The sequence below is a fragment of the Patagioenas fasciata genome, chromosome 17 (genome assembly GCF_037038585.1).
Source record: "Patagioenas fasciata isolate bPatFas1 chromosome 17, bPatFas1.hap1, whole genome shotgun sequence".
Lineage (NCBI taxonomy): Eukaryota > Metazoa > Chordata > Aves > Columbiformes > Columbidae > Patagioenas > Patagioenas fasciata.
In genome coordinates this window covers 806878-878966 of record NC_092536.1, presented here as the reverse complement: position 1 = coordinate 878966, position 72089 = coordinate 806878, and the positions used below count along the sequence as shown (strand labels likewise).

Below are 72089 nucleotides of genomic sequence, written 5' to 3'. Positions count from 1 at the left end.
CGAGCTCCTGACACCGTTTATAACAGAATTCCATGCAGTTCCTTATGGAAAAAAATGCCAGCCTCTCTTCATTCATCTCCTGATTTCAGCCCTTTTCAGTCCCATCTGACCCCACGTCTATTTTCAGCCCTTCCCTTGCACGTACTTCAATGACTTTTTATTTCTAATTAAAATCTTAATTGAATTTGACAATGATAAACATGTAGTATATGCTGTAATGTCTTATAGTATATTAACTCTGGGACATGTGTCTATTGCATTGCCCCTTATCAATACTACAATAAACTTCCCATTAAACCTTGTTACAAGAAAATTGAGTTTTCATTGAAATTTACAGGACTGGTCTATTACTGCAGGAATCGTATGGGACATGATAGCCATCCTAACACAAGCCAGACAGCCCTTAACATGCCGGATAGCATTTACCAAGATATCAACTATAAATCATTGCAATTGGAACTGCAGGAAAAGGCAAAGCAGAGCTGCCTGTTGGGATCATGCAGCACTTATTTCACACTGTGCCAACTCTTCCCTAGAATTGTCTTCATTGGTTTTCTTTAAATCCTGTCCCATCTGCAGGGAAAGCCCAGCATCCCATCACCCAACGTGAAGGGTTTGCATCAGATGCCACTTTGGGTTGAGGAGCAAAGGCCGTGGGGATGTGGTGAGATGCGTCAGGTACACACCATACAGACCACAGAGAACCCTCGCAGCTCCTCACCCCAGCTACTGAGAGCCTCATACTCCGGTTTGACACAAAAAGGCACATCTTGATTAATATTCCTCCACAAACACACTATTCATTCTTTCCTCTTTCTCGCCAAATCCTCCTGCTAGAATCCATCCTTCAGGGGAAAAATAAATCCGCAGCAAAGCAAGCAGGTTTGCTGTTTGACAGAAGGGAGAACAGATTGGGACTCCGTGAAGAGTGACTCATTATCAGCAAATAGTTTTAAGTGATGATTGTTTCATCACCACCCACCCAGCTCTTCCCTCTGTCTGCAGGCTGGAGCAAAAACTCCCCGCAAGACCATGACAAGAAAGACAAATTAGGCAGACAACCTCACCTCCCGCTGCCTCTCCCAGGGCCAAGAGAGCAGAACTCTCTAAATAAGGAACGTGCAACAGGCTACGAAAACCTTGGGTTATGGATGGGGGGCTTAAGGGTTTTCTTTTCCTCCAAAACCAGTATGAAACATTGGCTCCCTTCTTAACCTAACTGAGAAAATGCTGAGAAATGCTGTCAGATATCTGCCCTTTCCCTGTGCAAACATATGCTGAGCCGAACCCTTGGGGTCATTTAGCAGATAAGCCCTTACTGTAGGATCAAAGCTCAGTTGCAATGTGCCAGTCGATGCTGCTGTTAACGAGCATTAGCACATTTGGGATCCAGCAGGACTGGTGCCCAAAGGTGAAGAACCCCACGCGTCCAGTCAGACACATCGAAACCCCATCCATAGCAGGGTACAGAGGGTTACAGCCGCAGAAATGAAACCCTTGGTGTGCCAGGTTGCTCTCGGCAGCTGCTTCCAGCAGTGAGTTGCCTTTAGAATGGCTGCAGAGCAAAGCTAGAGAGGAGAGCAAAATAATCACACACTCCATCCAGAGAGGATTTTGGAATGGAGATGGCTTGAGGACAACCATACATGTCACATGGAGTCGTGTTGCTCCAGGCACGACGGCCTGGCCTCTGCTGTCACAACCAAAGAGCAGGCAGGACAACGAGGCAATGGCCCTGGCCTTGTCCTTCTGCCCACAGCAGCCTCTGGGCAGAGCCAGCAGGCTCACAGACAGTGTTTTCCAGGACATGAGCTCTCTTGACCAGCTCTCCATACAACCAACACCTGCTCCAGGTTCCCCAGTGCTCTATGGAGGATGCTCTGCGGGAACACACGCTGATGAGCTATTTCCACCACCTCCCCAACTCTTGCCAGGCAAAGAGCCACCTGGGGAGCTCTTATCAAGAGATAATCACATCCCCAGGGCATTGCCAAGCATGAAATACAGCTGTGCCCTGGTCCTCCGGCTGCAGTTACCTCCTCACAGCGCTCCCACCTGCCCTAGAGCCGCCTTCAGCGCTATTACAAAACTGGTCGTACCTCTTCATCGCTGTGAACTATTGAGCAGTACTTACTTGAAGCCCTGGAAGGCATTACTTCACATATCCAAAATAAGCAAATAAACAAAACCCCTTTCCATCAAAATATCTATTTAGACCTCGATATTACAAGAACAAACAAAATTGCCAAAAATTCTTTAAAAATTCCTGGCAATATTAAACACAAACCCACACCATGAAAAATGGGTCACAACTCCCATCATTTGAATATCCAGAGGAGCTTTGCAAGCATTTTGCATCTCAGGTACCAGCATGGGTCGTACTTCGCAGGCTTCGCATTGCTACCAGAGCTGGAGACAGCCACCATTGACCGCCCGGCCAAGCACTGACACGAGCTTCAAACGGCTTTTCTGTTCTGAGGGCTACCAGCCTCTTCTAGTTTCTGACCAGTGAGACTTATGTCTTCTATTTCAAGACTGAAGAATATAAAAGCGGAAAGGAAGGATTTTGTGTATAGATTTCTCCTCCGGAATTTAGTGATAGAAAGAACTAAAAGCCAGATGGGTTTTTAGGTGATCCATGGTCAGGTAGGAGCAGATTGGGCGGTCGGCTCCCCATCTTCCCATGACCTTCTTCAAGATTTGACTGGAAAAAAACCCACACACCAAAACCACAACCACACACATTTGCCCTTACATTGTCCAAAGGGACTTCAGAGGAGAACTGAAGATCTAGTGATATTTTATTAGCTCTCGGCCACTATCCCTTAAAACATCTCTACAACCTGGAGGTGGGAAGAGAGGAGAGAGAAGAGCTGCAGCGCCACAGCGGCCCCCTGTGCGCCAGAGGCACAGCCGGAGAGCCCTGTGGTCCAACAGCTCAACGTACCCAGGCCAAGGTCACCCTTAATCTCCACTGGCATCGGCCCTTGTTTGTTTTCCAACCTTTACTCCCGGGAAGTCGAAAGCCCAAAGTGCAACAAGAGACAATTCCTTTCCCTGGACACTCACTGCATTATTAAACATGGATTTAAACAAGGTTTTCTGTCTATACTAAAACGCCCTTTTTTTGTTTTTCTTTAAGACAACCCTGCCTGGGGAACCACTCTTTGTTTTGGCTCAACCGAACACCCATTAATTTTGCAAGCAGGGCTGGGGAAGGGCTCGCGTCTCCGCAGATTTATAGCCTTTTCATGCCAACTGGGAAGGAAATTCTCACATGCTCGTGTAGCATCAGACTTCTCCCACAAAGCTCATATTTACAGAAGAATGCAGAGCTCCCCAAGGGAGTCTAGGAACTAATGAGACTGTGAAGATCTGTTATTTATATTATGAAAGTGCCCAGGATTTTTGGACACCGCGCGCACTGGGGGAAGATGCAGCCCCTCCCGGCAGGGTTCACGCTCATAGCAGATTACTCGCTTCCATGGAAATCAGCATGAGTTTCACGTGTTGTTCTGGAACAGAGCTATTAGTTCACACAACCCAGAGGCAACCTGATGCCTGCGTCTGGCCGCCGCAGCAAACAATGAGCCCGCTCATCCAGATCATCCCTGCTGTGCCCAAACTTGCCAAACAGGGTTGGGTTTGAGCAACCCAAGAGTCACCCTGTGCCAGATCCACCGGAACGCCCTGGAAGCCATTCCACCCAAGTCACTGGGAGAGAAAACTCTGCGTAATCTGACTGATTTTACGAACTTGTGAAATCCCCGGGAGTCCGCTGAACCAACCGGCTGCCGACAGAGCTGGTGTCATCGCTCCCCCTTCGAGCCACAATGGATTCATCGTCCTGAACCCGTTTTCCGCTCGCGTTTGCTGCGGGGCAGAGCAGAGCAGAGCAAAGCTGGCTGCATTCTTTGCCCTAGAGCCACAGAACACCTTTTTTCATAAGAAATCCTTTACCAGAGGGAAACAAGTTATTTCACACACCTGAAGGCATCCACTGAGCTTACAGGATGAAAAAGGCTTATACAGACATTAACTTTCCCTTAATTCACTTTGTATTTGCCTGAAGTGTCTGGTGCAGATACTATGAGAGTTTTCTGAAATATCTACCTACAAAGCAGAAGAGGAAGAAAGAATAAAGCACACAGGCTCTTCAGTCCCAGGAAAGGACCAGGATGGGCAGGGGAAGAAGGGAAAAGGCCAAATGCATAACAGCCTGCTGGAGGCTGAAGAGTCCTTTCCACATCTGCAGCGCATGTGCAGAACAGAGAAACGATGGGCTCACAATTACAGAAAGGAAAATGGGAATTGGAATGAAGAAAACCATTTCTACCAGAAAGAACAAGATTTGTGAATAGGAGAGAGCAGGGCAGCTCAGCTTCGGAGCTCTCGTGGAGCTATCCCAGCATCCTCGCCCGGGCAGCACAGCAGTGCCCGCCTCGGCCCTTCCCGCAGCACTTCAGCTCTGCCTGGTTACTTTGGACCTGTGATGGGAAGCAAAGCCTGGTGCCATACAGAGGTTTGTAAGTGACGAACGCTTTTCTTCCTGCCTACGGAAAGCTGCCAGATCAGAAAGCTCCATCCTGTTCGTAAAGCAAGCCCTGGGGTATTATTTTTCCTGAAGTCAATGATGTCACAAATACTACTTGAAAACAGAATCTAAAATTACACTCTTGAGTGCAACACATTCTGGAGTTTTCGTTGGCACAGCTAAAATTGTTCTGTTGTGTTTTTCTGGCACAGGCTCCATTCAGATAATTGCTCGCGGCCAATCTTGAGAAGGCAAAACACACACAACCAGCACAACTCCACTGCCGCTCCGCCTTCAATCCAGAAACAAACATTCTCCACAGCGGGACGTCAGGTTCTCTTTGCCAACAAACTCCACTAAGCAGCGCAGGGTGAATTTGGGAGTGGGGACGGGCGCGCAACTTTGCCAGGACCAAAAGCTTTCGTCAATTGTTGCGTTGCCAAATTGTTTATTTAAAAATATATATAAATAAAAATTAAAATGGGGGAAGAAAGGTTATATCAAGAGGTCGAAGAGTTTTGTTTCACCTGAAAGATTCCAGAATTGTTTTCCCCCCCTAGAAATATGTGTGAATGAGGGAGCAAATGGGACACCCAGTATGAGTATCGTAGGATACATGAACAGCCTTGCTCCAGCTAAGCAGCATATGCAGTTTGATTCAATATATTGTCTAAAAGGGATTAATAAACCTGTAAAAGCTCCATAATTAGTCTCTCTTTGTGAAGAGTTATTGTGTGGGAAGAACAAAAACGTGTGTATGACCATGAAACTTGGAGAGTGCAGGGGTTAATGAACTTGAGAACCAGAGCGCAGCCTGGATCTGAAGAAGTCATCCACAGTATTTAATCTGTAAAACAACACAAGCTGAGGCTGCTATGAGAAAGGCAACTTTCTGGGCTTGGGGTGAGAAAACCGGAGAGCTCGGCAAACCTGGCTGCTTAGCACTGAACGTGGCAACGCTCACGTTCCTTTTAGAACAGAAAAGCCAAAGTCTGCACGAGAGAAAGGTTGGAGAAAAATACAAAGGATGCCACCCTTGCTTGTGCTCAATATCACCAGATGTTTCTAAATCAGTGTATTTAATATTACATCAATGGTAATTTCTAATCTCAGACGCTGACTTGCTCCAGCTCCTGTAAGAACCGGCCTGAGATCCCCAAAGCCCGTTCTACAGCCCAGCAAATTCCAGCCTTCAGCACAAACCCAGCTCCTGCCTCTGCAGCTGGGACGGGACACTCCGGTCCTACAGCCCCCATTAGCACCATAACTAACGAACTTCTACGGGGGAAGCAACAGAATGTAAAATCTGCTTATTTAGGTGCATTGCCAACGCTTGCAGTGAAACGGCCCATCCTCCAGCCGGCTACGGTTTCTCATTAGAGTACGAGGAAATTCAGTTGAAGCTGACAGTGAAACGCTTGAAATAACCACCAGCCATGGCTATTTTGGATTCTGGTTTCTGTCATCCCCTGCAAAGCCAACACTACAACATGCAGTTTCTGCAAAGGAGAAACATTGAGTTTGTTGAAGATAAGGCCCTGACACGGGTTATTTACTTGCAATCTTTCGGGACTGGTTAGCAAGCTCTAGAACAAGGCGGAACAGAGAGGTTTATGATGGATTTCAGTGATTTAGTCCCTCTAGGAGAATTTTCACACAAGCCCATCCTCCCAGCAGGGCACCCCCAGATCACAGCGGCGCAGATGGGGCTGGGAGGCTGCTTGGAGCCCGGGAACGTCAAGAAGCCGAAAGATCTTTTTAACTGTAACAACCGGACTGAAACAACCAAAAAAATCCCTGAAAAAGTCAGCTTCCTACCCGCCCAGGAATGCGGCCATAATTTAACTCAGAAAGGTTGCTTTTCTTTGGAGGCTCCTGGGGAATTTTGTTTGCAAATATTCTAGTAGCACAGTCATGCATGTTCCTCACACACCAATAACTACTGTTTAGGTTTCTCCTGAGCAACATCTCTAGGAGAAGGGGTGAGCTCCCGGTCCCTGCACCAGCAGCTCACTGATGTCTACAAGGGACAATAAGTTCCGAAAGCTGGCTCCGGGGTTCCCTCAGGCCAGGGATTATTACACAGAAAGCAAAGAACATCATGTTTTCCCTCTCGAAGGGAACTGTGGTGCTTTTGCCTGGGGGTTTGCTGCCTGGGGAGCTGCCTTGCACAGGAACCCGCAGGGAACGGGGCAGCAGGACCTGGGTTGCACCCAGCAGCGCTGCAGCTCCCAGCACAGACCGGCCTGGCAGCTCCTGCTGGTGCAGGATGGCGCTCAGCACCAGGAGCTCTGCACCTTCACCGCCCCGGCTCCCGAAGCACCAGGTCAGCGTGGGCATCACCTTCGGCTGCGGTGGGGATTGAGCACAGAGAAGGGATGCGAGTGGGAAGGAGCCAGAAGGGGCCTTTTAAGCGTAGGAAATGCGCTACCAGGATGAAGCTGATGCCTTCGCTGGCTGGCGTGCCAGAGCCCAGCTTCAAAGCCAGGAAAGCTGGAGGCAGGAGGTCCAGAGGGTTTCAGCCTCTCACAGGGAGCTCACGGTATCTGCACATCACCGTCTCACGTTCGTGTTTCCTCCAGCACTGCGAGGAATTTCAGTGAAGATAGTGATGCTTTCAGAAGGACAGGTGTGTGGGAAGGCTGCCTAGACAGCACTGCAGCTCTGCTAGCTCGGCCACTGCTGTTCCAGGGGCACAGATTAAAGCAGCTCGCAGCCGTTACCCATCCCTCGCTCCCACAGGTAGCCAGAAGATGACAGACCACAGGAAGATCAGTGCATTTGCCTTGTAGTTATGCAAGACAAGTAATGGCAACAACCTCCATGCCCAGCTACAGCTGGTCAGGAAGTCTGACTTTTTTTTTTTCCATTGCAAAGTGTCACTTTATAACAATCAAACCTTTGCAGAACAGTTTCAACAGCTACTAGGGTTGGCAAAGCTAGAAACAGCCTGTTATCCTCCCATACAGCAGCCTACTTGTCTCACTTCTGTCAAAACAAGGACTTGAACCCTGTTCCCCTAAATCGCCGGCAACCGCTGTACACACTGTACTCACTATTCAGACTAATTTTAAGTTCACAGGTTCACGTGGCTTGCTGTGCTATCCTTATTCTGCAGATGAAAGCCAATAGTTAGGAAATAAGTGAAGCTGCATGAAGACCTACAACAGGGGATGGAAACAAGGACCTCCCCAGCTTTTCCGCCAGCATTGTCCTACCCCGGTGTCTCCATCCAGCCTTGGCCAGTTTCTCCCATGAGCACCGTGCTGCAGGCACCAGGTCCCAGCTCAGCAAGTGGGGTGGGAATGGTCTCAGGGCTCGCACAGCGGGAGCGGAACTAGAAGTCACCACGTGAGGTCTATAGCAGTTGATTTGGGTGGGTTACAGTCACTTCTCACTGTTTTCTCACCCGCGTCCCAGGGGAGTTTGGTCACGGTCACCATCACCCTTCTGAGCAGGCAGGTTTGCACGGGGAAGGGCAGCCAACAGTGTTTGAAGCCAAGAGCTGCGGGCTGGCGCTGCCCCGCGGTCTGTGTCGTGGGCAGGAGCCCTGTGAGCCTCAGGCTGTACAAGCACAAGACAGGCAGGAAGCTCCAGGACACGGGTTATGGCAGCTAAAGGTGAGGCAACAGACAGATAAATTATGTATGAAACACAAGTGGGCAGCATGAAAGAAGCAGTCCTAGGATATCAGGCACTTATTTGAAGATCATATCAGCTTAAGAATAGGTTATAATCTGAACTCTCATCAGTGTCAGAGCTGCTGGCCTTGCTACATCCCTTGGAACAGCTCTAAGGCTTGTGCGGCCGTTCACCGAGCAAAAATGAACTTGAACAAAACACCCGCTCCATGTTCTAGGACTAAAGCAGCTTCGAGACAGGGACCAGCAATGCAGAGGCGTGCAGGGGAGCAGGAGAGCTGCTCTTCTGGTTTGGTTTTAAGATAGCACTGTGAACAAGAGACGTGGTCCTGCCGTCGTTTATTGAACGACAACCCTATACCTAAAAGCAAACGATGAATGCATTCTGCTTACGCGTGACAAACAGCGGTGAAAGCTACAGCTCGAACAACAACAACAGGGAACAGCAGCAGTTAGAGGACTGGAAAAAAGGCAATCAAAGCAACTACCAACTTCATGACAAAATCAGGACACGTTGCTGAATGCAATGGTGACTGGTGTGGAAATGCCAGGCACACGCAGAGGGCTGGAGCAGTGATGCAGCCCTGACAGCTAATCCGGGGTGACATCTGCCTCTGGCTAGAGCAGCAAGATTGGGGAAAGGAGATCACTGGAGTCAAGAACAGAGCTGCTCAGGCAACGGAAAAAGTAGCAACGCGGAGAGAAAGCAGTAAGGAAAGCAGTATTAGACAGAAAGATGAGGTACAAAATTAGACATGCCTGAAGAAAGAGTAAAGAAAACTACACTCTTGGTGGGTTATGCACAGTGACTAAGGAAGGAAGGACAAAAACTGACAAGAAAGGCCAAGTGTCTTGTTTTTCGTGCGGATATTCAAGCCGTGCTAAGAACCATTTGGCACAGATGCCCTCCTGAAGCGGGAACACGCAGCTGCAAAAACTGGAGACCACTTCCAATAACTCAACCTGCAAGGTGTGAAATCAGGAGGGAAGAAGATGGGGACAGGCAGAGGCACAGAAAGAGCAGTGGGATCAGCTGGGGCTCGAAGGGACAGGCACCTTAGAAAGCCAAAATGAAACACGTCTGTGCACTGATAGATCTTTGAGCTAAATTTAAAATCAAGAACACTCAGAAATGAAACATCCTGCAGAGACGTGGTTATCTGCAGAGTTTTGGTTAACACCCTTCCTGGCAGCGAAAGGCGTTTAATGTGGTGACGGCAGTGCGAGAACGCCGCTGTTGGCCTCTCCCCGTGCCTCGCACGGGCGCTCTCTGCAGACTTCGCCCTGCGTGTGTCCGTGCAGCCCCATCCCCACAATCAGAGACCCGGGCAGGTTACCCAAGTACCAGGTCAAAACCTTTGGTTGCCAACACGTTACATCCCAAGCACCACCCAAACCAGAGCAACCAGGACAGCCGGGGGACAACCTCAGAGCTCGCACAGCGTCGCCCCGGTCTGAAGAAAAGGACGTCCCCTGCCAATAAATCCCAGTCTGCCACTGCAGAGGTCAAGACAGACCCCTGACACAGTCACAGGCCTCATGCTGTCACTCATATTAATGACGCAATGCTTTATTAATTGGAGTTTTCCTGAACAGCATGTGTAGTATCAGTGACACTCATAATTAAATAGGCAGGCAGCATTTTTTTTTTAAATGAGCAGAGAGTTAATTGAATTCTGGAGTCCCTGTGATCAGCTGTGAAATTTATACCTGCAATTTGTGCAGGCAGCAAGAACTAGAGCCTTTGGGGCCTTGTTATTCATCAAAAATAGCCTGATTTATTTGTGCCAAGTATCTCTGTAGGAGGCTCTTGGGCCTGATGTACAGTCACTTTCCTCCAATTAACCTCCCTGGCCTAGAGGGAGAGGAGAATTAGACATCTGTTAAAAGCACAAACCCAGTCTTGAGAATGTGGGCACATTTCGGGGGAAGGCGGCTCTCGGCTGAGTTAACCTCTGGCCGCCAGGAGCTGAGGAGCTCCCAGCACGGAATACGGCAGGGACAGCCCAGACACACCGCGGAGCTGGAGCTGCTCACGCATCACAGGAGGTGGAAGGGACCTGGCAGTCAGCTGGACCCGCCTGCTCCCAGCAGAGCAGCCTCCGACCGACCCCCGGGAACACCCCTGGTGCCTGATGTAAGGCTCCTACTGCCATTAGTACCGTAACAACTGCTACCCCTCCACACATCTCACTTGCCTTTCTCTTGGCTCCCACCACACGTATAACCTCCACAGGCACACAACTGGTTTGCAAAACTGGTTCATCTTTGGGTATGTGTTGCTTCTCGTTTCAGTTCTGGCACCAGCAGTGGTTCAGTCGCGGCTGCACCCGTGCCATGGCATTCATACAGCCCAGGGACACGGGCGCCGCTCAGGACTGGGAAACACAGTGTGACCTCCCAAGTGCCAACTTCTCTGTTGAGTTAACGGGTCACATTGGATCCCAGCAAGGACATAAAGGAGGTCATGGAGATAAACAGAATCAAAGGCACTAAACCCTGCAAGCTCAACCACAGGCAAAGAGCCCCAGTGCCTGAAAGGGCAGGGGGTCCGGGGCCAGCTCCAGTGACCCGTCCTCTGGCTGACGGCAATTCCTCCCCTTTGCTCTCGTCTGTGCAAAACCCAGGTCCCAGAAGAAGGTGTTTGCTCGCCCGCTTTTCACACCACCTTCCTTCCAGCCACTGCTCGACCTGGGTAAGTCTCTGCAGAAGCATTTCGTAGTGTGAGAAGTCTGTACACACTTCCAGGAAACTTTCCAGCCAACAGGCAGCTTTGTGTCAGCATCTCATGGACCACACAGAAGATAAGCAGATAAGATAAGAAGTCTGGAGCTGCAAAATGCCTTTTTGAACCTCCTCTTTGGACCAGGACTGCCCAAGAAACCTCACAGCGGAGCCAGGAACGGATGATGTCCTTGCTCAGTGGATTTTTCCAGCCTAAGGCCAACTCTGCCAGCAATACCACGCTGTTCTTCACTGCAGAGCTGCACCGACAGTGTTAGCTGATCCACCTAAGCGTGTGGGAAATAGCTCGGAGTTCTGTAAATGGCTTTTATAAAACTACCATCGGGAATGGCTCCTCGGCATAGACAGACCTGCCATGTGGATATTCTGGAGAGCCCACAATCTAACTAGTTCTGCGTGGCAAAAGTATAAGCCAGCATTTGTTTAATAGCATTTGATAGTCCGAGATCACAATGGCAGCTGCTAGCCCCAAAAGCGCACAACAGCACAGCTGAGTTTTCCATCCTGCTCTGGTCCAGAATAGATTTCAAGTTTTTATCTTCACCATGCTGTTCATAGCTATGGGACGCGTGACTTCTGGTTGGGGTTTGTTTGTTTGTTTTAACACTTGATTTCCTTCAAAAGGCTGGAGTTTGGTTTGCAATTTATTTTGACTGTCTTGGAGATAAAGTTTACTCTGTCCACCGGCCAGGAAAGCCCATTAAGCAGACAAGTCTGCTGGAAATCGTGGGTGGCCAAAAGGACACCGACCAGGAACAGTTCTTGTCCCCCATCCAGCATCACTGGTTGTTTTTGGAAACAGTCATTGGGGCGAAACAAACAAAGCCCAGACACACAAACCACTACACACAGGCCATACCAGGTGTCCAATTAGCTGTTAAAATCTATGCTTCCTCATGGCTAAATGCAGCCATCAAAAATGAGCAGTCAAGACTTGTTAACAACTCTTGTAAAGATCTTCAGTGATGCCCTATGACAACAACGTGGCAAGAATCCATGTGAAAAGTTTGTATAGAAACTGGTTTCACAGGCAAACTGTTTTACAGACATACATTCCCTTCTGTATTTCAGCTGGTATTTCTTTAGTAACTAACTCAAAGTCAAACACAACTCAACCACAAGTGCCATAGGTGGTTGCTCACAAAGGAAAGCAATGGCAGCAACTTTCCCAGTCCAGCCTGGGAAGCCCTTAATAAGAACATTTACTTTGCTATTTCCCTGTGCAGAAATGCGGTTGCCACACACCAGTCACAGCCTGTCTGCATGAGAGAGGATCCTGGGCGGGTTAAGAACTGCTCCAGTGACTCTGGAGTCTACAGCAGTGCCACAACAAGACTTTCTCCCAGGAGCACCTGACAGGCGCTGAACCGTGATTTAAGGAGGCCGCTCTCAGCAGGTACCTTGGCTCATCAAAGCAGACAACAGCAGCCCAGGTCACTTCTGCTGATCCAGGAAATCTCCTGTTGGCCGACTGCTAAAGACACAACAGTCCCCAGCAGCACTGAGCTCACACCCAGCCAGCACCTGCAGTGCACAAGGTCACCGAGCAGTAGAAATGCCACAGTGTATTCTCAGGAAAACACATAACGCAAGTGTAACTGCAGAGAAATACGTCACAGGAGTCAAATGCTTAGGAGCACAAGATTCACAGGTCCACAGTCAGCTAAAATGAAACCCCATAGGAAACAACCTGCTACTGCCCAAACAGCGCTGCAAACCAGGCAGATATAATCAGTGCTTATCAAATAGCTTCTGGTACTTGCAGCATATGCAAAGCTCCATCTTCGACTTGAGGTGTTCAAGCAGTATTCAAGCAGTATGTGAATGCACTTGCCTTAAGCAAGTTCTGTTAGTGAGCACGAGGTGTCCGCAGCAGCCAGCTGGACACCAGACTGGCAGCCAGAGAGGAACACGGCGGGCAGGAGCACTGGGACGGCCAGCGGGATGCTGGGCTCCCCGCACCTCGCACACAACAGAATAGGCTGGAACCAGTCTGGGGCTGGAACCAGTCTGGGGCTGGAACCAGTCTGGGGCTTCCTTCCAGAAAGTCTCAGCTCATGGGCCACAGGCTAAATTTACAGATATGCTGGTTACTGTTACTGCAGAGAAGTCAGAACACAAATGGAAAAAAGGAGAGGATTTTCAAAGCAGTTTATGACTGAGGAGCCTCAGAAAGATTTCCGTTGTTTAAAAAAAAAAACACAAAGGTAGCTATACACCTACACGCAAACACACAATGAAATCAGAACATTTATTATGAAGTTATTTACTCAGCCTGCCTAAGCTTAGTCATATTAAAAAACGTTGCATAATAACAAAACCATCACACCTAATAACAACTTCCACAAAGCAGGGGGGAAAAACACGCTTGCTTAACTGTACCTCTTGAAGGCACAGCCTCTTTCCTCACTGTGTGGGCAGACAGAACCAACCAAGGCCCAAAAAGTCTATGAGACATCAAAGGTTTGCACCATGTCTCTTGAAAAAAAAAAAAAAAACTCAATCAGCAAGAATTATACAAGAATAAAACTCCAAAGTGCCCTCCTAGTGAACCGTCCAAAAGTCAGCCATCGAGAACTGACCCTAGAAGAGAGGTCACCTCCAACAGAGCTCTTTGCTCATCATCCCAGCCTAACGGGAGCACAGCGAAGCCACCAGCGGCCCCAGCCCCGGCACAGCGCCCGGCCCCGGGGAACCGAGCGGCCCCAGCCCCACGTACCTTACACGGGGCTCCGCACATCTTCATCTCGCAGGGAACTCCCAGCAGTTTCTCTCCACGCCGATCCCTGCAAACCAAACCGCTGAATTTGCTTTTTCTGGCTGCAAAGGTGCCCGCCATGGAGCTGAGCTCCGGAGGGAGCTGCGCTGCCCAACCCCGCAGCCCGGGCCGCGAAGGCGCCAGCCACACGTGTCCTCAATTGGCTCGTTAGCCAGCGCTAATGGGCCACGGCAGCTGCACGTTGGTGGAGTTAACTGCCCGGTCAGCCGCTTGGAGGGCGGAAGGGGGTGTTTCGCAGCCAGGTGAGGGCAGGGAGCACCTCCAATCCCATTGCACATGGGACACCCGTGCTGCGGGGGGAGAGGGCCCTGGGGACGGACCGGGGGGACCCTCCAGCAGCACACGCACCCCCAGCCGCCGGCCTGGCCATGCTGGTGTCCTGTCCAGCTCTCATCCTGTTTGCAGCCTGCAGCAGCACCCCCAGCCTGCAGCAGCACCCCCAGCCTGTTTGCAGCCTGCAGCAGCACCCCCAGCCTGCAGCAGCACCCCCAGCCTGTTTGCAGCCTGCAGCAGCAGCCTCAGCCTGCAGCAGCACCCCCAGCCTGTTTGCAGCCTGCAGCAGCAGCCTCAGCCTGCAGCAGCACCCCCAGCCTGTTTGCAGCCTGCAGCAGCAGCCTCAGCCTGCAGCAGCACCCCCAGCCTGTTTGCAGCCTGCAGCAGCAGCCCCAGCCTGCAGCAGCACCCCCAGCCTGTTTGCAGCCTGCAGCAGCAGCCTCAGCCTGCAGCAGCACCCCCAGCCTGTTTGCAGCCTGCAGCAGCAGCCCCAGCCTGCAGCAGCACCCCCAGCCTGCTCGCTGCCTGCAGCAGCTCCTCAGCCCGCCGTACCCGGCCCGGTTGCCACAAGAGGGGGACAGAGCACCGCCTGGCCCGTCCTCGCCGTGCGTGGCAGCCAGCACACCCTTCCGTCCCCCCAGGCCAGTCCCCACCACCCCTCGCTCACTGGGGTCACCAGTGCCAGGCAGGATGCTCACAGGCCCCACCGCAGTTCGCCCCCTCTCCTTCGCACCTTGGCTGGTCCCTCCACCATGGCCCGGAGCCAGGGGGAAGGACAGCATGAAAGCCACTGAAAGACAGCCAGTGTGTTCCCTTTGCTCCTCACTGTTCCCCACCCGCTTGGGGGTGCGGGATGTGGGGGCTCTCCCCTCGTTGGCAAGCTGCCTGCCAGCCGCACCGGCTGCACAAGGGGGGAAAGCCCAGTGTGGCCCCACACACCACCCCCAGCTGCCCCCGTCGCAGCTTCTTGCCCTGCTGGGGTTCTGTGTCACCATCTGATCAAACAGCACAAATGAAGTTGTTTATTTAAAAGACATTTGAGCAGCTCTTTACCATAAGTGACAAATCATTATTTAATTCATTTGGTACTCGTGGAAATAACATCCATCAAAATGAATGCATCTGCTAGCTAAATATGAATGTAATCATCCATTAAAATGTTAACATTTATGAAAACTGTTTATTAAAATAAAGTGATAAGAATCTCATTGTGATTTGACAATCAGCTAATGTCCCCTTAAGGCAGAACTTGAACACTTGATGTTTGGAACCAGATAACATTTTAAATGCACCATCAGTTTATGACTCCAGTTATTCTGAAACACGATTAAGTCTTTGCATTGCAGCCCTGGAAACTGACATCCTTTTATTTTTCTAATCCTTGTGCACATACATTGCAGCACGGGCCTTCCTCTCCAGCCACGTGTACAACCCCCAAATTCAGAGAAACAGCAGAAGAGATAAGCGCATGGAGATAAACCGAGCTCAAACCTGGTTGGTTTTACCCTGCGTGATTTAGCAGGGCTCACGTGGCAGCAGATGCGCTGGAGTTCGGACTCAGCTTTCACATCCTCGCTACCCAGTGGTCTGTGCCCAGGGAGATACCAATGGGACCAACAAGCCATCCATCTACTCAGGTGTGCACACACGTGGCCCCGCAGACCACACTCCATTCTTGTGCTTGTGTCCATCCCAACTGGTACGTCTGTTTGGACACACATCTCGGGGTCCTTGTGTCCATCCCAACTGGTACGTCTGTTTGGAGACACATCTCGGGGTCCTTGTGTCCATCCCAACTGGTACGTCTGTTTGGACACACATCTCGGGGTCCTTGTGTCCATCCCAACTGGTACGTCTGTTTGGACACACATCTCGGGGTCCTCTACCTCGAACCCAACCCTTTTTCCTTTTCTAAGAAGGCAGAAGTTCTACACGTAGTGAGATAACGTTTTGCTGTAAGGCAGCTGACAGCCGCGGGCAGGTTTCGTGTTGAGTCACGCTTTGAGTCGAGCACACGTGGGGCTGGATCCTGGCACACGGGTCCCCGCTCCAGCAGCTCCCGTGTGCCCGGACCGCGGGCAGGGACCGCGTGGGCTCTTCGCCTGCACAGAGATGTTTGGCCTTCCCTTCCGTTTAGATTCAAACGTAACTGCGACAAATTCAGTTGGCATCGGTTTGCTACATCTTGAGAGCTCTGAGAGCACCCAGGCCCTGAGTTCCTGCTACGCTTTAATGTCCAGGCTCAGGACAGCTCAGACATATCTCTGTAGAAACCTGATATGTGCCATTGTCCTTTGACAGGTGCGCTTTTATCTTAAAGGACTATTTCCGCCACAATTAATAACGAATCATATCACATACATCTTGCAAGAACTTACTCAGGAACTAAACTCTTTCAGACAGCCCTGAAATTGGTAAGCTTAGTCATAAAGTTCTGTGTTGGAATACTGAACTTCAAATACTTTCTGGGAATAAGGGAATTTTGTATCCTCATCTGGTTCAGTGTGTACTTTTTGCAAATTTCAAGTATTCTTAACACATAAATAAGGATGTTCTCTACAAATTTCTCTGCTTCAGCTCTTTCAGTTGGATTTAGTAAACAGTGGCTTCACAATTCCCAGTCATTTCAGCTATAAACCCCTAATCACCAGCAATTCATTACACATTAGCTTTAACAGGATACATCCAAATTCCTTTGATAACCACGAGGAAATTGTGAGAGCTGTCTTTGTCCTAGAGAATTTCCACTACTATTCAGCATTAGTCAAGCACTAATGGACATTAAAAAATAAAGAATTGCTGGAGACTGTAAAAAATACATCATTTCAACTTTCCCATGTGACTGAGGCCTTGAGAAATTGACTGGCATAGTTATAACAAAATAATTATCCTGTTATAGCTGTGCCTGTATAACTTCTCCACACGGACACTCTACTCTAAAATTTAAGTGACTTTATTACAGAATAATTACTCAAGGACTTCAGTCCGAAATGAGGTTCTGCACAGGAGACTTTTGCCAGTGTGGCTCTGATGATTGAAATTCACCATACTAAGCAGGTGAATTTTGCTGCACAGACTCTCGGGAGTGTCTGCCAGCAATGCTAGATAAGATATCCCAATTCTGTACTAGCTGTAAATTGAACTTGTGCATTGTACAGGCCATAGCACCCTATTCTGCGTGCCCTCTCAAACAGGCAGGGCATCCGCCTCACAGGGAACGGCCTCCCGCAGCGCAGAAGGACAGACAGACTCCAGGCAGCTGTAGAAAAAGAAGTGGGATTGGGTAAACCTCGGGTCACATATTTCAAGCCAGTTCTATTTGCAAATATGAACTCTGGATGTCCAGCCTTCCCACCCACTTGCTTACACTTTTTGGCTAGAAAAAGACGCCTCTCTTGCCAAATTTGCTTTCCTTGCTGGTGTTCCACCAGCAGGCTTTCAGCAGCACGCACCCGCGCGCGGGTGACCGCCAGCCTTTGCAAACCGCGGTGCCCTCGGCACACACGCCGGCCACGCTGCCAAGACGCTGCTGCAGCAGAGCCTCCCGAGCAGCCGCTGGCTGCCAGCCGGGCCGGCTGAGTCACCGCGGCCACGGGTGACTCATTACAGCCACCCAGCACCAGCCCAGCCGCATTCTTCCAACGAGACTTCACACGCCTCCATTAACAAACGCTGTCGCGATTTGGGATGTGGAGACACAGAGAGAACCTCCAACCTGCAATGCACAAGGGACTCAGAACATCCTCATCCTCCTCGCACTGACGACACAGCGAGCAGAACGAGCAGCCACGTCTTGCCTGATGTCAGCAGCTGAGGCAGCCCCGTGTCTGCACAGAGACCACCCGGGAATCTCAGGTGCTTCAGGCACAGAGTCATTCGCCACGTGTTTGAAATTGAACTAGCGCAAAGATCTTGTTCGGTCCCAAAACACAGCTGAGCTAACACAGAGGAATCAAAGGAAACAAGCAGCCCTATTAAGAGCAGAATCAGTGAAGCCTGGTTTGCTGCGCGTTTGTCTTTCAAAGTTGAGCTCCTCTGTGGATTCCCTCATGCCTAGAACACCGAGTTCGTGCCTTTTCCTTGGCAGACAAGGGTTTAACAGGCTCTCCTTTGCCTACAAAACACAGTACATTTTCTTGATTGTAAAACCTCACTCCCAAATCAAATTTGCTTGAAATCAAACAAAAGCTATATATATCTGTTAGGAACAGCAGGCATTACCCACTGGTGAAGGCAAGCAGACTCAGAGGCCAAGAGCATGAGAATGGGCTTATTGATAGAAGTTGAAGTCCTTTGACTCATGCAATTCCCAGATCAAAGACTTTCTGGGTACTTGGGCAGGTGAATGATTATGATGTTCCAGCATTTTTCCATCTCTCAGACGAGGATAGTATCACCCCATTTCACACCCGTATCATGATTTTTGAGTATAATAACCACAAAGGCATCTGCAAACCAGGTTAGGTAATTTATGTCCAAATCAATTTTCAATGGTAGTAAATGTTCTCATTTTAGCTCCATTGGAGAGTGAAGGGGAAAAAACCACCCACAACCAACCAACCACCACCACACACACGGAACAGGGAAATGTGTAAATAGCTCCACCTCACCTGTCTAATCAGCAAAAATGAGAAAATGCTCCATTTCCAGCAGCCCAACACTTGGGTCTCAAGGAGCCGGGACCCACCAGGACAGCAGGACAGGACCGGCTGGGGAGGGGGATGAGTGCAACTCCGTCTCAGTCCGAAATCAAGGGGAGAAGCTACACATGGAGCTCCGGGCTTCTAAAGAGATTTCTTGAAATTACTCCCATTTTCCCCAGAAGTTCTGACTTTCCCCATTCTGGACTCCTACTAACACCATAACTGCAGTTTATTGTAATAGGGGGGAAAAAGGGGCTTGCAGCGTTAGAAAGCAAGGAAATACAGAACAGTCCATGCCTTGCAGTGAAGTGTGATCCAGGCTCCGCGCAGGCAGAGCCCAGCTGACATCGGTGGGGCAGGGATCTCACCCCCCAGGCTGGGTTTGTTCTGTGTTTGTGTTAAACTGCCTGGGAACCCGTGCTCGCCGAGGTCAAACAAGCCAAGCAGGGTGACACAACGCGCTTCTCCCCTCTCAGATCCCACGCACAGCCCAGCCCGCTCCGTGTGTGTGTGAGTGTGTGTGTGAGTGTGTCTGCCTCTGAATTATTTAACTGTCCGGCTGGTTAAAAATAGCACAGCAGCAGCTCCGTTTCCAGCTCGAGCGCCAGCGGGGCCGCCAGCCCGGGCCAAGCGCGAGGCCGCGGCCCAGGCCGCACATGTGGCGGGGCCAGCGGGTGCCAGAGCCGGGAGAGCGTGTTGCCGCAGAGCCCGGTTCCAGCACGATGATATCAGCCTGCGAGAGAAAAGCAAGGCAATCTCGGACCATTATGAAGCTGCCAAAGAAAACACTGTCTTCACAATGAACAAAAGTCTGATTAATTATTAATTGCCTGCCAGCTAATTAGCATTCCCTTGGGCAGCTGTCTACAGAATGCTTTATATTTCCAACCCACCCCGGGCCAACTTCATCTATGCAAATGGCTTTGGATCAGAGTTAGCAATTGATTTGTTGCCTGAAACAAGTTGCACCCCTCCCCTCTCCCCATCTCCTCCTGTCACCCCCTCTCTCCTCCACCCAGGGACTCGAGCTCATTACAGCGTCAGCTGAGCAGAAAACATCCCTTGCTGACAAATCCATTTCCCCTTCTGGTGCAAGTGGGGCTTTTCCGAGGGAGCTGGACACCTCCCAGCACCAGCCCCACGTGTGACAGTGACGGTTGTGGTCCCCAGCCCCACGTGTGACAGGGACGGCCGTGGTCCCCAGCCCCAGGTGTGACAGGGACGGCCACGGTCCCCAGCCCCACGCGCGACAGGGACGGCCACGGTCCCCAGCCCCACGCGCGACAGGGACGGCCGCGGTCCCCAGCCCCACGCGCGACAGGGACGGCCGCGGTCCCCAGCCATGGCACATGCAGGTTTGGGGGGAGCAGCTCAGCACTGATCAGCTCCAAAAGCTGGGACCAAATTTTGGCTTTAGAAGTGCAGGCAGCATTTAGGGAATCAGGCACCAGCTAATGCTTGCGTTCAGCTCCTATTAGCGTTAATGGGACTTACGCACATGCATCAAGGGCAAGCAGACCGCTTTATGAGAGCAAAAGCATAAATTACAGCTAAGTACAGGCAGAGCAAGCAGAGCATCTCCACATTCTACCACGTGAAGATGCACTTTCCATTTTAAGAACTTACCAGCTTTTTTTGTTGCTGTTTAAATGGAGCGAGCCAATGCGGTTGGTGAACTACTGCAACAAAACATGGAAGTACCTCAGCTTACCAATCCGCTGCTCTGCACGGGCTGTCCACAAACCTAAACCTGAGTGTACCCGTCACCCAAAGTCATTAGGTGGACGTGTGCTCGAGAGCTTAGCAGGAAAGCAGGCAAAGTCTATAAGGGAAGAGGGTGATGGAAAGAAGGACCATCTGCAGGGCGGTCTCAGGTCTCAACTCTGACCACGGGCAACCAGGTGTCCCAGAGAAGGTGAGGGGACTGTAGTCCAGTGGCAGTAACGGACATCTCTCCGGGAACTTCACCAGAGCTCAGGCTGACACTGCGGCTCCAGGGATCCGAGATCACGACCCTGCAGGCCAGGCCGGTGCTGAGAGCTTCCATGGGGAGCAGAGGAGCCCTCACTGACGGCAGCACAGGGACGTCGGGCCACAGAGCAGTTTCCTGGGCTGCTCACACGTTTTTTCAGAACAAGGCGTCCTGCACCTAAGACTGCATGTCCTGGCTGCTACTGCAATATAAACGTCATAAATGGACTGTTTTCCCACACCAAAGCCAAAAGATCAGTGCTGATGCAGCGAGACAATCGAGCTGTTTTCAGAGTGAAGGGACATAATCCATGGGAAGTTCTCTGTTTTTAGGCAAGGAACTTGATCTACTGAGTAAAAAAAATCAAAATGCCCCAGTTACCACAGTCAAATTCTTATTCTCATCCTACAGGTTCACCGTGTCTGCTGCCCAGCTCCAACACTCCACTGTGCCAGGAAGGCAGCACGTTAGTCAAGCATGAGACCATTAAGTTACATCGCTGTAGGTATGGGATATAAGCCCTTGAAATATATAGGCACTGCAGAGGAGCAGAACGTGGTTTTGTAGTAACCCTGTTAACAGTTCTGCAGGAACCTGCAGCCACAATGCACAGCTAGATATTTTATTACATTACAGTTTCCTCACGTACATGAGTCATATAAAGTACATACACTCATGAAGTCCACCTCAGACTAGCATAAATCAGAGATACCACCACCAAAGCCAAAAGAGTTGCACCAGGGTGAAAGTGCCATAAATCAGAGCCTGATCAGGTACACATTTTCTTTAAGGTAGACAGACCATTAAGTGGCTTACATAGACTCCTTATCACATTACGGTTCTGTAAGGTAAATAACAGTCACCATACACTGTATATAATGAATTGCAGCCTGCAACATGCAACAAATGGCCATTTTTCTCAGGGAATCTCTCAGCTCAGAGCTCTGGGACCAAAAATAATGGGCAATATTCTCCAGCATTCATGTGTGACATTCCCATTAGTATTAACAGGAGGTATGTGCCCAAAGTCAGGATGTATTCATCAGCAATCTGAATTGGGTATTACTGAGGCTCCTGATGAACGTCCTGGCTTTATCCCCAGCAATGATCCTCCTGGGGAGCAGCCACGGCTCTTTACTCACCTTTGCACAGGAAAATACTTGCGGAGTGGCAGGTCGAGCTGCAATCAGAGGTAGCAGAGCGGGCCGGTGTCACCCGAGCCCCAGCAGCCGTGCTCAGCCCCGCGCGGGTGGCCCAGCTCAGACCGGGGCTCACTGGTGCATGCACTGAGCACCCGTTTTGGGACTCGAAGGCTGGATGGCAGCTGGAGCTTGGAGAGGGTAAAAGAAGTGAAGTGACCACAAAGTCACAGGGCAGCTCAGCAATACAGCTGGTGGAGCCAGCGTCTGACCCTACAGACCAACTTCTGCTGTACGCTACCACCTTCCTGCACTTACCCCACCCGTCATCTCAAGGCCTTGAAGTCTCTGGTGCATGTGTACACAGCTTTGTTAACAAGAACAAATTGCTTCCTGCCCTGAATTGGACCTAAGAAGAACCCTAAGCTCCTTCAAAACTCAATATACACCACAGCATATGTGCTTGCTAGGAAGGTCATTAGAACATACAGATTTGGGAGAGTGGTGTACCAGGAGAAAATAAATACAAGAATAAGATGCAGTGGAATTTGTGCAAGAGAAAAGAATTGAGAGACATGGAAGCCAGGGAGCACTGCTGCTTGAAATAGTTATTTCAAAAAGAAACAGTGCAGCTGCACATCTTATCCTAAACCCTGTGTCTGAAAGTGCAAACTTAGCAGTGCGATTCCTGCCCTACCAACATAAGGATCTGGCACTGCAGGGTACCCTATGGAGAGCCAGCGGTGAGACTGACCATCCAGCCTAAAGCATCAGGTCCCAAGATTTTGGAGGTGTTGGCTGTGCAATTTCAAATAAATGTGTTTCGCAAAGACTTTCTCCACTGCAGCAACACAGACCACCTGCAGCTCTGAATGCAAGGGCTTCATCCCGGAGTTACCGGCCTGCAGATAGAGCGTCCAAGAACAGTGTACGTAACTTTGACAAGCTGTAATTAGCGTAATAGAACAATGTAAATAGGACTCTGACTTACAGATGATTGACAGCGATACAACAGAGGGGTCAGGGGAAGCTAAGCCAGAAATTCAGCATGCACCCCCGAGCAAGGAATTGGAGTGCAACTAAAAATAGAAGGTGAGACTATGTGACAGCTAAATTGCCAGTGGTAGCTTAGCGTGGATTCGGTTACATCGCTCAGCGACCCTCAGTGAATTAAATAGATTGAAATGCTAATGATAGAGTGAATTCCCAGTACAGAGGTAGAATAAAGTAGTCAGATTAGGTTTCAGACAAGGTGAGTTCAATGGCAGCAGAGAGATCAGAGTTTGTTTAGATCAAGGTACAAAGGTAATTTGTCTAGATCAGGGCAGAGATGTTTCTTTAAAGCTTAGGGCGTCCCCCATGATAAGTAACATGCTGAAAATGGCACAGACCTGACAAGCTATTTCAGTGACTGTTATTTTATGTGATTTCTATCAACATTGGAGCATTTTTCACTGGTCTCAATGTACTCCTAATGGCATAGTCATTTATCTCCTAATTAGTTAAATGTGACTCTGATGACAGATATGTGACGGTTCACCTGCGCTGTCACTCAGACTGTTTATTTCGTCCCGTCAGGTGTTCTAAGCAGCATGTACCTTCTGTGAAACCAGAGCTGTGGTTTACAGGCTCGCTTGGACCACGGCATCGCAGCTTCCAAAGCAGGCGGAGGTTCATCCTCACCGCGGCTCCTAGAGCTCAGGAACCGCTGTTGCTGCGGAACGGAGGCAGGGCTGACCGGGCGCCTCACCTGCCCCCGCATTGACTGAGCCCAGGACACCTGCTTAGCGAAATCTAAACCCTGAGCTAATGATAATGCAAAGCAATAGCCAGAAAGTACACAAAAAAATAAGAACTGAGCCTGAAACTCCATCCAGGGTTCGGCCATTATAAAACAACCCTGGGTGCTCTGCAGAGTGGCTATATTGCTACATAAATTCCAAGATCAATTTAGCCTTAAACAACTGATCCATCCCTTCTCATCCAAGGTCACACAGCAAGTCAATGCCATTAGATTAAAACATAACACAACAAACAGACAAAACCACACAAAAAACCCACACACCAACCTTGGGATAGGATGCATTATCCTAGCAGTAAGGGCAATTAAAGACCTTATTTGACAAGATAGGGTGCTCACCATCACTTGGAGCTTTAAAAATGAAATCAGGCATCTTTCTAAAGGATGTGTTTCAATTCACTACCCTTGTAATTCAGGATAGTTATTCTCATAAGAAAGTGACATTGTAACGTGTCATTTGACTATCAGTCAGCGGTGTCATCGTACTTCAGTGTTGGTTGTCTGTTTCCACTACAATAAATAAATAACAATGATGTGTGCTAGTGAAGGAAACGCAATATAAACCTGTGTAAGGTGGGGGAGGCGTAACATGTCGTGCCTGTAGGAGTTTCTTCTGCTGTAGTGCTCATGAGGCTGTGAGCAGGAAATCCAGGCTCTCTGACACCCGTGGTTTTGGTCTAAGGACCAGACCTCACCATCTGGTCACTGGGTTAATTACAACACAGGACAGAATACAAGAAAAGAAGGTTTTCCAGAGTGCTAATTTGGTGTAGGTTGCTGTGCCGCAGGGCCGAGACACAACCAGGAGCAGCTCTGGGCCAGCAGGGGTCTGTCCCTTGGCCCCCCAGGCTGCAGCACTCAAATCAGACACCGCACGGGGAGGGACTCAGCCCTGCCTTCCTCCTCACTGACGACGGTTCTTGGTTTAGTCTCAGTGTTGCTACAGGAAAAAGACCACGTGGACGGTATTTTGGAACTGCGCAAGACAGCTTTGGTGAGTGGCCATGAGCCACCATCCCCAGCACCAAAGGTTACCGAGAGCCTGGGGTCAGTTCTCCCCTGCTATACCAGTGAAAGTCTGGGTAACTACAGTCCCCCAAGCACAGAGAGGTTGGCAACAGAATCTCAGCCTGGTGGTTCCAGGCCTAAATGAGATTCAGCAAGTGGAAATACTTCTTGAGAAGCAGAGCCCTGATGTGCTCTCTCCATTCATAGTAACAGTCCACTTCACGCCAAGTGACTCATTACCATGAGCGGAGGGAACGTGATTCAAGCAGAAAAGTACATGTAATTTGCATAGATTACTTTCCCACTTGGTTTCCATGCTGTGCAGTAGCAGGGACTGCCTGCAAGACAGGAAAAAAGGATAATCCCTTGAGTAATTCTGTGCTTAAGTATTAAGAGATGACAGATTGAAGAGATATTTGGATGTGACAGTCTAGAGAGAAACAACCAACCAAAAAACCAAAACCCACCCCACCAAAAACCAAACCAACAACACACTGTGAAGAAGGAAGCCTTGCATTCTGCTTATTTCCAGTGTTGTGGAAGTGAAATGAAACTGATGTTTGAAGGATGCTTCAAACACCACTTGCCAAGTAGGGCATAAATATTTGTTTGCAACCCGTGGAAGTCAGTGCTGGAAGAGAGAAAGAGGAGGTGGCCTCAGGCACGAGCTGGTTGGGTTTCAGGATTTGTTTTCTCCCCCGGCCAGCTGTGCTGGTGTTCTGGCCACTGGTGACATTTCCTCAGCCCCGTGGGACCCACGCGCGGCAGAGCCGGGGCTCACCCCGAACACGAGCCCGTCTGCAGACGTGCACCGCGCTCCGGGCACTGCAGCATCCCACGAGATGGGACTCAAAGACAGCCTTCAGTATTCATGTATCAGACCATTAACCTAGAATGAGGATGTATATATATACAGTAACTTATAACTCTGCGCTGAAACACAGTACCTGCAGTGGGTAGTTTTATAGGTCCTTTTGCTGCAGCTCTTGCTGGCAGAATCGTGATAGGAACAAGCAGCTGGTTCCAGTGGAGTCACAAGGGCAAACCCAAACTGCTTACATTGTGCACAAATGGTTTAATGCGACAGAGCACGGGGAAAGCAGAAGATCCGCCAGAGAAAATAAACAGGAAAGAAAACATTACTTCAGAACAACTCATCTCAAGTAAATTGAGCTTTCCAAATAACCAACATGCAAACTATTCAGTTTCAAGAGCTTCATCCTGACTCCAGGCAATGTATGATGCTCCACTTGACAAACAAGCCAGGCTCAAGAAAAGCAACTTAGCTAGATTAAGAAAGCAAGGAGCGACTGGGGAGAACTGAAGGGACACGTGGCTCACCAGATACAGGGCTTGCTTTGCTGTAAGAGAACAGTCGGGCTTTGGACGAGGCAGATAAGCATACAGACCTGAAACCCACAAAACACTTCCCCATGCTTTGAACCAACTGCAGAGGTGACAATGGTGTATTTTAAGAAGTATACAGAAGCAAAGTTGCATCTCCTTACAGAAGCACAAAGCAGACACACAAATCAGCATCCAGCTACAAACCCATGGCTTTACTCGGCTTTCCGTCTAAGGGTTTATATCTCCTGAAGTCTGCTCCCCTTGCCTTGCATTTCTAATCCTCCTGACCCGTGTCTCAGAGCTGGTTACCTACCTATAATTGCACTGCTGCTGAAGAGGAGGCTCAGCCCTGCTCTCCTGGAGGGTGGGACGCATCCTGCAGGGCTGGGTGAAATGACACCCTCCACGAGGCACTCCCTTCATCTGCCAGGTCGTTTTTCTTAACTGCATGTAAGAAAACAGCTGGAAAACAAAGAGAAGACAGGTAATAGGAGGGCACTGCAAAAAATAAATACAATTCAGCAATAGCAGAACACAAATTAAATCCCTGTGAAATGTCTGAACATCGGCTTCACACTTTGATCTGGTTCAAAGTAGGGATGCATCGTGCGCCTAGGAAAACCAGGAGGGGAGAGCAAATACCCAAGCACAGGGGTATTCCCAGTTCCCACAGCCCAGATAGTCCCAGAATTCCTATTAATATCCTCCCTGTTCTTACCCCACAGTGCTCTGCCTGTGCTCCCAGCTGCATGGGGTGCCTTTGTTTGGGGACAGGGCCCTGTGAGCCCGAGCCCAACCCCAACAAAAAACATCACCCAGGACCTGGGCACAGAACTGGGACACAGCAGGAGCCACAGCTGCTTGAGAACTTGCTTTTAAATGGAAAAGTGATGCCCATTCTGGGGGACCTTGCTGCAGGAGGGACCACAGGTGACGAGCCCATTGCTTCCAGCTGACAAGCGGGGGGTGTGGGCTCTTCAGAGCCAGCGGAGGTTCAGCAGCATTTTGGGGAAAAAGGTTTGCTAGCAATTTTTTGGTTTTGGTCCCTTTCAGAAGATGGAAAGGAGGACGTGACAGCAGCAGCAAGCCCTCGTAAGCGCTGCTGCGACCCTAAGGGCTTCTCCACATTAAAGCTGGCAGAGCAGCAGCTCCTACAGGCTGCGACTGCGGTTTGTGTTTGCACCCTCTGTTCTTTAATTACAACAGTTTACAAGACCACTTGCAGCTCTGTCCTGGAAATCAATTCAGATGTCAACAGTTACACTGTGAATGGGCTTAAAGCAAATGGGTAAAGGCCATAAACTTGACACCAGAAAGTGTAAATCTCCAAAAGAGGAAGAGTGGGACTTCTGAAGGCATGTGACAGGGAGGCTGGTGACCAGAGAAGGCTCTGGAGAACACCAAAGAGGTGCATACGCAGCGTGTGTGTGCACCCAGCAGGATGGTAGCTCTGCTTTCTTCTGCAATGACAACATGAACACATAACAGCAACAAGAATCTTCTTCATAAATAGGATTAAACCCTCCAAAACATCCAAACTTTGGCTTCTAAGCACTTCCCAGGGTCTTCTGCAGGTTCGTCATGGTTACAAGTGGCAGCAGCTGGAGAGCTCGTCTCCAACGGACACCTCCTCGGGCAGAGCTCCACGGGAAACGGGAGTCAAAATGATCTAGGGGGGAGTTTACAAATGGGGAACCGAGGCACAGGAAGATTAATAATAATGATACTTAGCATTTCTTTATTGCTTTAAATGGTCCACACCCTTTACAGACGTTGACCGTCACAATACCCTGGGGAGAGGTGACTGACTATTATTATCCTGTTTTTCACAGATGGGGACAAAGAGGCTGAAATGTGGCATTTCCCAGGCCAAATAGCTGACAACCAGTGAACGTAATTCTGTGCTTCAAGTCCAGCTGAAGCTCTCCACATGCCTCCCAAAAGAAAATGTTGTAGTAATTCCCTTTCTGACCAGCCTTGCCTTGCTCCTCATAGCTGAAAACATGCAGAGCAGCTTTAGCCCCTTTGCAGGAATGGTTGGTTTGAGGTGGCTTCACCCAGCAGGGACAGACGACCCTGTCCCCAGCCCTGCCTGCCACCAGTGCTCCCAGTGTGCGCCCTTGCTGGGCTCGGTCCTCATACACATCTTACCGCAACACCAATTTTATTGCTCCGGTGCTTCCCATAACAACATCCTGCTTTTCCCCTGCTTTGCAGCTGAAGGAGGACCACACAGGGCTGGGAATGGGGCTGAGCAATGGTTTCTTAGGAGGATAAATAGAAAGAAGGGAAACAGCTACCAGGCAATGTTGACATAAGGCTGAGTGGGAATTAAGCAGTTTCTCACCAGCAGAGTGAGCTTCTGGAACAGAGCAGGGGGAGCAGCGGTGGGGGGTAAAAATTGAGGGCAAAAAACCTTCAGCCAACCTATGTAGTTTTAGGACGGATCTTGATCAGTCTATAGGGGTGGCTGCCTGGGATGTGTGTGATCAGAGCTGGTGATGGAGGAGGTCTCTGCAGCCCGTGCTCCCTCAGCTTCCTTGAACGCACTGAGCTGTTCCGCTCGCACTGCCGAGGGTTGTTGCTCTAAGGCCCTGGTTGCCACACAAACAAAGCTGGGGCACCGAAGAAGTTGGTCAAGAAAACCACTTTGCAACACTCAGCTCCAGCTCCGTTCCCGGCACTTGGGGAGTTCGTACTTGCTTCCCTCCTGGGCAGGGGCTGCGTTGGGACAGACCCCCGTTGCGGAGGCGCTGGGACGTGCTGCCGTGGCGCTGGCACTCCGGTGCCACACGCTGCCTCTGTCACACCCAACTGCTCCAATGCGCTTGGCTCTGCTACTGAAACAAATTACAGCAAGGCTTTCCTATGGTCAGCATGCCCTGCGGACAGGGATCAGAGCCCCGTTTTGTCCGGCTCATGAAGAAGGTTGTACCAACAGCAATAGGAGCTGGTGCAACCGAGGATCATTTTGGGAACTTAAGTTCAAGAAGGCAGACCCTCTGCTCCCCTCCCTGCTTCCCGGGGTGCAGACCCGGCTCTCCCCAGACGGGAGGTGCGGTGGGCACGCTGCCCGGCACAGGGATCAAAGGGACGGGTCAGGGGCCGGGGCCTCCCTGCTGACCCGCGGGCTGGCAGAGGCAGCGAAACCCCATCCATCACACGTGAGCGCTCGCTTATCAAACAGGGAGCGCTCGGGGCTTTGTCTCCATGGGAGGATCGCGTTGGTATCGTTCAGGGTATGAACACAAATTGCTGCGGTCCCTCGGGGCCCTTCTTCGCTAGAAAAATGGGAGTCCTTAATGCCCATTAATTAACTCAAAGTAGGCTTTGCGGGAAATGTGTAGTTTTCACATGAATCAGTAGATTATATTAAAGACCAGCTCTGCACATTTTATTTGCTGTATGATTCAGCAAAACTCAAGCATGCACTTAAGTTTAAACATGCACTTAGAGTTCAGTGAAGTCAATGGGAGGCTGCTAGAATGTTTCAGTGAATTGGAACTTATTTAGACTGTGTGTGATTTAGAGATAGGCATCAGCAATCAAAAATTTCCAATACTTTACCTCGTACTGCAGCACCTGAACGTGTCCTCCTTTCCCTTTGGCTGAAAAACTGCTAACGTTATGAGAATAAATAAGACTGAAACCTATAGAAGATTCAAGTTTGGCGTGCTTAAAACTCAGTAGAGCTTTGCGGCCATGGCCCAGAGGTGTGTGTTTTTCTGCAGGTCTAAGTCAGCAGCTCTGCAGTAAGGGCCGATACCCTGGTTTTCTGCTTTCCTGAAACTGGTGAACCAGCAGACTGAGCTGCTTTGTGCTGAGAGGCTACAAGGGTCTACCAGATGTGCTGAAGAGCTTGTGTAACTGTTGTGTGTATTTGGCAAGCACTAGCAGCCTTGGAATGACAAGTTACGGCTATAAAGTTGGGAAGAGCATCTCCTGATCATCTGCGCTTTTCTGCCTGATAGCAGCAGGCGTAAAGCGTGAAGCACCAGAAGGCATCTCCCGTAGCTCTTTTCTCCCGCCATGAGAAGAAGATGCAGGATCGGATGATCCTTCAGGCCGGGGCTGCTGCAGCCGGGGCAGCAGATGCAAGAGCCCGTTCCCCATTCTCTCCTGCCCCACGGACCCTCCAGGAGGGCTCCCCTTCCTCCCTGCCCGCAGCGTCAGCCACCAACCCCTCATGATTTGTCTTGAACCTTAAAATATGGCAGCATCGTGCTGCACTTCTGTGATTCTGTAATCACATCTTCCTACAGACGCCCTTTTCATGCAGCTTAAATATTTTACAAATACATGTCTAAGTACAAATCTACTGCATTAACTCTTATATAGAGGGTACTTATTTTCAGCTAGGTGGCTGGGATTCCTCTAAGTATAATTTACCATGCAGTATGACAGAGCTGGGCTAGAATGCACAGCTTTTACCAGCTAAAATACAATAAAATATGCTGCACCGTGTTTCACAGATGAATCACTTCTAAACCATGCCTTTAAGTATTGTCTGTCACTGCAGTTCCTTATTGTAATACTTTGTGAGAGCTAAAGAAAAAGAGAGAGAAATTGCCTTTTAAATCTCCACAAAGCCTACCATGCAGAAGAAATTAGGGACATTTTTTTCTTGGAGTCAGATGGGTTATGGAAGAGAAAGCTATACACAACAGGTTTTATTGGGGTGGAGGTGAGGGGAATGTGCTTTCACTTATTTATTTATATTATGTTGTATTAGAAGAGCGTTCAAGGACCAGCTCCTGAAGGAAACAACACCCCAACTGTTTAAAGAGCAGCTGCAGTCCCAAGGGTGCAGACAATGATTCCATCTCAGCCCAGGCTGCCAGGCCACCGGGGTGCAGACCCAGTGGAGCAGAACTTGCTGATCCCTGCTTTGACTCAGCTCCCAAGAGAAGAGTCAGCAGCACGTGGACCAAGCAGAGATGTAGGTCAGGCAGATCATTGGCAGGCAGCGAGATGCTCCACATTCATAGGTGCCCAATGCTCTGTGCAGTCCCCACGTTGAAGGACAGGACTGCCAAGAGCACAAGCCCACGGCCGTCACAGGCAGCCTGAGGAGCAGACAGTTATTGGGGAAATGGCCACGCAAGATCCATACCAAGGCCTTTTCAACACTTCCCAATATCTAACATCCAACTTAAGTACGAAAGACGCAAAGTTATAGAAAGAGAACAGTAATGATCTCCAATGGGAAGTTGTAAGTCTGGCCAAAGGCTTTATATAACTTATGTGATTGGAAGGTCCACGCTTCATTTCTGCTCCTAAACACTTTGTCCAGCTGCCGGATCCCCAGGTTTTCCAGCGTTCCCTGGCTTTCCTGCGAGGGTCCTGGAGCCAAGCGTCCCATTATCCCTCAGGCTGCTCAAGTCCTTCACAGACCCAAGAGTTTTTCTGTAGATTGCAGCAGGTTGTTTCTAAGCCAGACTCCCCCTGGGCTCTTCTCTCTCTTCTTTGGAGCTACCACTGCAATAATGTAGTAAAGGCAAAGCTGGAATAACAGGGCTGTCACAGCTGGTGGCCACAGCTGCAAGTTTGGGCCAGAACACATTGTTCTTCCTCCTGCAGATGCTTTCTGTTAATGAGACACTTACTACTGGGATATGATGTTCTTTGGGGATCTACAGCATGAACCAAAACCAAGGTCAAAGACAAAGTCTATTTTTTCATTTACCTTTTTGGCAGGATAAACAAGAAACCAGGGATGCTTTAGTCCCATCTGGTATGAATAAATAATACCCCTGTTATTCACTGCCTGTCAAAAGTTTCATCAAGACACAAGCTCAGGTTCAGAAATAGATCCAAGGGCCATTAAAATGCTGCACAACAGAAGAAAACATGACCTTTGTTGGAGCTGTGCAGGCTGGTGCAAGGGTGTGCGTGCACAAACGTGGTCCCTGCAGGGACCGTCACTGGAAGTGATCAAGTACCAAGTCTCAGTTGCATGCGAGAGCCTTCCAAAGCTCCCCAAACATTTGCACCCAGAAGAACTGTGTCTGCAGGAGGCTGTAACACCCGCTCACACCACTCTCCACCGAGCATCACCCAGTGCCAGCTCAGCACGTGCCCCGCGGCCCCTGCAGTCGCGCTCCCCACGACGCGCAGCCAGCACAGGCTGTGGATTCGCCTGCCCCGCCACCCCCGTGCCCACCGCGAGATGCTCAGGAAGGCTGAGCCGTGCAAATCTCTGCCCTGTAATCCTGACTCTGCCCAGCCTCTCTTTTAGCCCCAGAGATTTATGTATCCCTTCTGTTTTAAGTAAACTCTCTTCCAGGAGCATGACTGTGAAGGTAAGTTCAGGCATAAGCCTGTGTAAATTACCCAGTTTGAGTTCTCTGGGGACAGGGCTGCTTTCTGCAGTCTCTCCGCCACTCCAGCTCCCCCATACACTCCGTAATCATTTCCAGCTTCCTTCACGCTCCCGAGTCCGGGCTATAACTCAGACTGTCACCCTCTGTGCTGGAGAGGCCTCTTTGGCAGCTGCTCCCTGTGCTGGGGACCAGCGCTCCCGGAGCCCCCGTCCCGCCGGAGGGACCCGGTGCCGGTGGCACGCAGTGGCTCGGGGCAGCGCTGCCTGCCAAGGTGCCCGGACAAGAGCTCCACATGTGAGACCCCCAAAAAGAGCATCCAGGGGACAGAGGCCACCCTGCTGCCACCCGCCTGCGGTCAGAGCCCCGCACGGCCCTGACGAGCCCCTCGTTTGCAGGAGCAGCGCAGCGTTCTGCAGAAAACCTCCCTGCCCAGGGACAGCTTGAGGGCTCCTAAAGACAAAACAAACCTGTCTTGGCTTTTTATGTACCTTGGATTGGAAAACACGCATCCATTTGTTTGGGGACAGCGAGCTGTTAGCTCAGGAAGCTTGTGCGGTTTTTAAGACCATCTATTTTACATCTACCTTTTGAGACCGAGTAAAACTTGCCTTTGCAGCAAATGACTTCTATAAAGATCAGAAATGGACCTTGCTTATTGCCTATTGATTTCATGAATGAAGAATGTGCACATGGCACAAGAACTGAGCGATTGCACTATGAACACTTGTATAATTATGGCAGAAGTACACATTAATGAGGGATTGATTATATTTTCCTTAAGTGCAAAGTGCATTTAAAAGGAGAAAGCAGCTCCTAGAGCTTTTGAAGTCAGAAGCTGTTAAACAGCCAGCAGCTGGAAATTTAAAATTCTTTCAGATCAGGTCTCTCGGATCCGTGATCAATAGGGATTAAGACAGACAGGACTTTTCAAAGCCCCTGGCTTTATTAACAAATAGGAAACTGAAATAGTGAGGCACTGATGGAGACACCTGCGGGATCTCGGGTTCGGGAGGTGGGCGAGGGGACAGTGTTGCCTTTCCAGGGCTGAGGCAGCCACACGAGCATCGCACCAGGCTGGCACAACCACAAGAGCATCGCACTGGGCTGGCACAACCACAGCCACACGAGCATCGTACCGGGCTGGCACAACCACAGCCACACGAGCACCGCACCGGGCTGGCACAACCACATGAGCATCGCACTGGGCTGGCACAACCACAACCACATGAGCACCGCACCGGGCCGGCACAACCACAACCACATGAGCACCGCACTGGGCCAGCACAACCACAGCCACACGAGCATCGCACCGGGCTGGCACAACCACAGCCACAGAAATGAAACCTAGGTGCGATTTCCCTTCCTTTGATGCTTGCCTGACTGCCTCCTGCTCACCTGCCACTCTGCAGAAGAGCTTTCCTGCCCAGTTTCCAGACACCCCACTCCTAAGTGTGCCGTCGTGGTACGCGTCTCCTGTCGGGAGCTCTCCGTTGCAGCAGCGTGGCACTCGGTACATGGGGTTTTGCTTCCTTACTGGTGGCAGTATCCTCCTCCTCTGCAGAGACGAGGCCAGCAGGGAGGATGGCGATCTCTGCTGACCGGGGAGAGGTTTGAGCAGGAGCCCCGTGGAGCAGGGACAGGATCAGGAACCCATGTCTGTGCTCTCCAGGGGCTGCTGGTGAAAGCGCCTGGTTCAGGGCTTGCAGGACAGTCTGTGTTTGCTCCTGTCACCTGAGGAGCACAAAACCCTAACAGGAACTTGGTTTTTATCAGTCAAAGGAAAAGAAAAGAACTGAAGATGCCCCTTCCTGGAATTTTCCTGAGCGTGGACTGAACAGGGTGTTAAGTCCTGGGGCCAGAGAGGCAGCACCCAGGCAGCAGCTCTATAAAACAGCAGCAAAGATTAAGATCTTTGATCAGATCCAGAAATCAATTTCTTCTTCTCCTAGGGTTCTTTTTATTTACCAATTTCTGCAGTTTCACTAGAGTTATAAATATGCTGCCTTTTGAGGAAAAAAAAATAGACTGCTGCAAAACTAAGAAAGTCGGTGCCCGTCTTTTTATGTCTAGCAGGTGCAAGCTACCAAAAGAGATTTCCTTTTCAGCAGACACAGTATCCAAACGCTGTGGTTTCGTTTACCGTATTTCCTGCATGGATGAGCGAGGCCCTGTTGTTGCCACATCTTTGGATTTATGATGTGGTCAAGAGTTTGTTATTGTCTCCTCTGCCCCCCCGTTGCCTTTGTCTGGCCGGGTGCTGCGGAGGCCGAGGTGAATCATCCGGCCAGAGGACGCCGCTGGGTGCGGACGCCCAGGGGCAGCTCCCACCTCGGGAGCCCCAGCAGCGCCTCAGCCAGCAGATGCATTTTAATGACAAACGGCTGAGAGGAACACGGCTCAGAGCCCAAGTCTGTTGTCCTCGGCACAACATCATCGCACTGACTAGCAGAGCAAAATGTTTTATGTTGCTGTGAAAGGAGCCGACACGGCTGGAGATTTAATCATTTCAGATTCATCTTGGCATGACGCCACTAGTGCGTATAAATGGAGCGTTTAATGTTTAATGTGCTGTTCTGACTGAGCTGTGACCTTCTTGCGCAATTGCATGTCGGGGATTTCCGATGCGGTGTCGCTACAAGCAGCATTGCCACTTACACCGTTGGAAGTGGGTGAAAATCGGGCAGCCTGACCCAGCGAGGGACCGGGACCAGTGGGCTGGCTGGGGGCTGCGCTGGTGCCGCCTGGACTCAGCAGCACGTGGTTGTGATGCACAGCTCCAGGATGAGATTTCCCTGACTGTGTTGGCCTGCACCTATTAAATAACTGCAGAAGTTCAGAAAGAACATCCCTCTGATAACGTGTCCCTTGGTTTGGGGAAACAGAGCAGTCTGGAAAATGAGGTACCACCAGCGGCAGGAGGCTCCTCTTCCCCACCCCAGGTCATCCTTCCACAGCTGGAGACCACAGCGAGAGGACACTGGAAGTCCTGCCTCCCTGTCGAAGCATCAGGAGACTTGGACCTCTGCCTCACATTTTGCAAAAGTAAAGTACTAAAATATTATGGAAATATATCATGGAAATTGAAGCAAAGGGGAAAATGCTTGTTTTGTACATATATTTTTTCCAGCAGAATGACGGACTCCTACAGCACGAGGCTTCCTCAGGATGCCTTTGTCAGCCAGAACAACGATTGTGTGCAAGGTTCCTCTTTCCCCCTACTACATCATTTTTATTGGCTTGCTCGGTTTCTGCTCCATGTGATTCTCACTTCTCCACCAGAGAAAACGAGCAACACACAGGCTGGGCATGAGAAAGGTACCAAGAGAAAGAACCGGAAAGCACTGAGTGCAGATTAACCTAGGGCCAGGTTGAACCCAGCCACTGCTCCCCATCTAATATCATCATTGGTTTTTTAAGAAGTATCTACATGCTAGGAGGAAATTTCAGGTGCTGTTATTTGTACTTCGCCCCCGTGTGGGTCAGACGGAACACAAAGCAAACTCCCACATGCTCTGCCCCAAGGAAACCACCCTCCAATTTCTCCTGTCCTGAGACTTGGGGATAATTCACTGCCCCAGCATTTCAAATGCCAGACGTGACAGGATTTGCTGTGGTCAAACTCAGCATCACTGCTGAGGAATCAGCTCTGAATCTGAAATACATCATTTTCTTTGAACATTTCCTCTCTGTTGCTGAGCATCACCCCCTGTCAGTATCTGTTGAGTTTCTTAGTTATGTTTCCTGAAACTGTCATGGACTTCAGGAACCGGAGTAGATCATCTCCTTCCCCGGGCAAGGACGAGGCAATGAAGTCACCCCTGACAACTGTTCCCTGTTCTTAAAGACCTTCCCAAGGTGGAGGTCCTGCAGCCTCCTCAAGCGAGCCGTTCAAGCCCTTCATAACTGTGGAAAATACATGGCACCTTGGGATGATCTCCACAGCATGACTTCAATCCCATCCGCTTCAGTTTTAGTAATGACACCTCTCACCGTCAGTGAAAATCTCTAACTCGGTATTTGCAGGACAATAGCACACACAAGTACCATTGCAGTGAGAACACTTCCCGGAACAAATGGATTTCAAGAGATTTGCTGAGCTTTAGCTGCAAGGTTAACTCTGGATATAAGGAGAAAACACAGAGGGTCTATAAGATATCGAGAGAAGAGCGGGTTAGACAAAGAGGTGTGGAACCGTTACCCAGCGGGACGTGTGGAACCGTTACCCAGCGCGAGGTGTGGAACCGTTACCCAGCGCGGGGTGTGACACCGTTACCCAGCGCGAGGTGTGACACCGTTACCCAGCGCGGGGTGTGACACCGTTACCCAGCACGGGGTGTGACACCGTTACCCAGCGCGAGGTGTGACACCGTTACCCAGCGCGGGGTGTGACACCGTTACCCAGCGCGGGGTGTGACACCGTTACCCAGCGCGAGGTGTGACACCGTTACCCAGCGTGAGGTGTGACACTGTTACCCAGCGCGGGGTGTGACACTGTGCTGGGCAGGAATTCAAACGTGCCAGTGTCAGGGTGGGTCTTTCTACAAAGTAAGCGTCAGCCCACTAGGAACTGGACAGGAATTGGCAACTTGTTTCAGATCAGGACACTAAACACCATAAGATGAAGGATGAGGACGTTTGCTTGTTATTAACATGGGCTGATTTTGGACCTACATGATGGAAGGGAGCACACCTCTGAGTCATCCCAGGCGATGAACCAAAGCCCAGGGGTCTCTGGCTGCTTAAGAGCAGTGGCGTAAGGAAACTTTGAGCAAATCAGAGCAGGTTGTGTCTGCCTGGGGAACATGGAGGCTCCTGAGATGTTTGGCTCGTGTGGAAGGACAAAGCGCGTTCCTGGCTGCAGGGACAGCAGGACCCCAACAGCGTTTCACTGGAGAGGGAAAGGGAGGGGCGCACGAGAGCCCCCGGCCCAGGTGTCTCTTTGGAACAAAGGCGGCTCGTGTGATGGCACCAAGAAGAGGGGAAAGGCAAGTGCTCGGGACACGTCATCGATGTAACTGATTCCCAGGGTAATTTGTAATGGGAAGAGCAATAGGAAGTGGGCAGAGGATGTCAGAAAGATGTGCAAACAGAAAAGCAGCTGACTATACATGCCCAGAAACATATCTGACAGGAGATGTATCTCACTGTAGTTTAGAGACATCTCTCTGTTCCCCCTGCATGGTGACACTGGACTCCTTTACAGTCACAGGAGGGAAAAAGGCCCATTTACAGAATGATTCATCTGACCTATTTTAGACATTTACTCTAGCATACAATGACTCATGTCCTTGGGGTGCCCATTTCTTTCCTATAAACAAGAGTCTAGACAAGTAACTCAGCTGTAGACATCCACAATTAGTTGTCTACATTTGGACAGATGAATTCTGTCTCTAACGTTCAACCAGAAATCAACCTACAAACTACGCCAAAGACAGCACTGCTTGATAGCCACGATAGGGAAGAGAAACAGGGCCATTCATTCTTCTTGATGGTGCGTAGCTCCCTGCACAAAATGCTTAAAGCACTGGCGAAAAGATCAACCATGCTGTGAAAGGCTGCACTGGCACCACTGCAACAGCAGCAGGGACCGGGAAAACGAGATTCATTTTTGCAACTATTTTTCTAACCTGCACCTGTGTCTAATTAACTGGTGTCTGATCCCTTTTCAGTCAAAGACCTTTCACAAAAGGAAGCACAAATCAAACCAGTTTGTCATGCAGTCTCCTCAGGATGGGTTGGTAATGGCACGATGGGTGTCTGGTCACAGGCTTCCGCTCTCCCAGACCTGAGAGGCCACAAGAAGAGCTGGTGCCAAGTCTCTTGCTGATCCCCAGGGCCCCGTGCGCTGTCAGCACGGCTGGTGCTGTGCTCTCTGACGTGGGGCTCTTGGGAGCCCCTTGGGCTGGGGAAGCTGGCAGGATCTTGGGAGGCTTTAGGAACCAATAATCTGGATGAGAAGTCAGGTCAGACCACCGGGAAGGCTTTTTGTTTTGACAATTTTAAAGTGTTTCTCACTTCAGCCTGTCAGTCTGATTTCCTATGGCTCATACATTCACAGCGTCCGTGTCTCCCTCAACAACTTTGAACTCATTGAGCAATTTCAGCCAAATCTGACACAGAGATCACAGCCTCAGAGACGATTCAGTTCCTCAAAGGTTTGCAAAAATAGACATCTACGTAAAGGAGAGAGATGTTCTGAGTAACCTCGTCGGAACAGAAGGCTGCAGCGTGCACTCAGCCTTGATTGGACACTGGAGAACCCACAAGGGACAGAGCCGTCACAGCTCCTCCAGAGCCCAGCCGGGGGGGACAGTTCTCCTGAGCTCCCCAGCAACCCAGACACAGCCCCAGAGGAATCCAGACTCGGGTTAACCCAGCAGCCATAGACCCCCTGTGTTATTCTCTAGGTGCTCTTGGCAGCAGTTGACTGAAGTTTCAACACACTAAGTCACCTCAAATTTAAAAAAAAAAATAGATCTGTTTTAATGTTGCAATTGCAGTTTCAAATGTGAAAATTCAGGATACTTGTCTCACTGAGCTGTGTTTTGGAAGGGAAAGAAACTCCCAACCCGACAGCTTTCCGCTGGTGTTACAGAAACAAACCGCTCTCCTCTTCTCAGCGATAACGTTAATGGCCAGGACGAAAGCCCCGAAGAGCACCAGGCTCCCGCGCCAGCTCTGCAGCAGTGCTGTTCCATCCGCGGTGACGCCGGTACCGAAGACAAAGCCATATTCAGCCAAGCTCTTTCAGATGGCCCAGCGCTCCTGCTACCCTCTGTTCCCAAATGGTGTAACCATCTCTGATGACACACCATGGCTACAAAGCATCCTCTAAAAAACGCATCAGAAATGGGCCAGGGGAGCAGCGGTGGAAGAACCTGCTGGTGGGTGCAGAGCTCACACGCGTGCGCATGTGTGGGAGACTCTGCGTTTACAACAGTAGCTTTTAATGGTTTCTTCCACACTGTTGTGCTGATTGATAGCTTACCACGGAGCTCTTAACACAGCAATATCCCAGCCCTATTTACAGACATCTCTGCACATTTACTTTGTCACAAGTAAACTCTGCACACGGCAATAAAGCTTAAGGTAATGACTTCTTCAGCACAAAGCCAGCAATTTCCTGTCAGCCTGGTTTACAAATGGCTAACTCGGGGGTTAATTTTCAACTGTAGCTCCAGAGATGGCTATGCAAAGTGAGGATGAGGGGAAGGGGAAACTCAGGCTGCGCCATGCTGAGCTGTGTCGTCCCTGCTCCAAAGGATGAACACGATGGGGCAAATCCACTCTGTGTTCCCATGTCCTTGCCCACAGGCACACCGTTTGGTTCTCTTTCCACCAGTAAGAAAACAGGTAAACACCAGCCCCAAGCCTCCGGCTAACTCTGCATGTTAACGTTTTTAGACATCCTTCTTAAAACCGACTTCACCATTACACAGCTGAGAAGATGGTGCCATGACATGAGGGGAGATCACGGTGGATTTCTGCTCCGGAGGCCTTTCTGAGGGAGACGCACAGAGCCAGGCATCTCAGCGCACTCCCTATGGCACTTTCCTATGGAGCATAAGGATGCAGCACAGCGAGGCGGCAACGCAGCGAGCGGGGCTGCAGATAACCCCCCCGCTCCAGGCACCCAGCGCCCTGCCCCGAGGAAAGCAAAGAGGCTGTTGCTGCTCTGTCCTGCATGCACCAAACTTCACGTGCTGGAACTAAGAGCTTAACATCTCCAGCCTCCTTCTATACTTAGTGCAGAGAGAGGATGTCTGAGAACAGGAGCCTATTTTAAGTGTTGCGAGTCACCTTCTAGAGACATTTATGGTTTTTTTTGCACTGACCATGCAGAAAGATCTGAAAGTAGACGCCTAAAATAGGTGATATAACTGTGCATTGAAAGCCTGGAATACCCTGCCCTTTAACTGGGTTAGGGTGTTTTTCCTTGAGAAGGGTGTGAAAACACTTTGTCACACTGAAATCTAAACCGCTGCACCCAGGAGTGCTGTCAGCAGCCAGCGCAGGCACACGGGGACACGATGGTGCGTCCTAATGAGCCTGGGAAAGAGCAAACTGCTCTACCCCTGCCTTGGTGTGGCCTGTCCTGCTTTCCAGCACAGACCCCGAACCGTGAGAAAACAGCTTCGGTGTCACTGGAAAGGAGAAAAAAGTGAATATCTTTCCACCTGTGGAGAAAATGCCAAAGGATCGAGCGTTCCTCTTGGCTCCGTCCCCAAAAGGTAGGTCTGTACATAATATTTTCATTTTCGGCCATCGCTAAAAGAAGAAGAAACTAAAGATGGGAGAAGGCATCCTCTTGATGCGGTCTCGCCTGTTTGTGGAGGACACAGCGTTAGGGGAAGGGCTGAATGGAGCTCGAGCGGAGCTTCGGAGTTTTCCGCACCGCCATCCAAGGTTTGGGGACTTCTTTTTCCCTCATCTTCCTTTTCTGCTCTTTCTTGATATTTCACTTCCCATTGTCTCACTTCTGTACAGAAACCCCTCAGTCTCCGTTTTCCACGATGAGCTGTTGTATTTTTTCCCTTTTTCCCATCTTCCCCATTTATTCTACAGCAAGATCCCTCTTACCCTCCCCAGCTTCCATTAAGGTTTCCTTGGCCCTTCTGTAAATAATTCAAAGCTTTATAGAATGAACCCCTTTCAGCTCTGCATCCTCTTAAACAGCTCCCTGAATATGCGTCTTGTTATTTTTAAGAATCTGTTAGAATTAAACCCCCGTAAGAACTCTGCCACCATGGAAGGAGATAGCACATTAATCAAAGACACAGGCCTTTCGAGCTGCCTGGGCAGGGCCCAGCCTGGGATTGATAAATTGCACCTGGAGGTAACCAATAAATCTGAGAAGTCATTTGCTTTTTATGAACGGGAGCGGTGGGGGATCCAACTGCCGAAGGAATGTGGGTGGAAGGAGAGCAGTGCCTGAAGCTCTCGACACGTTTCCCTTCCCATCTCCCTCTCCCTGCTGCCCCGATGTCCACCCGCACCACGCAAAGCCCGGACCCGTGATGCTCACGAGGGAAATACTTGAATTACGCTCGGGGGGGTTTGGAGGTGCAAAAGGATGGGCTGGGTTGAAGCACTGCCCAACACGGCACCACAGCCCCCCTGCCACGGGCTGTGCCAGCTGGAGACCTTCCCATCCTCACCTGACTCTGCTGGAGGAGGAATTTCGCCGTTCTGGGTCTCAGGCCAGCAGGAACGCTCCTCGCGAGGGGCAAAGCTGGGCTCAGGTGTGGTGTGCTGGGACTCCCCAGCTCCTTTCACCCGGATGTCACTGCCTTCCCCTCACCGCTCTGGGACCCTGGGCCACTGTTCCTGTTCCCCTGCCCTGTGTGAGTGTCAGCTCAGAAGTTTGGGAAACGTATTTCTCACCCTCCTTGGTTGCAAATGTTTTTATGATGCCCTCATCATAAAAATCTGCAAAAATGTACCTTAGATCATTAATTACACATGTGGTCCCAGGCAATACTGCAACTGATTCTGTTCAAAAGCATGGGGTCAAGAAAAACCCATCTGCTGCACTACCGCCCAAAATACCATTTCCTGTTGTCTCCAGCTCACACGCTCCCCGCGGTAAACGGCTTTTCATAACCATGCCTTTCACAGAGCTGAACGCGTGGTTGCTACCACACCTCAGCCACCTACACTGCAGATATTTGGAAGGGAGGATCACAGGCAGGATGTGATCGCAGGAGAGATTGGACAAGACATGGGTTTAAATGTTTCCTCCTCCTCCCTTTCTTTTCTTTTCACCTGGACATCACCAGGAGAGCCTGCAAGAGCGTTCCTGACATGAGCAGCAGTTTCTCCAGGGGGCCAGGACCGTTCATGGGCAGCGCGGCTCAGCTCCTGGTGCAGAGGAGCAATCTGCTGGTGTCCACTCCACCCACCATGGGGAAAACATCCATTTCCCCAATACGGGATCTATCAGGCATTAGAGCACAATTTAGATGTAAAACTCCAAATCACAAAGCTGTATTAAACCCTGCATTTCCCCTCTGACTTTGCTGCAAGAGAGGATCAGAAATTCACTTGGAAATTCAGAAGTGTTTGGGGTGAAGCGCTCCATAACAATAAAGAGGCAATCGTTATTCTGCTCCAGCTTCGCTGGACTCTCCTGAGGCTGATCCACTGGGTACCAAAAAGGATCTCTGCTATCTAACTGTTCATTCTTCGAAGCCAATCCCTCTCCGGGCAGGGAGGATGACAGGCTCATCTCTCCTGTGTCTGTCAGTGCCACACCTGGGGGATAAACGTGTCCCCTCCCTGGGCACGGTGTACAGAGCTGGTCTGGGTGGTGTGACCTGCCGTGCTGGCCGTCGGCACAGAGCACCAGGGCTGGTGACCCATGGCACACCGGGGTTGGTGACCCACGGCGGATCAGCGCTCGCTGCGCCGGTGCTGCTGGTGGACAGCAGTGAGATGCGGTGTTTGACCCCAGCCCGGGGCAGCGGTGGCAGGAGGGGCCCGGGAGAACTGCTGAACCAAGAACTGAGGTCTCAGTTGTTATTTCTTGAAAGGCTCCTTCGCCGGTTCCGGTTGAGGACACCAGCAGCACAGACACTGTGGCCAACACCTTCCATGGCAGTTGGCCGAAAGCTTTTTGAGATTAAGGGAAATAACATGGAGAAAGAATCTCATTTCTGTGCCAGAAACACACACAGCCTGAAGCTTATTTCGCTGTGCAGAGGATAAGCATTTGGGGGGCCTATTCTAACACCCAGTAAAATCAGTAGAAATATTTCTGCTTCTTTCAGTGGGTCCAACAGAGGAAAGACTAGTGCTTAGAGAGTTCTTCAACCCTAAACTCAACTCTCTGAGAGCCAATCTGGTCACATCTCTATTTTTGTGTTTTTCTGGGGGATTGCTTGGGAAGAGAAGGCAGATAAGAGCTGGGTTTAACAAAACAGCCCTTGTTTTCTTTCTGGCTATTTGAAACTGTAGCTGAGTTTTATCAGTAACCCAGCCTGGTACAGCTATTGTAGACCTGGCTGCTCCCAGCACTCCAGTGCGATCCTCTCCGTTCCTACAACCTCGCCTCAAAGGGAGGGCAGAGCAATGAAACCATTCTGGCGTAATCTTTAATAGGACAGCTGAGAAAAAGAGTGAGAATGAAGTAGCATTTTACAGAGACAGTAATGATAGATTCAACCATATCCAGGTCTAAATATGAGCTCCTCTAAACTATTCAAGTTAAGCTCCAGTCTGGTTACATTTTATAAAGACTGCGCATCATGCTAGACATAAATCACAATTAAAAATAGGCAACTTTTAAGAAGGAAATAGCACTGCAAGATAACCAAACAAACAGCTTCCACACAGCTCCGGCTCTGCCTCTCGCCAAGCGTGGCCCAGGCTGTGCCGGGGTCTCCCGTGACACGTGGGGACCGCAGGACCCGGTGACAGCCCACGCGGCCCCCGGGCCCCAGTAAATCAGAGGTGATCTGGAGCAGGTGTTCCCTGCTCTCCCAGAAAGGAAACAAATCCTCCCAGAGTCAGCAGGGCTCGCGCTGGCTCCTCTGCAGGCTGAGATTAAAGCAATATGCCAGCAGGCCGTTTATAAGGCCCCGGTGTGCGCTTTAGAGCCCCGCAGGGGCACTCTGACTCAATTACCGCACGATGTGGCCTCCTCACCAGCCCACCCCCTCATAATGAACAGACCTGCAGGTTCCAAATCTTTAAGAAGAAGGAAAACACCACCAAACAGATTAGCTCCACAGTTGTGCTGTTAATTACGGGTCATTTAGTTCAGTTAATCAATAGGCAGACTTCTTTAACCGGTTAATTATGCCAAACTGCTTCCACAATGAGCAGGTTTGCTGCTGGTTGTTAACCGTGAAGGGATAATATTTCACTGCAAAGATAAGCGCAGTCACAGTCTTCAGACAAATGCTTTGCAGTGCCCCGAATTTGTGTTCGCACCGGCTGCGATTTAACATGTTTCACAGCAAACAGAGACTTACGGCCGGGACAAAACGGTACCAGCATCATTGACTTCTCAGTGCTGCACCAGCAGGGTAAATATCTGGCCACATCCCTGAGTGAATCATTTGGATTATTTACTCTCCAAATTCCTCCAGGCTGAACAGGAGACAAAAATTATCTACCCAAACCAACCAGCAGAACTTCTTTGGTGGTAGCGGGAGCCGAACCGCATCCTCCACTCGGACCCTCAGAGAGAAGATCTGCACGTGGAGGAGGAGGCCTGGGCTCTCGGGTTCTCAAAACAGATAAAACGTCAAGACAACCTCTTGGTACTTGTAGTTGTTCAGAAAAAATAATGGATTTTGTTGCACACTTGAAGAACTGATTACTGGATTCAAGGCCTCTGTTGAGGTCATCAAATAGTTATTGCAACAGAGCGAGATAAGAGCTGAGTGATAATAAAAACTGGTGTCTGAATTTCCTGGGTATTTGTTCTAACAGAACGATGTGACCTGTGCTTGGGGCTCGCTCGCAGGTTGCTCGAGCCGGAGAGCAGCAGCCGGCTGTGCGAGCACCCTCAGACACGGCGAGTGCCACGTCCGGTCCCACGGACGGTCCCGACGTCCCTCCCAGCCCCCGAGGACGATGACAGCGCTGGCACAACAGCCAGGGCCCGGCCTCGGTGCTTCCACCGCTCTGACTCACTGCAACACAAGCCATGGTTCCTGTCCTGCTTGTATCCCCTATTTTTATTTCCCCATCTTATGTCCCCTTTTTAAGCCCCATCTACTGGCAAAGCAGACCCTGGCTTCTGCTGCATGAGAAAGTCCATTAACGGTGCATTATTGGAATAAAGAAATGCAAATGCAAGCCGTGGCGGTAAACGCTTACTAAAAATTTCTCTCCACAGAAAAGTCATACTGGTGTAACTACACCAGCATGACTAATATCGTTTGATGCTGCCATAAAAACACAACTAAAGACAACAAATAAGTTATACCGGTAGTATCAGCCATCTCTAACTAGAGGAGAGGTCAAGGCGTCGTTATGACTATTCAGAACAACTTCAGATTTAATCGCCGTATGTCTAATTCAACCCATTATACCAGTGCAAAACTTGCATTTCTCCAAATCTTAATAACAGAGGAAGCGTGAAATGCATTGGTTGGGTGGCACAGCAGCCGGCCGCCCACAGCCTGTCTCTGCTGCCTCTGCTCACATCTCCGATGGCTCTTTGGGGACCATTCTCAACCCAGCAAGCCTCCAGAGCTGCAAGCAAGAAGCTTGTTGCAGGTACAAGTTCCATCTTTGCTCCCCATCACCTGGATTTTGACACATGGAGCTGTATTGTTTTAAAATGGGCAAGGTTTCACTTCCACACTTGTCTGCAATCAGCTCTTTCTAAAGTGTACCATTGGAGCACAAGCTTTCTGTAAACTTTTCAGTTTCAGACGCTGTTTTTCTAACCTGCTCACAAGTTTACTAAAACATTGAAAAGATTGCAGTGTTGACTGGGAAAAAATGGAACACAGGCTTGCAGAAATAAGGGCTTTGCTGAATCACAAAACCTTGAAGAAGTGATAAGGTTCGTACCCTGAGGCGGCTTGTTAAAGAGCTGCAGTGATTTCTTAGTGGAAACCAAGGCGCTACGAGAAAGGGCTGCAGTTGAATTCCAGGGGAGTTAGAACTTAAGGATCAAATTCCAAGCTAATTCCAAGGTTTACTCTGGAAAAAGTGCTATTGAGATTTAAAACCACTCCTTGGTAGCACTATAAAACATCATACATTCCCACGTGCAACTGATTTACTAAACTTCAACGCATATGTCAGGAGCTGGAATGTCAACCTGGAAACCGGGAGACAGAAGCTTAATACTTGAGGAGAAGAAGAAAAACCCCACACCACAAACCCCAGCAAACCCCAGAAAGATGTTTTTTAGCCAGATCACTAGAAAACAATAGGATAAGAGTATTCCCTCGGGACACGCGATGCTGGATGGCAGATGTGATTCACAGAGACATTCAATCAGACGGCGCATCAAAAGCAATGGTAAATTACACGTCTTCCATAAAATAAAAATAAGTCATAGCTACTTGGCGATGGAGGAAGGCAATTAGACCTCAGCATTATTTGTTACACAACAGGCACGAGATAGTGAATTTTTTGCAATAATAGCCATTCCTGGTCATTCATTTTGAAGAGAATAAATCTGTCACTTGAGCGAAAACAATTGACAGCACCATTTATTACCTTGCATGCTTCAGAAAAACAGCACGATTTACATGTTGCCCTTTGGCACTGGGACTCAGCTCACTTAGAAACAAAGCAAAAATATCTACAGACCTGGTAGCAAGGATTTAAGCAGCAACTGACCTTCTGTGGTTTTAACTTCTATAACGGTGCGCTCCTGCTCAGCCTCCGGATACAGGAGAAACGGGCTCCGCTGGAGAATCCGCAGCCTCAGGACTCTGAAGCACGAGGGGTCACGCAGAGGTCTCTGTATCTGATAGTTCAGAGAGCAACATTTTAGCTCTGATCCTCTGAGATGGCTCCTGGGAATTACAGATATTTGGTTTCCTTTCAGAGGCTTCAAAGGGCTGGGTCCATCAGAAAGGAGGACATTTCCCCTAGCTCATGGAGATAAATCTTTGCACTAAATCTTAGCTTTGTTTTTCATACGGAGAAAGACAGATCCTTGGCAAATTTAAGCCATTTAGCCCACTGAAAAACAAGCCAACAAACCTAAAGGAAACGCTGTGCTACTATAATAGAAAATACACAGCCAAAAAATCATCTAAATGCTCCAAAGTGCTGCCCTTTAGAGTAACGTCTTTACAGCGCTAGCTGTTGGCTGGCGTTCCTTTTCAAGGACTTTAATAGGTTTTCTATGGCACCTGTTACAAATGCATGAGGCGCTCAAATTTGGGATCAACTATAATAGAAGCGAGGTCTGCAGACAATTTTGGAAAGTCATTTTAAAGAGATATTTGTCTCCTCAAATCCAACAGAACCATTTAGGTCGAGAGCTATTATAAACCTCTATCAAGTACTTCTGTATTCTTCAGCAGCAGGAAGTTGTCCAGAATGGATCAATTGGAAAACCTCTTGCGGGATTCAGCTGGGATTCCGGTTGATCGATGGATGCCGGTCCTGGCCAGGCGCTGCCGAGACCTGGCCCCGTGCAGGGAGGTCTCCACCGCTCCAGCGCACTGACGCGAGAGCCAAGGTCTCCACCGCTCCAGCGCACTGACGCCAGAGCCAAGGTCTCCACCGCTCCAGCGCACTGACGCCAGAGCCAAGGTCTCCACCGCTCCAGCGCACTGACGTGAGAACCAAGGTCTCCACCGCTCCAGCGCACTGACGTGAGAACCAAGGTCTCCACCGCTCCAGCGCACTGACGCGAGAGCCAAGGTCTCCACCGCTCCAGCGCACTGACGTGAGAACCAAGGTCTCCACCGCTCCAGCGCACTGACGTGAGAACCAAGGTCTCCACCGCTCCAGCGCACTGACGCGAGAGCCAAGGTCTCCACCGCTCCAGCGCACTGACGTGAGAACCAAGGTCTCCACCGCTCCAGCGCACTGACGCCAGAGCCAAGGTCTCCACCGCTCCAGCGCACTGATGCGAGAGCCAAAACACACAGCTTTTCTCACCACAAAAACCTCTCGGTTTGGCAGCGTCCATTCCAGCTCCCAAAGGTCCCGCTGCGCTTCCCTTTCGCCATCGTCCTGAGTCCGCACAAGAGCAGACCAACACCATATCGCTCTCTCATTATGCTTAAAACATAAAGTGGGCTTTTATGTTTATTTCCACTTTCCCCCCGTGAGGTCAAGAGATGCCATTTACTAACAAGCTCTGTTATTCCCAAGCACCATCCTACGCGTTGTAAAATCTCAGGGATGTTAACGCTGCTGAGGGCAGCCCTTATATTCTTAACACACACCTTGTGCCTCCGCGCCCCGTCCCACAGCAGCTGGTCCTCGTAGAGCCACGAAGAAGCTGTCGCTCTGAAGTATCCTGTTCTCAGCACTAGGACGTAGTTATACAAAAGAAAGTGAGATCTTGGGTCTCAAGCATCTTAATGGAAGATTTTAGTTCTTTGCTATTACAGAATACTCACAAAGATCCAGGCTGTATTTTAGCCTCTTTCTTTTCCCTATTCTAATTCCTGGAGATGCTAACATACAATCAAAATGTCTTTTTTTCTTTATTTCTTGGGGTTTTTTTATAGTTGTCACTGATCTGTAGTTACATTGTCAAATAAACTGCTGACGCAGGTACATCATTTACTGTAATTTCTAGCACTGCAGAGAGTGGAGTTTAATTTTTCCCCCCCTTTTAACACTGCAGCATAAAATTCCACCTGACTCGGGTGTCAGTTCAGAGCTCAGAAACACCCTGATCAAAACCCTCCATTTGAATGGATAGAATCAGCCAGAAGAACATCAGAGGGACCTGGAGAGCCCAGAGCCGTGGAACCCCCTGCCCAGAAACACCCTAATCCAAACCCTCCATTTGAATGGATAGAACCAGCAAGGAGAACACCAGAGGGACCTGGAGAGCCCAGAGCCGTGGAACCCCCTGCCCACGGTCACAGACCCGAACCCTCGGATGAGCCCCTGTCCCTCGGCACAAACAGCAAACATCTGGAGTTTCAAACCTCTCCCTCTCCAGTAAAGTCAAGAAATTAAGACTCTAGGTAGGGCTTATTTAAACCAATTTTTCCACTATTCAGAAGAAACAGCTTCTCTTCAGAAGAGCCAGGGTAAGATAGTATAGATGGTTTTCATTTTAAAGCCACTCATTGCACAGCCAGGTGTGCAAATATTTGGGTAGTCTATGTGACAGAGTTCTGGTTTTCTTGTTCTCCTCAGGCCTGCCGAAGGTGTCCTGGGGAGGAACTGCTGGTCTGGGTACAGCTTCATGAAGTGCAGGTTAGATCTGCTCACACTGAGTTCTCCGAACCATGCCTACAAGTCTTCATCCCACTCCCTTCCATGCCTCCTGCTCTGCTTCTGCCACCTTCTCTAAACAAACAAAACCTGGCAGCGGATGAAGCAGCACAACACCAGGCTCGCGGGGCAAACAGCGGTCACGTACCCTATCTCTGGCTGTGGAGTCTGAAAGCAGAGTACTTAGTGTTATTAGCTTTTCTGCGCCAGTGATCAATCCCAAATTGGACATGTGGATGCCATGGACGGACTGATAAAAGTAGCATTTATTTTTTCTGAACGGTCTATTTACTACTTGCTTGTGGCTGCAGCAGCAGACTGCAGGCTATACTGCGGCGATACGCTGTTATCACGCTGTGTGATAAGGCTGAACCATTAGGCAGACAATAAATAAATAAATATAAGGGAAAAATGCTCCTGTAAATGCCAGGGGAATACTTTAAAGCAGGCTGGACATCTGCTTAGGGAGCTGACACCCTAAATTGTGTTCTAGTTCCCGGCTACTCCTCTGCAGGGGTATCTGAAGATATAATACAGGCTCCTACCGAGTTTGGGTGGGTGCTGTAGGGTCACTCTACCCACAAAGCTTTCACCCAAAAGACTACAACAGAAGAACCCAATGCTGCTTCCCGTTCTCAAAGACACTCAGAAGTAAGGAAATGTCCAGTCCTTGCACAGCTCTCTCTCGCAGCCCTGGGTGAAGGATGGTACCCGGTACCCTTTACAAACGGGACACCGAGTCACGTCCAGCGGCACAGCCTGCGTTTCCCTGCACGCCGCTGGGGGCTGCGCTCGTCAGCAGAATTCAAAAATACAAAGGAGCCCCCGCCAGACGAATCATACTGAAGTGCAGAGGACCTTCACTGCAGCCTAAGGAACTGAGCCTGACACCAACACCCACACAGCCTGTGAGGTGATGGGAAACAACTGTTCCCATCGCCTTTCTCTGAATTCAGAGTTTGTTTCCTGCGAGCAGGCGGGTGCGTACAACGTACGGCGGGGCACTTCTCACCAGCGCGGGGCCAAGCGCTTGTTCCGAAGGTGACTTCGAGGTCCACCACAGCCCTTATTTGATCTTCCTTATTCTCGAGTGTCTAGAAGGAACTGAAAGAAGCCATGTCCTGGGATCATGGAAATCGGAGCAGGGCACCACCTCGAGTCTGGTCATGGCCTCTTGCAGCATGAGAGCATCACCCATTTCTTTAAAATACTCCCTCAGCTGCATTTTTTTCTCGTTTCACTTCCCTTGTCTGTCCTGCTCTTTGGCACCGCAGACCTGGTGTCAGGACGTTAAAACGCGGGAGGCAGCAGCCAGACGAGCTGGGTCAGCTCTCCGCACCCGGCCCGGCAGCGCGGACACCCCTGGGTGCTCCACCACGGGGGCAGGGAACGTGCAGAGCGGTCTGAAACGCGCTGCCCTCCTGCTCCTCGGGTAGCCCCTTTACGAGCAGCACCCTTTCCACGTGGCGAGCGTGCTGATGTACACTGACACATCTAAGTCACCGTGCTCCAGAAAGGGTTTTCCCCCGTGCCCAGCCCCACTGGGAAACCACCCCGCAGGGGCCGAGGGTCGGTGTCCCGTCTGAGCACCGTGAGCACCGAAGGAGCAGCACAAGAGCTGTGCCCTGTACAAAAAGGGGCACAGAATTTCCCTTCACCAGGAGCCTCCACTTAGGTCACATTAAACCCACTGAAATCACAGCCCAAGCCAAATAACACCCCCTTTTAACACTGGGACATTTTTGGTTATTTTGATTTGCAGATTAATTTGAAGAAAAGTCACTATTCAAAACAGGGAAAAATATTGCCGTTTCAGACGGCTTTACAAGTTGCTCCAAGTCATTTGCAGCCCAGTAATTTGAAATGTCTGCTCTTGCAAAGCTGTCTACATTCTTTGGCACAGCTTAGTTTTCCACTGCAAATCCCATGCGATTAATCTGTTCTTCAGAAAACGAAAGGCAAACGAGGAAGTCCAGTTGCAACAGAAACCTATGGGAATCTTTCTGTGAGTTTTAATAGGAACTGAACTAAACCCTGGGTTAACTCGAGACGCTGGAACAATCCCCAGCTCGAGACAGACATGGTAAATGCTTGGGACGCCAGACATTGGGAATGGACCAGAACGATTGACCTTTCATACCCCCAGACAGCGATAGTCCCAGCGCTGGCTGCCCGGCACGGTCACTCCCGAGCAATGGATCCAACACACCCGGCTCAGGGGTCTGTGACAGGGACTGCAGCTGCCCCCAGAGCTCATCAATACATGAATACAAAGAGGGCATGCACACACCAGCCATATGTGCAATGCGTCTTTTAGAGGATCCACAACTAGCGGCGTGCCGGGGTCCAGCAGTTTAACGCAGCCCACGGCCAGCCCACCCACGCGCTGCAGCCCGGCAGACTCAACGTGCCAATGGGGGTCAGAACGTCTCTTCACGACCGCGTGTTCCCCCGGCTTCATTCCCAAGTGCAGACATAGCATAAACTAAAGGAGAAACAGTCCCGGGGTCCCCCATGAGTCACAGGAACAAGGCACCAGGCGGGTCCGTTCTCAGCTCCCCCATCGCGCGGCTCCAGCCGCTGCCTCCAGCAGCCAGGCTGCTGAGCACCCCCAGCCTGCTCCATTCGGCATGTCCTGTCACACCCTGCCCAGCCTTTCATTCAAGGGATGACCCAAAAACACAAGCAAGTTCATAACCCCCCAAGCAATCCAACCAAAACCAGGAGAAAACAGCTCTGTGACATCAGGTTGTAAGGAACAGGCCCACAGCTGCTGCTGAGGTTATTTTTACGGATAGCAAATTAATGATAGGTTTTTGGAAGGGAAATTGGTGGGAGAGGAGATGGATTTTTCCAAAGTGTCAGAACATTTTGTTTCAACATTTTTCAAAATGAAAACTTTGACATTTTGAAAGAAAAAAAATCCTAATTTAGATTTTAGTTTAATGTTAAATGGGAATTCATCAATAGGAGAACTCAAGAAAATAATCCATTCTATGTCAAGCATTTTAGAAGTTAGATCCAAATTAATTTGCAGTTGGGATTTGTCTAATTAACTGAACCCTCCTGGAAAGTGCAGGTTTCAGCGGGGCTGAAGTGACACAATCCAGCTTACAAATTCAGACATCGAGACAGAAATTGTACATTCAAATCAAAGGAAGGTGGGACAAGATAAACCCGATGGAAAGAGCAGCACAAGGACACAAGGAGCAGGATGGGAGAGCGACTGAGATGTGCAGGACTGCGCAGTGCAGGCCACGGGCAGGAATGGTCCAAGCAAAGGAAACGTAGGAGTGCATCGACTCCCCTGGAAGGGGATGGAGGGTTTGGCCTTACAGGGGAAAAACGGGGATGCAGAAGAAGACAAGGGGATTTGCAAACATGCCTTAATCCCCTTGCATCCTCGGGCTAAACCCAGCTTCAGAAGACACAAATGCTTAAACAAACATGAGTCAATTTATTATTCCTCTGTGTTTCAGATCTTCCTCACCTTCTGCCTGGCTCATTTACTGCAATTAAATGCTTGTAAACACATTATACCCTGAAAGCTACATTTTCCTGGTAAGTGGTCACCTTAACCTCCTCTGCTTTGAGTGCGGCTCATATTCCCAAGGTCACACTATAATCACTGAGTAATGGGACCAAAGTGAATGGCTAGGTCACTTGGTTCAACAAAACTACCTCCAGCATCCAAACCACAAGCGCAACTGTGCTTTGCTGATTACTGCGACAAGCACTGCTCACACAGGAAAACATTAGTAACGTCGCAGTTCTTGAAACCTTAACAAGCTTGCCCTGAACACAGGACGCATGCCGCTGTATTAAAGCAGTAAGCGCGATGATGAGCTCTCCACTCATCTAGTTTTGCGTTCTTGTTGGTTATGGCATTGTACGCATTGTGAAACCAGCAAAGTGAAGCCTACTGTGAAACGCTGTAACTTTCTGGAAACCTAGATAAGCTCCTCTGAGCCATTCAAAGAACCGGGGTTCGACTGCCTTGTATTCAGCTCTGTTCCAAAATAAGCTTCAGCACAACCCATCCAGGGTGGGGGACTGCGCAAGCAGCCAGAGGAACCGTCAACAAGGAAGCCTCTTTCAGTGCTTTGGCTGGTTCTAGTGGCAAGGTCTGAGCTGAAACACCGACAGGGACAAGGCTTATTATGGCCTCTCAAATGGGAAGGTGGCTTTAGGATGGTGTAGATGAGCATGTCTTCGCTAAATCAGGTCAGGTTACCAGCTTATAACAACTGGCAGTCTGGGTCTGTATTTCCTGTCCTCTTTGACACTGTCAACCTGCATTGATTACCTCCAACAGAAAACAAAATAAAACAGGGGAGAATAAACATTCCTTCCACATGTTGGAAGATTTTGCTCTCCTAGACAGGCCTAGGCAGGCCATCTCTATCCTTATTTATGTAGCCCCTCTTCTGCCTCTCAAAGCCCTCAAAATATCTTTGCAGAAACGAGTAAGAAAGGCGAAGTTGCCGTGCAAAAGAAACACGGCGCCTAAACCGAGCTCGCAGCACGAGTTCCACAGCTGAGCAGTGCGCTCGCGTGGGCTGGTCCCTGCATCCCCCTGGAGGTCCCTGCGTCCCCCTGGAGGTCCCTGCGTCCCCCGGGAGGAGCAGCCTGGCAACCAGCCCTGTGCCCCCGGGAGCCCCGCGGCGCTGGCCTGGGCTGCCCGGAGCAGAAGGGCTGGTGCGCGCAGGTTGCCGCAGGAAGCCAGCGCTTTGTTTTCACATCAGCACCTCTGTTCTGGGTGCTCGACGGAAAGTTCAGAAAAGGGAAAGAGCAGAAAGTCCCGGTGACAACGCAGCCAGAACTCAGAGATGCAGTGTGGTACTTAGCGGTGTTTACCTGCTCCAATAACTCTGATCCCAGGGCAAAGCACTAAAGATTAGCTCCAGACCTCATTAGGCAGGATAGTATTATGTGGGTTAACAAAGTAATACCCTTGGCTTTCTTCTGCATTTCAAAAGTGGCTTGAGACCTATAAAATCCCTTTGAATTTTATTAAAAGTCTTCCGCAATCATTTTCTATCCTGCAGCCCAGTTGAGCTGAACTAATAAATTAGCATGTTATCTGTGTGGATATCCATTAGAGCTTCACATGAAGATTATCAGAGCCAAAACCCTAACAATGCCGGTTACAGCTGGGGGGGAAGCAAGATGGCCCACCCAGCTATGGGCACCAAAGATAAGGATAGGGGACACACCTGTCCCATGAGGCCCAGGAGATGGACACCATGAGGAGCATCTCCAGCTGCTGGACGGGCAGGCGTGGGCCACCCTGAGCAGGAGCCCACTGGAACTGATAATGCATGAAAGCCTCAGGGAAGGCTGCTCAGGCCTCTCCTTACTGCACAGCGCAGGTGAGTTTTTGCCCACACTGAACTGGTACCAGTTGCCCACACACAAGTCTCAGCCACAGGTGAACTCTGCTTTCCAACTGAGCTGGCTGTGCCAGGAAAACAGCACAAGTATTGCAGAAGTAGGGGTGAAGCCGAGCAGCAGGCGCTGGAGCCGGACGCTGGCAGAGCCACTGCTCGTCCTCCCCTCTCCTCCCACATCCCATGCCTGGGAATTCATCGCAGTTGCCCGGCTTCTATTTCTAATTATGATGCAGGATGCATAGTGATAAATTTCCTATGGGATATTCATTATATAGAGCATATGAATGTGCTGTAATCAGGCGTATTTGTTGCTATGGAAAAACACAGCAAGCATGCAGAACCTTCTGTGTGGCATCTTCAGCATCCCTGCACTTGGGCTACTCGGATTCCTCGGCAGCGCAGGCCATAGCGACACGTTATCTGGCACAAAACCCGAGGACATCACAAGCTTCAACTGAGAAACTTGCAAGGCTCGCTAGCCCATTGTATCTTCAAGGGGTGCTAGACAATGATTTTTGCATCGTTCCCCTTTAAAGCAAAGGGATCAAGGCAAAGTATGATGGGCAGCACGAGTTTGACAGCGTGACCTTTCCATCCTCCTTCCTGAAGCGCGTTGTCTTCCTCTCGCATATACCGACCACAGACGTTTTAGGAGGTGAAACAGGATTGTTGGACCATATATTCAAACCTTTGCATGCCACAGCTAGACAGGGCTTCCCTGTGCCCAGGTGAGAAGGTATTGGCCTGAGTGCCACACCGGGCAATGCCCGGGGAGGACACGCTGTGCTGGAAATTAAAAAGAAGAGAAAAAAAAGGATAAAAAAGGCAAAAAGGAAAGAAAGTCACCACACTTATTAATTAAATCTCCTGCTAATCCCTTCTGCGAGCAGCTGGTGGAGGTGGGGAGGGTGCCAAAGTGCAGCCCTCTCTACGTCACCGAATTGATGGATCTCGGTGGCGCATGGAAACGCTCGGACTGTTTTCTGCCTCCCGGATTTTGGAACGCCCCACCACGGCAGCCCAGCGCGTTCCCTGGGGCCGGCACGGCCTCCACAGAGAAGCAGGAACCGCGGCAAAGCCATCGCACCCAGCGCCTGCTCCTCCAGCCAGCAGGGATGCGAGATCCTAGGTGGTGTAAAACGTAAGCCTACAACCTTCACCAAAATTTACCAGCCTCTCAAGCCCATAACTCTGTCCAGAACAAGCACATCGATGAAAACCAATGTCTGCAATGAGGCTGTGACACAAAACCAAGCTGACAAGAGAGCAGCGACTGCCCGGCTCCCCAGCCCCGCCAAGCAGGCAGGTTAATCCTGAGCTGTTATTCACTGAACTTGAAGCAAAACCATCCAAAACACTTTTGGCTTTGTTCGTGTAGTTTTCACAATGCTTATGAATATGAAACTTGACAAGAAATGTGAATACACCATTTCTCAAACAAAATATACTTAGAAGAGTGAAATTCCCCTCCTACTTCAAGGGAAAAGTGCCTCATTTGCTGATGCAAAATACTGATTTAAAACACTGACATACACAGACCACTAAAACTTCCCGTAATGAACTGTGGTTTTCAGTGTTGGTAAAAAAACCTCAAAACACAACAGGAAATGAGGCAAAGGTTTTGTTTTATTTCCCCTACTGTTGCTTATATAAAGGGGAAAACGTTACCGTTTATTGCTAAACCCACAACTCGGGACAAAGGCCCGATGTCCCCGTCCCTCCACCGCACACGCGTGTCCCAGGGAGCAGCAGGGACAGTGCTTTGTGTCTGGCCTGGGTGGCAACGAAAGAGCGGCTCAGTTGCTGATTTAAGGTCTTTCAACTGCTGCTTTTTCAGGCAAAATCAATTGCAAACCCGTTTTTCCCGTGTGGGTTGTGCCTTGCCAGCAGCGCTGCTCTTGCTACCACTGGCGGCTTTGCTTTGAATCATTTTGGGGGGCTTTTGACTCTCCGCTGAATTTATTTTTAAATCTCACTGCAGAAACGTTTGATAATCCTATAGGGCTTTCCCTCCCCACCTCAAGCAGAGGAAATTCCCACCTTGAAAGCTCAGGCGCAGTGATTTTTGTCTCTTTCAGCACGTGAAGCTCCTCTCCCTTCCCATCGCCTCCTTCCCATGCCAACAGCTCGATAACAGAATCAGAGTGAATCAGACGTGGTGCAGCGCAGGGAGGCAAGAGGCGCTGAGCGCCAGGCGGTGGCGGGAGGAAGAGCCGGAGCGCAGCAGGTGGCTGCGTTACTGCGCCGCCACGCGTGCGGGGGAGCCGAGCACCGAGTCACAGGAGAACTGAAAAGAGCTATTGTGACTTCTCTTATTGCTCCTCTGAGTGTGTCCACAGTGGCAGCTATTGGGACAGTACCAGTAAATACATACTGTAACAAATACCCCAAGGGTTGTCCCCCATTTCACTTCGTAACTTCTGGACTGTGCGTCAAAATTCCCCCGAATTCAGTGCTTAAAGTTGGTGACGATTTCACAACTCTTCTAGATTTATTCAACTCGAAATCAAAGGTGACTATAAGTACCTGATGTTGCACTTGCCTTGGGGACTGATCACAATTCTGGGCTACCGACGCTTGCAGGACTTGAAGTGTAAAACCTAACTTCTGCAACAATTTTTGCCTAAAATCTGCAGGCAGATTTGTCTTACAAAAACGATCCAGGGAAATATCGCAGACAATATTTCCCCAGCTGAATTCAAATTAGTCATGAATCCGAGCTCTTAACGAAGGCAATATCGGCACAGGTAGCGCAGCAGCCCCCGGCAGCGCCGGTCTCCCTGTCGCCCACACGCGCTCTCCAAGGACAGCGGGCACGGGAGCAGCTCCGGCGAGCGGAGCGCTGCTATCCCTGGGCAGGATTGACCATAAGCAGCTGCACATAGGGAAGGAAGAAATTTAACTTGGCAGAATCCAAAGAAAGAGCAGTAAAGATCCCAGGGCAGCATCATCCTGGTAATTCAGCCAGAAGGTGCCGTAAATAAGGTCTGCAGGGCAGAGTGCATTAAGGAGGCACAAGGATGGTTTTCCCAGGGCTGGAGATGGTAATCTCTGCTGAGCTGCAAAGGGCTGCAGCTGCTGAATAATTGCTTCAATAGCAGTGGGTTCAGAGAGAGATTATCAGCCAGCCCTGTCCTGCCCTTGGAGCTGGAGGTTAAGGTCCAGGGACAGAGATAAATTTAGAGGGACAAAGCAATGATAAGTAGAAGGAAGGGGAAGGCCCCTGTTTGCTTCCCATTACACTTCTAGTTTCGAGAGATAAGGATCCTTTTCTTTTTGTCGGAGCAATACAAGGGAAGTGGATTAACTGTTGGCCAGGATTCTCCTCCTGGACCCCGAGGGAGTGGGAAGCAGCAAGTTTGGGCAGCCTGACTCCCTCCCAGTGTCCCAATGTTGTGACACTAATGACACCAGCTCTCCTAGACATGAGCAAAGTCTCTTCCAAATGAGGATCACCCAGTGTTGCTACTCCCTATTTAAGGCAAAAAAAATTAAAATCATTTGATTCTACCATTTTGCCAGATAGGACAGGAAGTTTTCAGCAAGAAACAGCACAGATTTATTAGATTTATCAGCTGGGGTGCAGCAGTAAGCTGATACCACTCCACAGACTTCAGATAGCAATCAAGCAGCGAGCAGCAGCTCAGAACACAGGAGCTCAACTGTGTCTATTCTGGCCTGAAAGGTGACAACTTTAGAGCATTAAAACTAAATAAAATCGCACTCAGCAGCAGCGAGACAGAAGGCATGTGCGTGGAAAGAGGAAATCCAAAAGCTCTCATGAGGAATTCAACCTCCTTTTGCTTTCAAGAGGAAAATACACAGTAGTATATTGTTCTAACAGAGCAGAACTGTGCTTAGAAAGCACATTTGCAGTGGGTTCTCGTCTCCTGGCAGCAGGAGCGCACCCTGGGCTCCAAGATCGCGGAGCGTCCTGTCCGCAGGGCACAAACAGGCAGCCCAGGACCCCCCAGCGCGGGAGGAACCCGGCAGGGGCACAGCACGAAGCCTGGAACCACAGCTTTTGGCAGCTACCCACGGTTACCCCCTCTTGTCAGACAGCACTCTGATGATGTCACTTCGTAAACCACAGTTTAGCATAATTCTTCGGTGCCCTGAGAAGTCTCATTGAACTCACAGGAAATTAAGCAGATTATTATCTGATCAAGAGCACAAACAGCAATAATTTTCCCTTATCTCCCCATCAGCCTAGGATATCAAAGCAATTTACAGAATGAGTAAGTCAGGACGTGCAGGTAACCTCAAAGGAATGGTTCTGTGCCCATTTTACAGGTAGGGAAACTGAGGCACACCATTTCCAAGTAAAGATAAGCGTGTTTTGTCATTACACTGTCAGGCTTATCAAAACCAAGGGGATGACTGCTGAAACGGAAGGGTTTGTCTCATGAATGAAGGGAATAAAGATGCCCCAAAAGTCTGCATTGAAGTACAGATGAAAGCACAGATCAGACAGGAAAAGACCTGAAGAGCATCAGCTTGTTGGTGCCATGGCAGGTCTGCCTCTCACAGACATACAGAAAGTCTCTTCATGCATAGGTACGTATATACATTCCTCTTTGAAATTCCTTCTTGCGTTGCACTGCTGAGTTACCGGCCCTCTGCGGCCAGGGAGGGGTGATGGATTCGCATCAATGCGCATCCCAGGAGCCCAGCACATCCCCAGGAGGGCAGCGTGATTCATTTTTAATGATACTTCCCTCAGTCTGTAGTCCCTATAAGCCAAGAATTACAAGCCTTGGAAACCGTCATCACTGACGGAGCTGTGGTTGGTGAAGGAGGGTTTCCAGCCCAAGTGGGAGTCCTTACAGCAGACGGTTCATCTTAAACTAAGTGACAAGAATATATTAGGAGAAGGAAAATTACACTTTTCAACAACAGAAGAAAAGGAAAAAACACTTCCTGCCAGAAATTCTGATTCAGAAACAAGACAAGAGGGCAAATTGTTTCCCCATCTATGCTGCATGGAGCGAACCTACACACATAGGTCAGAGGCCTAGCAAGAGCCTGAGGCTAAACTAATTATTGTGATTTGCTCGTCTTTTGTAATTAATCTAGGAAAGGCTTTAGGCTGTTAGCAGCTTTAAAGAAGTAAATCTGAAGGACCAATTAATTAAGAACAGCAGTGCTTAATGAGGACCTTTTGGTTCTCTCATGTTGATTGTTATATTTGTTGAAAGTTAAGTTTCCGCTGTCTGTCAGATCTTGTCTGGTCTTGTAAAATAGATCTTCTTATTTGGTGCTTAACCACTTGACACTGGAACAAAAGCTTTCGATTACAAAGCAATTTGTGGGGATTATAACGGAATGAGCTACACCCACGCTCCCTGATTTAACAATCAATTTGAAGCAATATTCAGTTCAATCGAGAAGCCTTGAGGGTCCTGAGACCACAGTTTGGACCACTGGGTTCCTCTTCTCCAGGCTGGACCCACAGGTGTTAATCATGGAGGCAGGGAGGTTGCAGCACACATCTCGCATCTCCTTCGAAAAGAGAAATACGGATGCACTTTTCCTTACTCAGCCTTGTCTTAAATTGGCAATTAAGCGCCCATCTGTCTCGGCATTTTCCATGGAAGCTTAAATCTAGTGTAGACCAAGAAAACCGTGTCTTGCTCTAATCCAAAGGGGAAATTCAGCCGAGCACCGCAGAGACGGCGAGCGTTACCCGCTGACACTGGACACGGCACAGCCGACGCTCGCTCCGTGTCCTGGGAGCCGCTCGCAGCCCGGTCTGCTGCTGCCAGGCAGAGGTGCCAGCGAAACGAGGGACGTGCCGGGGAGGCCACGGTCAGCAGCCGAGGAACGGACACTTGGTGCACTCTTGGGCTTCGTGTTTTTAGGACATCTTACGCGATTTTCTTACACATGTGGAAAAAGGCTTTTGACAGTTTGGTTTATTGAATCAGGGGAACAAGTAAATCACCCCAAGAACATCCATTTTTGATTTCTGTGAAGCTGAACCTGTGAACCAAATCCTAATAACAGAGCTCTGCCCCAGGGCAAAACCTGGACCAACACGTTATCTAAAGTCCCTGAGCACCTTACGGCGAACAGTGTTATTCACCAAGTGAATGCAGCACCCGTCATGGACACGAGGACTCTGCCTATTTGCTGACCTTATATACAATATGCAAAAGTCTTTTGTGCTGGAAAAGAGAGACTAGGAAAGGAGTAAACAAGTATGAAAGGAAGATCAGATTACTAACTTAGCCCCAGAAACAGCCCTTAGTGAACAAAATTGGACTATTTGACTTGGCAAGATAGGGGAAACGTATCCACGCTATTCTCTTTCAGACACCTCCTCTGTCATCTGTCCCCGCAGCCAGCATTTGTCACATGCAGCAAATTAATTCTACATTCTCAGCAGGCATCCCTTTCAGAGACCAGCCAACTTCCTGAGATTCTGTGTTCCGTTTTCATATCAGCAGATCTATTTTAAATAAAAAGCTATGTGTTTTACAAAACACAAGTGCCAGTAACACAGAGGAAGAATGTGACATTTTTCTCCCCGGGATATTTTGACTGACACATGAAAAAGTCTATAATCTTACATAGGCTCAAGCTGCTCATGTTGACATCCAAATGCTTGGTGAAAAAGAGCTCGATTGCCTCCCATGAAAGGTGTGGGCTTCTGATTTACTCCCTCCATCCCAGGAAAAGAAAAGACAGCCCCACAACTGAACGGCAGCTCTTTCTCCAAGTATCACCCCTCTTCACCTGTCACAGACGCAGTGCGTGAATTGTCCTGCCACTGCTCCACCGAGTCCCACACAACATCTTGTTTGTTTTCATCACATCTCACGCTGCCAGCTGCTCGGCTGAGCCTGTCCCAAAAGCCACCTCAGCTCATTGCTCAGCTTGGTGGAAATGCTCCCTGGCTTTGGTAATTACTTGATCCTTAGCTCAATAGGCTCCCTGAAGGCTCCACGGCCGTGATCCTGCAGCCTCCACAGGGATCCATCGTCCTCCTGGAGGATCAGCCGCCCTTTGCCGAGCGGAAGCCTCCGGCTCACCCACGGAGGACGGGAATCTCTCCCCATCCCACACCGCCTCTGCACTGCCTCATCTCGCCGTTGTTCAGCGAACAATCCTCCCAGACAGCAGCGTGCATCTGCAGTCTCCTTGGAGCCTGCTCTAGAGTTAGTTGAGCTCTAAATGAAAGCCAAAGCACAACTCTAACTTCTGGTATCCTTACGGTTCTGTATTCAGTGAAAGCGCTTGAACACCAAGACAAAAACATCCCCTTTCTAAGGGATTTTCCCTGCAACACCACAGCGGAAACTCCTTGAGCTTTGAGTCATTGTTTCAGACTGATTGTTTCAGCAGCCACTGGGAGAAACGGAGGCTGCAGTCACCCCCCAGCATCTACAGGGCATGGAAGACCCGCTGGAACTGGGTCTAATTGGGCAAAAACCCCAAGTATCTGCTCTGCCTCCCAGCAATACGTGAACAGCTTAACTCCAGTCCAAACAAGTAGTGAATTCTCCAGCATTAAGAGTGAACACAGATCTCAAACTGATCCTTGTGTACATGCTTCAGTTTTTGTAAGTCTATGGCTGAGCCATATCACTGTTTTTTCAGCTCAGAGGCGTGAAGGGGAGTAGGAGCTATTCAGCAGAGTGCTAAATAGCAAAGCCACTTTAAGATACTTTTTCCTCTTGGCGTAAGTTTTCCCAGATCCCAGTTTCCAGCAGCTCCCAGCTTGACGCTGTCAGCGGCTTTGCACACACACACACACCAGCCCCAAAAGCCTGGAAAGAAACATTTTAGAGACCCGTGCCTGCTGAACGCTGTCACTAGGTAAGAGGGATCACCCGCTGTGCGCGGCAGTGACCGTGGCATCGCACCCCGCGTGTCCCGTGGCTGTGACCACCACCAGCCCAGACACGGCCGCGGGAGGAATCAGCTGAAGAACCACCATGGCAGGCTCTTCCTTATTAAAAAATACATTAAAAGTGAGATGGAGAAGATCTGAATCCAACCAATGGCTAACCCATCTTCTCTCTTTCAACAGTTCAAGCTGAAGGCTCCAAACAGGGGAGTTCAACCACCACAGCACTCCATACTGCTCCCATGGTTCATTCTCCTTCCGTTTTCTTGCAACATAGGGAAAAAGCAACATTTCTAGGCACACATGAATCCACAGAAGTGTTTGGAGACCTCGTCCCCATTTATTCCATATGTGTAACTAGGAGCGTTTAGGACTAGAGTCACATGAACATCTGGTGAGTGTCCATGCAGTGAACTGGGTAACCAAGCTGATCCATTATAACCTGTGTACAGACAGTTTTGCAACTTCCCAAGCATAAATGCGTAACGGGGAGAAAGCTGGCAAGTTGATAATCACTCTGCCTAGATGGTTTAACAGCCCCTGTCCACAGTGACTGGAATGGAACGAAAGATCCTGGTCCAGCAATGTTAATTTCTCATTTGTTTTGTTCAACTTGACAAAGAACACAGCAACATCTGCCTGCTTTTAAGCAGAGGGGGCAGGAGCCCGTGAATATCTGGTTAGTTGAGTGTTATCTCTCCAGATCTGCACCTCAGCAGCTCTCCAGGACCGGGATTTCCGCGTATTCACTGCAGAGCAGGACCCTGCTGAGAATGGGGGAACGCAGTGGTCACTGGAGACACCCATCTCAGACTCCCTGCAAATCACAAGACAGAGGAAACACAAAAGTGTCTAATGTTTGTTCTTCCCATAATTCAAAGTATAGAAAAATCTAGTAAGAGATTGAGGAAAGGAACATCTAAATGCTGGCTGTCTTATGCGGGACAAGAACACTTACTTGGAAGCAATCAGAAGATGCTTGATAACATGTTTGCAGCCACGTCACTAGTGACCTATCAGTCTCCTTACACATGAAGGCAGATGTCAAGGCTGAGCCATTGTGTATTCTCGAGATACAAAGGAGAATACTTTGGAAAGTAGTCCCAGAGCACTCCAGTCATCACCGTGAGATGAAGCACAATAAGACATCTGAAAAGCTGTGGCAGTTGTTTTATGTCTGATATGTGTTTGTGTGAATAGCAGCTTCAGTAATTTACGTTCCTGGGTTGAAAAGCTGTTTGTAGCCTTAATACACAGAGTGGTTAACCCTTCTACTCGTCAGCTCAGGAACCTGCACAAGTCACTGAAGACAAATAGTGTTATCCTTGGCTCCGTGTCCAGTGCCCTTCTCACATCTACACACTGACATCCCTTATTTGCCATGCATTTAGATGAGCTGTATCCCTGAAGCACAGGAGATACCCAAAATTCGTATCCTGAAGTAGCAACACGACTTTCATTACCTTTCTGCAGCCACCCCTCCCTCGGCATCCTCCATTGCTCCTTGGAGTCTCCCTCCTCGGGAATCCACCTTTTCCTTTTGCTGCCTCTACAAACACTGCCACCCAAACCCTCCTGCAAACTCTTGTCAAGGGATTGCTTCTCTAAAGATAAATTCCACAATTTCCAGCCTTTCTCGGGAAATACAGGTTTTGCACAACGACCTCCCCACATCATCCCCAGGTACAAAGAAGCTCAAGTCGTATCCAGCAGCCACCAACTTTCTAGCAGGTAGGATCTCAAGAGGAATACTTGCAGTGATTTTACATGTGCATAAAACACAGGGGATGATTGAGAGAACAATGTAATACAAAACAAGAACAGTGTGAATGAGTGTGAATCATTTCTTCTAACAACAATACCAGCAAAACAACAATATTTAGTCTTCTGTTCTGGAAAACAGGACAAGCATCCTTGCCTTGTAAAGGATTATTTTTGCCTGCACGTCTCTTCCCGCTCCCCCGCGCTGCCTTGTGCCCAGCTCTGCAGGCTCGGGATGCTGATGGAAACCCCCCCAGACAAACAACGGAGGGACACGAGATGCGCCAGGACCCTCTAAAGCGTTCACACCTCAGTGGGAAAAAAGTGATCCAGTGACAAGTTTATTTGATGCCTGCAACTGCCTCTGTTGCATCGTGCTGCCACTGCATGTCACTGTTAAGACAGAGTGGCAATGAATGACAAGGATTTTAGAGAAAACTATAAAACTGTGGTGGAGTTGGACCCTACAGCTCCCAAGAGCTGCCCCGGTTGTTCCTTGGCCCGGTGCAAGCGCAGGACTGAAGGCCCGAGAGCCCATCAGCATTCATGCCAAGCTGAAAGCAGCAACAGAACAAAATCAAGGGCTTGGAAGAGAGAAAAGGTGAGAAAATACACAGGAGGAACAGGATGCCAGAGAGAAGGGCAGAGAGCAATGGCTAAAGATCTCTTGCAAGCAGACGTGAAGCTAAATCATTACTTCTGCCAGTGTGTGTCAGCAGTGAAGTCCTTCTGAATTTCATAGCGATATAACAATACCCATTTCTCTGCTAACAAAAGCAAAAATCATCTTGGTCTTCTCAAAATTAATAGGAGCTAAGCAGGGACCAGTTCTTGCTGCACCTTGTTGGTGCGTGGGCAGCACATCAGGAGAAGAACTCTCTCAACAGCACAACCTGAAAAATGGCACGTCCAGAATGGTCCCCCTCTGCTCCTGCAGCCACAGGGGACGCTTCGCTCAGGGGCAGGTCCTGGACCAGCTTGTGGTTGGCGTTCTGTCTTGTCCTCACTTCTAGTTTGTGATATCTGGAAGACTCATTTGAGATTAAACAAAGGTCTAAAGATTAGGTGTTCTGTAATTTAGTACTTCCTTTGTCTGTTTTGTGTTTAGCAGCTTTTGGCAGAGAAAAGTAACAGCAGCAGCCAAGATGGGCTCTGTCTGTGAATCCACACGACCTAACCAGAAACAAGAGCCTGTCACTTGACTCCGCTTAGCAAGCCAAACTTTTATCCAGGATCCCCTTCCAGAGGCTACACTTGCATTCATTTTGTCACCAAGCCACGTGGTTGTTTAACTGGACTCATGGAAAACACATTAAATAAACCATAGAGCAGATCCAGATGTTCTGAAAAGCTGAACTTAGTGCTTCACACTCTTCCCTCCTCATCCCGCTTTAAAAGAGTCCTAAAAAACTCAAAAGCATTCCTGAGCTGGTTTGTAATGAGCCTTACTTCATACTAAAAAGTATACTCTAACAGACTTAAATAATCAATCTTCTAGCCATAAGCACAATTATCAAAACACTTTGAAGTTTTGGATCAGCCTCATGAAAGGATAAAAATTCTTTGCTCTCTTATTTTAAATAAGACTCTTGTTTCCAATAAAAGTGAGTGTTATTGAAAATATACACAGAGAGGCAAGATGATATCCCTGAGCACCCACCTCAGGATGACGCGGTGGGCAAGGGAGGTTTGCAGAAAGGCGGCAGAGCCACTTCGCTCCTGATTTTCAAGGTGTCACGCACAAAGCAAGAGAGACCAAGCTCAGCAGCACTGCCTTGTTCAAGCTCTGCAGCGAGTACAAGCACACTTGTCCCTCAGCAGCTCAGCTAGCACTCCTCATCCACCTCACAGGAATTCGGACCTAGAGGGCCATAGGGTATCACTAGCACTGCTATGCTCTTATTTGAAATCCCCGAAGACCTTCATTTCCCCATGTAAACCTGCATTTCTTAAAACCCTTCTGGTTTTGAGAATCTCAGTTTCAAACGTTAGTGCCCCCAGCACCAGAGCGGTGCCCACTGCCCCACACAGCCCGTGCCCACCTTCAGTCAGTCAGCGCCCCGTGGCCCAGGAAAGAAGAGCCAAGAGGCGGCTGCAGAGCCGCCTGCCCGGCCAGGCCGACACGCGCCAGACGTGCCCAGTCTCCCGGTGACTTCTGCAGAACCTCTGGGTGCTTCGGTTCCTTGAAAGAAAAGTTGCAAAGAGCTTAAGCACCAGCAGACCGAGCCCTGCTGCGATACCACCAACGGGCAGGAAGAGAGTAGAACCGCGGCTGGTTGTACAACTGGAGTCAGCTGCCATTTGCACACCATTCCTTCCCCCGCTCCTGTGTTTAATTTCCAATGCAAAGACTTTTAAGCTGATCTTGCTCCCTTGGGCTGACCTCCTCAATTCTCCTTGCTACAAGTCAGGCTCACAGCCGAATAACTGCCAGGCCAGAGTCAGTTACATCATTCTCCCCTCTTCTTTTCCAGGTATCCTCTAGCAGTTCCCAAGCCCTCCCCTGAAATACGGCTTCCTAAAGTTCTCAGGCAATCTGAGAAACCATGGAAATTGTGATTTTATTTGTGTTTTAAATAACCCTAGACACAGTAATTGAAGCCTTACGTCCCTGAGGAGCAGCTGAGGGTTATTCAGTGGATGAATACATCAAGTACTTCAATATATCCAGTCCTACATTCAGCCATGAGAAGTTTTACTGAGAGAGATACAGAGACTGGGTCACCAGGATGAGACAGTTGAGGTGATGTCCAAACGTGGAGAACGAACTAGTGAGTCGGAATGCTGAGATGCTTTTGAGAATCCCTTTGGGGTGCTCATCACCAGCTACAAGTGCTTCACTGCCTTTGAAGACTTGACCCACAAGCTCTTTTGTTACATATGCAGCACAGAAAGCCCAAAAGCCCCCTCGACTTCCCAGACAAGCTTTTCCCAATCAATGAAACGGCCTCCCTTGAAAATCACCCAGACACACGTTAAGATCTGGACTCACCGTAGTTTCTACACTTTAAAAAGAAAAGGAAAAATTATATTTTACTAACAAAGCTTGCATTCAATTTTTCATTGAACCGTCCCCAGTATCACAGATTGGGTCACTTCCGTATCTGCTCTGCATCTCCTCTCCCCATTCAGAAGTGCTGCTTTAACCAGACCAGTTTGTGTCTGCTGTAAATCTTACGTGCATCGCTGAAGACTTCCCCAGTAGGTTTTACTTAACAAAAGAGAAGTGTCCCAGGCCACCTGCCAAAGCATTTATGCAGGATCTGTGCCTTTGAGACCGATCTTAACTACATGTTGCAGATCAGCTTCAAAATCAGCTCCAAAACATTTGGAAATTATTACAGTCTGCTAGCCCTGTAATTATAAAAAGCTGAAATTACTTTGAAGCTTTGGTTAGAGAAGACTAATGCTGCAATTACTCAACAGAGCCATTTGCAACCTGATTATCAATGAGGATCGTATGTTCATATCTGTGCATGAACCTGAATCACTGAAGGGCCAGACACCACAAACCACACACCTCCAGGCCTCTCTCGTTAATGTGCTGCCCCATAAAGCAATCTGCTATAAACTAAGAAAATAATACTCATTACATGCTGATTTAATTGTTACAGTTTCCTTGTAAAGCAGCATATATAAGAGGGCATTGTGAAGAGCTGGGATGTTTCATGGAGGAGGCTGTATGGAACTGATTAGCACCTGTGATCAGCACAAAGCAGCAAAGTTTAGAAACCATGAGCTCAGCATTTGGCAGAATGAAGAGCTTGAAAGTTTTCCTGGGCAATAAGTTCAGCGATTACTGAGATTATATTCACCTAAATTAACTCCCATCATATTTTCGTAGCAGCACAAACAACCCCACTCGGATCTCGCGCATTTGGGCGCAGGTTTTGAGGGTGGACGGGAAAGATGGGTCGCTCGGGAAGACCTGACCCTCCGACCCACGCTCGCATGAGCGGACTTCAAAGCTGATATATGTGCTGAGTAATCAAAAACTGACAAGTTCTACAAGTGTTCCTGATGAGAGTAACTACTTTGGTAAAAATCTACTTCTCGCTAAAAATGGCAACTTTTCTCTCCAAATGTTTTTTAAGATGTCTGTAACACACAGAAGAAAATTCACCCTGCCAGTAGGAAAAACCTTCCAGGAATTTACTGACAAGCGAATCGTTTTGCCAGACGTTCTACCAAAAGGCAAATACGATTCCAAAAAATCCCTACGTAAAAGCGTAGTTTATCGGGAACGGGGGGAGGTGGTTTTGTTGTGTTTGGTTGGTTTGGTTTTTGTTTGTTTGTGGTTTTTAGGGGGTTTGGTGGGTTTGTTTTCCCTCTCTGGACTCATTTTGATTACTGTTATTTCTGTGATGGAATGTGAAACCTACCTGGGAGACTAAAGAGTGCAGAATTCAGGTCCCTTGACTGCAATCACGGGTTAGGGTATGGAGGCTACAGGCTAATAGAGGCTTGAAAAATTATCAGTTTTTTAGACGATCTTGTGTGTGGAAAGTGCAAAACAGGATGGGAACAAGAGAGGACGTGATAAACCCCAAACCAACCCTGTTTGCTCGCCTTTAAAAACCACACACAACAAACCAACAACCAAACCAAACACACATTTGCATGGGGTCTCTCTGTTCTCTAGCAAGGTATCAGAGATCTCCCTGATTTTACCCCACCTTCTTTATACAACCTGTGCATCGCACCAGCAGTCACACAACAACTGCACGCTGAGAAAGTTCATTGAACCTCATTCTACACTTCAAAAGGAGGACTCCATGCACCTGATCCATTTGAAGTCCATTCTGATCGAAAGGTCAGTGCCTGTGACCAGACCTCAGCGGCGCCCTCACCGCCCCGGCCCAGAGGAACCTATTGACTGCCAGGTTAAATCAGATCTCCACGTCCATCCAATCGCACATCCTGTTCTGACGTGGTGTGGCAGGATGTGTCTCCGAAGAAGAGTTTACTGGGGAAAGCAATCAATAAAACAGCAGCAATTCTAACATTGTAAGGTCAGTGAAGGGATTTCACTGTTAGATTTTCTACAGAATGTGCAGCCTGAAGCAGCGATGGTGTAATCGCCTGCCTGCCTGGATCCCCTGATCTGCCGGCCAGGGCTGCCGAGAGCACGTGCGCAAGAGGGGAACAGAAACTCTCTGGGAACAACCCTGCCTGCTGCCCATGGGGTTGCTGGGCAGGTTGCTCCTCTCCTTCCCGCACAGCAAGCGGCCATCCCGCTCCTCGGCAGAGCTGCTGCGGTAAACCCAGCGGCACAGAGGACTGGGAGCCGCGAACCCTGCCCGCCAGCAGCACCGCTCCACGCAGCCACGGCTCAAAGCGACCATTACAGACACCCACAAGGCTGCTCCCTCCCACACGGGCACTGAGAGGCCGCTTTCCTCCCCGGACAGAAGTTTCCTCCCCGTAGCCCAGAGCAGACGTTAGAACCTGTGAGGAAGGGACTGCAGCTATTCCTGCTAACGGGCTTCTGTAAGCTGAACCGCACTGTTCTGCTCCAAACACCTCATCCGGTTCTAGCAGGGGGGGAAATTGTCCTCCCATTTTGAGTAGAAAAAATGACCAAACGGGGGAAGTGCCTCCCCAGCAGCAGCACAGCCACATCAGGGGAACCAACCCGCAGGCCTGAGCCCAGGTCTGCCTGCGTCTGCATGCAGAAGGATGCCCGAGCACAGCCGTCGTTCCCCAGCTCCAGCAGCACTGACAGCCGTCTCCATCGCTCCTCACACCCACAGCCTCCCCCGGTTTCCCCGGGCTCCGCTCGGAGCAGCGTCCCGGCACCGGGGCCGTGCGGCTGCACCACCGCCACGTCCTCCCATCGCTATGGAAAAGCACCACCTCTGCTTCCAAAGGTGACCGTGAGACTGGAGTAATGCTTGGAAGTGAAAGAGCCTGTCAAAGTTACAATAATTAAAGTTCCATTTTAATTCCTTGCACAGGAGAAGAGGTCTCCAGCACATATTTTCCCACTGCCACAACAGTTGGTGCATTGTGTTATAAAATTTTTCAGTGCCATTTATTTTTATTTGGCCTGTGAAATACTTTGGGGAAGGCCTCCTCGTAAATGGCCCATAAAGTTTGACAGGAACTAAACCTCCCACTGTTTTTGTGACTGATATAAAAAAGAACCAACTTAGTTGGCACCCTTAATGCATGTTTTATGGGAAAAGGAAGACTGTCCCTCTGTGCAAACAGCCCACTCCCGAGCAGACCAAGTTCAGTCCTGTAAGCATCTTTTGTGGCCTTTTACGAGGTAAGGCTTTCCTTGTAAAGTTCTGGCTTCGCTGCAAATCCACTTCCCTCTGGGCTCATCCATTAATAAGCACTTTCATTAAAATTCCACCTTTCTCAGGGAAACAGCCAAGTTAATTTAACAGGAAATTGACTTTCTCCGTCACCCTCGCGTCTCTAACTGCAGCCACACCAGCCAGCGCTGGCCAGAGACATCCTGCCATTAGCATTTCTCCTTCGTGCGTCTATTTGCAAAAGCCACACAGCTCCTTGGACCGTTTGGGGGAAGAGGAAACGGGAAGGTCTCACGACAGTCACTTTAAGATGCAGTTGCCTTCAGAGAAACACCGAGATGTGATTAACCCGTTGCGCCTTCTGCTATCACCAGCCACGATGGAGCTCGAAGAGCCTGGGAGCAAATAGCAATGGCACTGATCTGGGTGACCGGGGCAGCCAGACACACAGAAGGTGGACAGCAAGAGGAGACCATCTGAAGAGCCAAAGCGAGGGACAGGGTCGCAGAGCACGGGCAGGGCCGCGGCTCTCGCTCCGCCGCCTGCGCTCAGCGTCCTCCCGGAGCTGCTCACCTCCCGCTAGCAGAGCATCAGCCCTGCAGACACACGGAGCATCCCCAGCCCCGTGACACAGACTGTATTGCACAAAGTCACTGTCACCAGCACACCAATGAGCGCTTTATGAGCGGACAAGGAGACTGAGTTCATCAAACACATTATCTGCATCCTGTATTTGGCAAACTTATAAGAATTAAGAACTTTTTTGGCTTTATTGTAAAAATCAATTTTATTTTCTTTCGGCTTCCAAGACAAGCTTTCAGGTGGAAAGCTGTGCATAACACCACTGTATTTAGAAACGAGAAACTAGAATCGACACCGACTCCATCTGTCCATAAAAGTTACATAGCACAAAAAATTCCATATGAATATGTTTTGCATTCCAGCGACATATCTCTCTGCATTTCACAAGAAAATGTCCAGGAAAAGTGACAGGTTTATTTTTAGCCTTTCTTTAATCTTTGCAGAGTACGGCGGCAGATTGCAGCCCATCACAAGTGTCCCAAACTAGGCTGAGATATGCTGCAGAAAAAGAATGGGTTTGGATTGACTGTCAAGCTGCAAAGATATGGAGATGTTCTTAACAACCAGCCCCACTCCAGCTATAAGAAATTTGATCATATGCATTTCATTCTCAGTGTCACATATAAGTGGGAGATACATTTGTCACTGGATAATACATTCAGAATTAACAAGAAGAACTTGTCAGGTTTTGGCTGCAACCACTGAAGCTAAAGCCTGGAGCGAAATAAACTGTCAGATCAGAGCTTTGTTAAAAGGATTAAACCCATTCTTGAGGGTGGAGCTGTGGAAAAGCTTTTAAGCTTTATACTTACACCTGAAAGGTTTTAAACTGGGATTCCAACAAAGACTGACATGGAACAAATATTGTAAAAAGCAGCTAATGTGACCTCGGGAGCAGGGCAGGGCATCTCCAGAGCCAGCATTGTGAATGCAGAGCTGAGAAACCTGGGTCCGTCAGGCAGTCGCTAATTATCGGTCGCATTTTTTGGCATCTGCTCAAGTTGCTGTAGAATCAGTAACTGTTTTGTAAGTTGGTCTCATTACAGACCTACTACAGTAATTGATTTGCACAGTGGCCATGTGGTAACTCGTAAAACTTTGTACAGGAGTCCCAATTCCGCAAATATTTCCCCCTACACTTATGGG

The 72089-nt window shown here is 49.4% G+C and overlaps 1 long non-coding RNA gene across 1 annotated transcript; it reads right to left on the bottom strand.

Moving 5' to 3' along the window:
• Window positions 1–15062: 15062 nt before the first annotated feature.
• LOC139829275 (uncharacterized) lies at window positions 15063–46686 on the bottom strand. The gene is made up of 5 exons (XR_011741696.1): window positions 46516–46686; window positions 26196–26344; window positions 20242–25586; window positions 18583–18756; window positions 15063–18086 (listed from the first exon to the last, which is right to left on the bottom strand). It is a non-coding gene; the product is annotated as an uncharacterized lncRNA (long non-coding RNA).
• Window positions 46687–72089: the final 25403 nt, after the last annotated feature.